Source organism: Phyllobates terribilis, unplaced genomic scaffold, assembly GCF_046119375.1.
Source record: "Phyllobates terribilis strain yellow unplaced genomic scaffold, ASM4611937v1 Scaffold_4__5_contigs__length_816908805, whole genome shotgun sequence".
Taxonomy (NCBI): domain Eukaryota; kingdom Metazoa; phylum Chordata; class Amphibia; order Anura; family Dendrobatidae; genus Phyllobates; species Phyllobates terribilis.
The window spans coordinates 45,274,574-45,346,662 of NW_027362764.1; positions in this window are offsets into that span (position 1 = coordinate 45,274,574).

Sequence of the window (72,089 nt, forward strand, 5' to 3'; positions counted from 1 at the left end):
GCCTCCTCCAAACTAAAAGGCCCCATTTCAAGTGCAAGCTAGCAGTATGGAATTGCAGTCTGGGGTGGGTGGGTGGCAGGCTGCACACTTACACTTGCATTAAAAGAAAACATAGCAGATGCTAACTTCTGTCATCATCATCATGCTCCTCACCTTGGCACTCTCAACTCCACCGATGGAGAAGTCAGGGCCCACTGGAGGAGTCTGGTTCTCTGGTGGGCTCGTCCAATGCTGCCTAAAGCAGGCCGGGATAAGAAAAGTGTGTGGGGGGATGTTCCAAGGAGAAATAGGGGCGGCTGGGGACCGTTTATGGACACCCGGCTGCCCCCAGGCGGCTGGGGACCGTGTGTGGACACCCGGCCGCGGGGCGGCTGGGGACTGAGTATGGACACCCGGCCGCCGGGCGGCTGGGGACTGAGTATGGATTTCAGGCCGCCAACACAGCCATGACATTGTGGCCAGATTCCGCCTCCACATGCCTAAAATGCCCAATTTCAAGTTCAAGCAAGCAAGCAGTATGGTATTGCAGCCTGGGGGTGGGTGGGTGGCAGGCTGCATACTTGCGCTTGTATTGCAAGGAATGGGGGAGGTACAATTGAACACTGCCCTGGGACTAGAACTTGCATGGGGATAGTTGCAAGTCTGCATCTTCTGATGCGGCAAGGATCACTTATGATGGGCACACTTTTAGACAGTGACCTGGGAGTCAGAGATGCTTCCAGGGGTCTTCCCCATGCTGTTCCCATGTCTTTTCAGCACTTTATGCATGTGTCACACAGCACATGGCCAGATAAGGTTGTAAAATGTTAAAATGACATTTCCCGGTGAATGCCTTTGTCATAGTTGAAAGCAATACAAAAGTGCAAAAACGCATAAAAAATGCTACTTGTGAACATAGCCGAAGGTGTGGAGGAGTATTTTTGTTTTTGGTCATTTATTTTAACTTATACACAAGTCTTTTCCCTGGAAAGGATGTTCCTTAACATATTTCACAGGAAAAAAGTTTCACATTCGTTTTTGAACGTTTTATTGTGAGCCCGTAAAAGTGGCTTAATACCTCTGACCACATTGTTGACAGCAGTGACCTGGGGGTCAGAAATGCTTCCTGGGGCGATCCTCATGCTGTCCCCATGTCATTTGAGCACTGTCACTATCGTTTTGGGCACTTGTTAGGCTTTTAAAAGACTTCCGGGGGTGCCACCGCAAAAATGCTCGAGTCTCCCATAGACTAACATTGGGCTCGTTGCTCGGGTCGAGCACCCGAGTATCACGGCGAGCTCGGCCCGAGCTTCGAGCACTCGAGCATTTTAGTGCTCGCTCAACATTAGTAGTGACCCCTCAAAAAAAAAACCTGCCTGACTATGACTTTTTATGCTCTTAACTAGTGTTGAGCCACTCCCGTAGTGTTCGGGTTCGGTTCAGTTCGTCGAACACCTTAGAACACCGTCGAACACCGTTAAAACCAATGGCAGGCAAACAAAAAACACATAGAAACACATAGAAAACACCTTCAAAGGTGTCCAAAAGCTGACAAACTGCTCAGAAGACGCTCTCTTTAAAAAAGCCGGCCGGCAATTCAGCAGCGGCATACACCGGTACCCGACAATTTAGACAAGAAGGAATAGAGCATCACACATAGATTAGATAGCTAGAAACATGTCAGTCACATATATAAGAAGTACAGTGATAGTGTTGGTTACTGTACTCGTCATTTAGTGTAAAGGATTTATTAAAAAAAATATTAGTGTTTTCATGCACCGTCTCTTTAAAAAAGCCGGCCGGCAATTCAGCAGCGGTACCCGACAATTTAGAACAGAAAGAATAGAGCTTCACACATAGATTAGATAGATAGAAACATGTCAGTCACATATATATGAAGTACAGTGACAGTGTTGCTTACTGTACTTGTCATTTAGTGTAAAGGATTTATTTAAAAAAATATTAGTGTTTTCATGCACCGTCTCTTTAAAGAAGCCGGCAGGCAATTCAGCAGCGGTACCCGACAATTTAGAACAGAAAGAATAGAGCTTCACACATAGATTAGATAGATAGAAACATGTCAGTCACATATATAAGAAGTACAGTGCCAGTGTTGGTTACTGTACTTGTCATTTAGTGTTAAAATAAAGGATTTATTAAAAAAAAAATTGGCGTGGGGTTCCCTGTAATTTTAGTCTCTAGCGGAGTTTAAGCAGACGGCTGGGGCAGATGTTTGAAGCCTGGGAAGGGGGTAATACCCATGGAGCTTCCCAGGCTACTAATATCAGCCCCCAGCTGAATACCTAGCCTTTACTAGCTATTAAAATGGGGGACCCCCCCAAAAAATGACGTGGGGTCCCCCCTATTTTAATAGCTAGCAAAGGCTAGGCAGACAGCAGGGGGCTGATATTAATAGTCCAGGAAGGGTGCCATGAATATTGGCCCCCTCCCAGGCTAGAAACACCAGCCGCCAGCTGCCCCAGAAATGGCGCATCCATAGGATGCGCCAATTCTGGCACTTAGCCTCGCTCTTCCCACTGCCCTGTAGCGGTGGCAGTGGGGTAATAGGGCTGGGGTTGATGTCAGCTTATAATGCCAGCTGACATCAAGCCCAGGTTAGTAATGGAGAGGCGTCTATAAGACACCCCCATTACTAACCCCATAGTCAAAGTTAAATAAAGTTGAAATAAACACACAATTCTTTATTGTTCTAAATTAAACCATACGTATCGTCACGCCCATTCCAGCTGAAGCCAACGATCTCCTGCAATAAAAGTAAAATAATAAAGCAACATCATCCTTACCTTTCGATGGTTCCCAGGACAGCTCCTGCTCTGCTACATCGAGATGACAGGCTGGACCGCAGCAGAAAGCTGCCATCCAGCCTGTCATCCCGCAGACACTGAGAAGCGCAGGCATGCTTGCGCTCCTCAGTGTCTCGCTGTGACGGCATCCAGATGAGCCGAGTTCATGTCCAATGAACTCGGCTCACCTCATGCACGTCACTGACAGCGTGGGAAAATTCTCCTGCACTCAGCGCTTCAGCGTGAGAATTCTCCCATGCTGTCAGTGACGTACATGAGGTGAGCTGAGTTCATTGGACATGAGCTCACCTCATGCACGTCACTGACAGCGTGGGAAAATTCTCCTGCACTCAGCGCTTCAGCGTGAGAATTTTCCCACGCTGTCAGTGACGTGCATGAGGTGAGGTCATGTCCAATGATCTCAGCTCACCTCATGCACGTCACTGACAGCGTGGGAGAATTCTCACGCTGAAGCGCTGAGTGCAGGAGAATTTTCCCACATTGTCAGTGACGTGCCAGAGGTGAGCCGAGTTCATTGGACATGAACTCGGCTCATCTTTATGCCGTCACAGCGAGACACTGAGGAGCGCAAGCATGCCTGCGCTTCTCAGTGTGTGCGGCATGGCAAGCTGGATGGCAGCGTTCTGCTGCGATCCAGCCTGTTATGTGAATGTAGCAGAGCTGAAGCCGTCGTGGGAACCATGGAAAGGTAAGGATGATGTTGGTTTATTATTTTACTTTTATTGCAGGAGATTTCAATTAAAGGACTTTATTCTGGGTGTTTGTTTTTTTTAACTTTGACTATGGGGTTAGTAATGGGGGTGTCTTATAGATGCCTCTCCATTACTAACCTGGGCTTGATGTCAACTGGCATTATAAGCTGACATCAACCCCAGCCCTATTACCCCACTGCCACCGCTACAGGGCAGTGGGAAGAGCGAGGCTAAGTGCCAGAATTGGCGCATCCTACGGATGCGCCATTTCTAGGGCGGCTGACGACTGGTGTTTCTAGCCTGGGAGGGGGCCAATATTCATGGCACCCTTCCTGGGCTATTAATATCAGCTCCCAGCTGTCTGCCTAGCCTTTGCTAGATATTAAAATAGGGGGGACCCCACGTCATTGTTTTTGAGGGGTCCCCCATTTTAATAGCTAGTAAAGGCTAGGTATTCAGCTGGGGGCTGATATTAGTAGCCTGGGAAGCTCCGTGGGTATTACCCCCTTCCCAGGCTTCAAACATCTGCCCTAGCCGTCTGCTTAACCTCCGCTAGAGACTAAAATTATGGGGAACCCCACGCCAATTTTTTTTTAAATACCGTATATTCCGGCGTATAAGACGACTTTTGAAGACTGAAAAATCTTCTGTCTAGTCTGGGGTCGTCTTATACGCCGGTAATGCTTTTGAACTTTCAGAAATTGACATGCGGGGATACTCTGGGGGTGTTAATAAGCTGCCGTGGCCGTATCCCTGCCATGTCGGAGTTAATATAAGGTGGAGGGAGTTAAAATACGGCGGCGGTAGGTCCAGACAGTCAGCGCTTCTGTGCTGAAACTGACACATCGCTGCGTATTCCCAGCTCCGGACACAGCGCAGGACTTCTGTGCCGACAGTTTTCACTTGTCACAGAAGCGCTGCGCTGTGTCCGGAGCAGGGAAGTTCGCATCGCTTCTGTGACAATATATGAAAAGCCGGCAATTCAGCAGCTGCATAAGCCGGCACCCGACAATTTAGAATAGAAAGAATAGAGCATCACACATAGATTAGATAGATAGAAACATGTCAGTCACATATATATGAAGTACTGTGACAGTGTTGCTTACTGTACTTGTCATTTAGTGTAAAGGATTTATTAAAACAAATATTAGTGTTTTCATGCACCGTCTCTTTAAAAAAGCCGGCCGGCAATTCAGCATCTGTACCCGACAATTTATAACAGAAAGATAGAGCATCACACATAGATTAGATAGATAGAAACATGTCAGTCACATATATAAGAAGTACAGTGACAGTGCTTGTTACTGTACTTGTCATCTAGTGTTAAAATAACGGATTTATTTAAAAAAAAATTGGCGTGGGGTTCCCCTTAATTTTAGTCTCTAGCGGAGGTTAAGCAGACAGCTGGGGCAGATGTTTGAAGCCTGGGAAGGGGGTAATACCCACGGAGCTTCCCAGGCTACTAATATCAGCCCCCAGCTGAATACTTAGCCTTTACTAGCTATTAAAATGGGGGACCCCCCAAAAAAAATGACGTGGGGTCCCCCCTAATTTAATAGCTAGCAAAGGCTAGGCAGACAGCTGGGGGCTGATATTAATAGCCCAGGAAGGGAGCCATGAATATTGGCCCCCTCCCAGGCTAGAAACACCAGCCGTCAGCCGCCCCAGAAATGGCGCATCCATAGGATGCGCCAATTCTGGCACTTAGCCTCGCTCTTCCACGCTGCCCTGGTGCGGTGGCAGGGGGTAATAGGGCTGGGGTTGATGTCAGCTTATAATGCCAGCTGACATCAAGCCCAGGTTAGTAATGGAGAGGCGTCTATAAGACACCCCCATTACTAACCCCATAGTCAAAGTTAAAAAAAACACAAACACCCAGAATAAAGTCCTTTAATTGAAATAAACACACAATTCTTTATTGTTCTAAATTAAACCATACTTACCATCACGCCCATTCCAGCTGAAGCCAACGATCTCCTGCAATAAAAGTAAAATAATAAAGCAACCTCATCCTTACCTCTCCATGGTTCCCAGGACCGGTCCAGCTCTGCTACATTCACATGACAGGCTGGACCGCAGCAGAACGCTGCCATCCAGCCTGTCATCCCGCAGACACTGAGAAGCACAGGCATGCTTGCGCTCTGCAGTGTCTGGCTGTGACGGCATCCAGATGAGCCGACAATGAACTCAGCTCACCTCCTGGACGTCCGTCACTGACAGCGTGGGAAACTTCTACTGCGCATGCGGGGAGCAGGAGAATTTTCCCACGCTGTCAGTGACGTGCATGAGGTGAGCCGAGTTCATTGGACATGATCTCGGCTCATCTGGATGCCGTCACAGTCAGACACTGAGGAGCACAAGCATGCCTGCGCTTCTCAGTGTCTGCGGGATGACAGGCTGGATGGCAGCGTTCTGCTGCGGTCCAGCCTGTCATGTGAATGTAGCAGAGCTGGACCGGTCCTGGGAACCATGGAGAGGTAAGGATGAGGTTGCTTTATTATTTTACTTTTATTGCAGGAGATCGTTGGCTTCAGCTGGAATGGGCGTGATGGTAAGTATGGTTTAATTTAGAACATTAAAAAATTGTGTCTTTATTTCAATTAAAGGACTTTATTCTGGGTGTTTGTGTTTTTTTTAATTACTTTACTAGAAATTCATGGCGGTCATGTCTAATATTGGCGTGACCCCATGAATTTCGGGCTTAGGGCCAGCTGATAATGCCAAGCTGGCCTTAACCCCTTTATTACCCAGTGAGCCACCGCACCAGGGCCCTGGATGAGTTGGGTACAGCGCCAGAAGATGGCGCTTCTATGAACGCGCCATTTTCCGGGGTGGCTGCGGACTGCAATTTGCAGCGGGGGGGGGCCAGAAAGCTTGGGCCTCCCTGCGCTGCAGATTCCAGCCCCCAGCTGCCTAGTTGTACCTGGCTGGACACAAAAATAGGGCGAAGCCCCACGTCTTTTTTTTTTAAATTATTTCATGAAATAATTAAAAAAAAAAGGGCTTCCCTATATTGTTGTGTCCGGCCAGGTACAAATAGGCAGCTGGTGGTTGGGGGCAGCCCGTTCCTGCCTGCTGTACCTGGCTGGACACAAAAATATGGCGAAGCCCACGTCAACATTTTTGGGAAAAATTAATTACAAAATTAATAATAATTTAGGGACTGCATCTTTATTAACCCCTCAATTGTCATTTAGTGTTAAAATAAAGGATTTTTTAAAAAGAAAATTGGCGTGGGATCCACCATCATTATAGTCTCTAGCGGAGGTTAAGCAGACGGCTGGGGCAGATGTTTGAAGTCTGGGAAGGGGGTAATACCCACGGAGCTTCCCAGGCTACTAATATCAGCCCCCAGCTGAATACCTAGCCTTTACTAGCTATTAGAATGGGGGACCCCCCCAAAAAATGACGTGGGGTCCCCCCTATTTTAATATGTTTATGAGTGACAGTTTTCCTGCTATATACCTGCATGTCATAAGAATTTAAATTAAAAAAAGGACCATGTTAAATTCAAATCTGTTTTTTTTTAATTTTTACCGGTGTTTGGTATGCGTTGGAAAAGGGGTAGTCTTATACGGTGAATATATCCTAAACTCTATATTTTAACAGGAAAGTAGGGGGGTCGTCTTATACACCAGGTCGTCTTATACGCCGGAATATACGGTAAATCCTTTATTTTAACACTAAATGACAAGTACAGTAATCAACACTGTCACTGTACTTCTTATATATGTGACTGACATGTTTCTATCTATCTAATCTATGTGTAATGCTCTATTACTTCTACTCTAAATTGTCGGGTACCGCTGCTGAAATGCCGGCCGGCTTTTTTAAAGAGACAGTGCATGAAAACACTATTATTTTTTTTAATAAATCCTTTACACTAAATTACAAGTACAGTAAGCAACACTGTCACTGTACTTCATATATATGTGACTGACATGTTTCTATCTATCTAATCTATGTGTGATTCTCTATTCTTTCTGTTCTAAATTGTCGGGTACTGCTGAATTGCCGGCTTTTCATGTTTAACTGTGAGCACTGTTCCCATAGATTTGGGCAATCACTGTAATGCCATAACCACCATGGCTGTGGCATTACAGTGAGTGGCAGACAATCCCTGCATGATTGGTGCTCTAAGTAGCGCCAGACATGCAGGACACGCTTTTGGTGCACGAACAGTTATCGAACATAACCTCGAACAGCCGAATTTTTTGCAAATCGGTCGGGTTCGTCGAACAACTCGAACACCGCCCAAAACAGCCCGAATTTGAGATTGGCGAACAGTTCTAGTCGAACACCGCTCATCTCTACTCTTAACATGCATCTCTTACCATTACAGCACCATTTAAAGATTTCTATTTTATCTCTTACGGCATATACCTGCATCTGAACCCACTTAAGGTAACCCTACTGCGTACTCTATGGTACTTAACAATTCCACTGTATATAATGTACATATGTATAACTGTGATTTTATTCTGCCTTCCTTTGCTTCTATCTCTCACCCCTCCCCCTCATTTCTTCTCCCTCCCCACCCCCCTCCTCTTCATTCCCTCTCGTCCATCAACATTGCATAAAATGGACTTCTTGTTTAACCATTTTGATTTCTTATATTCCTATCCTTAACACCGTATTTCAATTCCCCATTGTGTCACCTAGTTTCCTGTTGGCCCCCTTCCCCATTGTGTCACCTTGTTTCCTGTGGGCCCCCTTCCCCATTGTGTTACCTAGTCTCCTGTGGGCCACCTTCCCCATTGTGTCACCTAGTTTTCTGTGGGCCCCCTTCCCCATTGTGTCACCTAGTATCCTGTGGGCCCCCTTCCCCACTGTGTCACCTAGTTTCCTGTGGGCCCCCTTCCCCATTGTGTCACCTAGTTTCCTGTGGGCCCCCTTCCCCATTGTGTCACCTAGTTTCTTGTGGGCCCCCTTCCCCATTGTGTCACCTAGTTTCCTGTGGGCCCCCTTCCCCATTGTATCACCTTGTTTCCTGTGGGCCCCCTTCCCCATTGTAATAAACACTTAACCAGATCTATTAGCATTGCATTTACAATTCTTATGGTTGCTCCATTTCTTCATATTATTTTGTTCTTCATCCATTTATTACCTTTTAGGGCGGTAGTGTCATTTATTGTTTTTAACAAAACTGTAGTCCTTTACTTCCTCCCTGCTCATGCAATTTATGTCAGATAGATAGATAAATAAATAAAAAAGCTGGATAAATAACTTGATAATGTTACCCAAAGAAGAAGTTACATCCGGGTTGCATTCTTGCACTGTAATGTTGGCTAGTAGGTTTGTAGAAACAGTGAAAGGTGATTGGACTACAACTCCACTGTATGCGTAACACAGCAGACAATTATTACATCCTCTTTGTCAATTAAGAGAAAGGAGAAGTCGGCAAGATAATTGTCTCAGCTGTGAAGGAAAAGGCTCTCTACACAAGGCTTTCAAAAGACAATAAAACTAAGTGACACTTAAAGGGGCTGTGTCTTCAAAGACAAAACCCTTTCTATAACTTACACCCTCAGCAGTGGGCTTTGCCAGAGAAAAACGTACCTGAATAGAACACATGGTGAGGGAGCTGTGTCACCCCAGGGCTGGATGCCACAAATATTAAACAATGCTTCTGGACAAACGGTGGATACCGCGTCCTGCGTCCTTTACAATTCAGCATACAACTTCCTAGCGGGCTACTGCCTCTGGTTATTCATTTTCTCCTACGGTACACCGATGAAGGTCTATTGTGACCGAAACGTCTGTTTATTTGTTATTTACTACATTACTTTATTAAAAATCACTAAAAGAATCCATGAGTCTTCTGAGTGCCAGGTTGTTTTTCTGTATCTATACGGGCTTGTAACCCTACCTGGGCACCACCACCACTCCAGGAGTGCGGTAGTTTCTTTTTTATATTTTTTTATATTTTTTTATATTTTTTTATATTTATGCCACAAATATTAAAGGCTGTGTCTGAGAGCAGGAGGGAGGTTCCCTGGTCTGGAACCATTAGCATGCAGCACCTCCTGTCCCAGGTCAGTAGGGGGAGCAGGCTGCCCCTATAAAAACTGGAACTGAGGGCAGAGTTAGAGAGACCAGGACCCACTTCTGAAGCATCCAGAAGGGTTCCCAGAGGAAAGGGACAGGTCAGCAGCAGCTGAGGAGTCCGGGAGGCAGAAGAGGAACAGCAAGCCAGGGACAGAGGCGACGAGAGCCGGTCCTGGCTGAGAGAGAGCTACACAACCGGACACTGGGGTCCGAGGCTGTCAGGGTTGCAGGCCTGGCAGCAGATAACCAACCCACGAGGGATTTCAGGTCCCTTGGCCTAAGAAGCCTGGAGGCTCCTCCACACACAGAGGGATCAGTACAGCACGGAGAAGCTAAGGTACACAAGGCCCGAGTCGCAAGGCATACAGGCAAAGTACACGGCAAGCTCAGGGACGTGGGCTATCACACCACGAAAAGGGGGATAGTCAGCAAGGGCAGAGAGAGAACGGTAGGCCTACCCACTCACCCTGACCAGCGGGGCTTGCCCGAATGCTCTCAGACACTCAGGCCCATTCCTACCTTGTACTCCTGTCGGGTCATTAGTACTAACTACAATAAAGACCCTGGACTGTTTGAAGCAGACTCTGAACCCTTATTATTGCGGCCTGCACTATCACTCCCAGCATCCTATTACACTGCCCTGAGGCTACACTCTTCCCGTGGGGAGTTATCCTATCCTTGTGCTGCATACAAACATCAGCCTCAGCGGTCTGCCTTGCAGCGGCGGTCATCTCTGATCGCAATCCACGGGTGGCGTAGTCGGACATTCAAAACCCTACAAATAGACTGCCACAGCATTTGGTCTGACCACCCTGAGCCACGGGATCGGGTTGCCACTACTACCCCCAACATTGCACTGAAGCCCAGTTCCGGGTGCCCCACAGCCCAGGGGGCGAGTCAGCTTTTGGCGTAGTTGGCAGGATTGTGACCAACCCGCCACAAACGGGTATTGCGTGTCTGAAAAAGACTTCATACTTACCTGAAAAAGAGGTTTCCCGCCATCCGGAGCTGTTTCCCACCATCTTCAGCCGTTTCCCGCCATCCTCAGCCGTGTTCCCGCCATCGGACGCCATCTTCAGGACGCCGCGCGGGAAGAAGAGGGGCGTGGACGTCCAAACCGTGGGAGCCCTGAAGCCCCGCCCTACGCACCGATGCTGCGCAAGGTCCTGGAAGGAGAGAGAGCGACGCTGATGTCACCAGGATGCGACGCAAGGTCCTCGCCCGGAGCAGCACCAGCGGAGCCGCGGCCTACAGAAGGGGATCAACGGAAGGTAGGCCACGGTTAACTAGGGGGGAGGAAGATGAGGGACACGGAGGGACCTTCTACCACCAGCGTGGCTGCAGCAGCGGTGATGCCGTTCTCCATGCCCTACATCCCCGGAGCGGCCTAGCTGCCCCAATACTCAGGGGAATCCCATACATTAACTGACTTTATTGAAAGACTGCACAGTTTATTTAAAGTTTATCCCCTGACAGAAGAACAGAAAGTAAGCATTCTGACGGGGCAGCTGACCGGTGCAGCCCAGCGGGAAGTGTAATCATGGTCAGATGAGGAGAAAAGGACTGTAAAGGACATTCTGACCCAGCTGCGGGGTACCTTTGACACCCGTACCTCAGCCGAAATCAAAATGCGGTTCTATGGCTGTAAGCAGCGAGCCCAAGATAGTATCAGAGACTATGCCTTGAACCTGCAAGAAGCTCTGGGAGCAATCAAGCAAGCTGACCCTGGCAGCGTGCAGGACACCGATAAACTGTTGACTGACCAGTTCATAGAAGGTCTGCTGTCCAGCGCCCACAGAACCAAGCTGCGCCTCATGGCCCTACAGAACCCCGATTTGACTTTTGCGCAGTTCAAGGATAGGGCCATCCGGGTGCTCCGAGAACCCGCACCAGGTGGCGCTGTAGTTTCCTGGCGCCCTGCCATCACTTACCACCAGGGGGCGGCGCCCTACCCCGCAGACCTTGTGGGGGCTGATACACAGGCCCTAAATCCATCCCATCCTGCAAACCTGCACCATCAGGTCCAGGAGCTAACAAAGAGTGTGGCTGCACTGACCAGGACCGTACAGTCGTTGCAGGTGGAACCGTCAAGACCAATCAAGCTGGCTTCCAGTCCGGAGGATGTCCCGTGGCGTCGACAGAGGAGGATCCCGTCATTCAGAGGGAGGCCCGCCGACCGTTGCCCTGAGGATGGACAGCCGATTTGCCGCCCTTGCAGTCAGCCAGGACACATAGCAAGGTACTGTACTTTAAATGGGTCCGACCTGGGGCAGAGGGCCAACCCCCAGGCATAAGGTCATCAGGCCCGTCTAATTGGCGTGATAAGTACGTGGGGGGACGCCCGGTCTTACCCGTAGTGCTGGACGGTATCCCCATGAGTGCACTGCTCGACACCGGGTCCCAAGTGACTACCATCCCCTACGTACTTTTCAAGCGGTACTGGAGTGACGCGGATATAACCCGTTATCCAGACGATGACTTAAGCATCATCGCCAGCAATGGCCAACCCGTGCCGCAGGTGGGGTTCAGAGAGATGACCATCAAGATTGGTAAGGTGGAACTGCCGGCACAGGGAGTGATCATTGTGGACATTGACCGTCGTGAAAGTCACCCTAAAATAACTTGGGTACTAATGTGATTGAAAACTGTCTTTCAGAAGTAATTGTGATTTTGCAGCAGGTGGCGATGAATGCGAGCTCCAGCCAACAGAGAGTCCTCCAGAAAGAGATAAGGGCCCTTATGAGACGGCAACAGGTAGAACTGTCTGGTGGTGAGATCGGTAGCGTGAGGATGAGCGACCCGTTCCCCATTGCCATGCCTCCCAAAAGTGAAATGATGATCTGGTGTCGGACTGCAATCGGGTTAAGAGGGAGAGACTACCAAGCCATGGTAGAACCCGTGTACTCAGACAGCAGGCCCACCATTTTGACAGCCAGGGGGGTGGTTGATGTCTGCCATGGAAGGGTGCCTGTCCGGATCTTAAACATCGGGGAAAGGGAAGTACACTTGCCCTGGTACGCTACGCTAGCCAAATTGTTTGCCGTGGAACACAATGCTATCAGGGTCGTGGAACCCTTGCCTCCATCTCCTCCGGTGGAGGGTAATGGCTCCCAGAAACACAAGGAGGACTGGTGCCAGAAACTCCATGTGGGAGATGACTCCACTCTCTCGCACCGAAAACAAGGAGTCTACCGGGTGGTTCAGGAGTACGAGAGAATTTTTAGTAAGCACCCGCTAGACTTCGGCCGAGTAAAGGGAGTAGAACAACACATCCCCACGGGGAGCCACCCACCAATAAAAGAGAGACACAGACCTGTACCCCCTGCACATTATCAGAATGCAAAGGGCATGCTGAGAGAAATGAAGGAGGCGGGGGTCATTAGAGATAGCTGTAGCCTCTGGGCAGCCCCCTTGGTTCTGGTAAAAAAGAAAGACGGTACCATGAGAATGTGCGTGGACTATAGACAAATCAACCGTATCACCCATAAAGACGCATACCCGTTACCTAGGATAGAGGAGTCTTTAGCAGCCCTAAAATCAGCTAACTTCTTTTCCACTTTGGACCTTAATAGCGGGTACTGGCAGGTTCCTGTGGCAGAGGCTGACAAGGAGAAGACCGCCTTCACCACCCCGATGGGATTGAGCGAATTCAACTGTATGCCCTTTGGGCTCTGCAACGCACCAGGGAGCCTTCCAGAGGCTGATGGAATGCTGTCTAGGGCACCGAAACTTCGAGACGGTCCTACTTTACCTGGACGACGTGATCGTCTATTCGAAGACCTATGAGGACCATCTAAAACACCTGGCAGAGGTGTTCGAAGCCCTCAAAGTGTCACCTGTTAAAACCAAAGCTACAGTACCTAGGGCACGTGGTGAGTGCAGAAGGAGTAGCCCCCGACCCTGACAAGGTCACAGTAATCAAGAGCTGGCCAAGCCCCTCAAACATCAAAGAAGTGAGGCAGTTCCTCAGGTTGGAAGGCTACTACCAAAGGTTCATCCCCGGGTTCACTAAAATGGCAGCTCCAATGCAGGACCTCCTGATAGGTCAATCCAAATCCAGAAGTCAAAAGCCACTCTTAAAGTGGGTCAAGCTGGAAGAGGAGTCCTTCCGCCAGTTGAAGATTACCCTCACGGGGAATGAGATCCTGGCCTACCCCGATTATGGCCAGCCTTTTATCCTCCACACAGATGCCAGTAATGTGGGGCTGGGAGCCGTACTGTCACAAAACCAACAGGGCAGAGAAAGGGTGAACGCGCATGCCAGCCGGAAGCTGAGGCCCACTGAAAGAAACCCGGAGAATTACAGCTCCTTCAAGCTAGAATTCTTGGCAGTGGTGTGGGCCGTCACAGAACGGTTTAAGCATTACCTGGCCTCCGCAAAGTTCACCGTGTACACGGACAACAACCAGTTGACACACCTGGACAATGCCAGACTAGGTGCCCTAGAACAGCGGTGGATGGCCAGGATATCAAATTATGACTAGTGTTGAGCCATCCCCGTAGTGTTCGAGTTCGGTTCGTCGAACACCCGTATGTTCGACGAACTGTTCGTCGAACTGTTCGTCTAACACCTTCGAACACCGTTAAAACCAATGGCAGGCAAACAAAAACACATAGCAACACATAGAAAACACATAGAAAACACTTCAAAGGTGTCCAAAAGCTGACAAACTGCTCAGAAGACACAACTAACACATGGAAAAGAGACAAGTACATATAGTCATGCGAAAAGAAAAGAGGTGGAGGAGTAAAAGGAGGGGTAGACACAGATATAGGCATGTCATGCCCTTCTAAAACCAAAAAAGTGCGAAGCCGACACTGCCAGTCCGTTCCTGCCCATGTGACCTCCGTGTTGCCGTGTTTGTGCCAGAGCTGCGGTGGACCCTGACGGCCAGCCCCCCTCTCCCAATACTGGTGCCTGTCCGCTGGTGGGTCGAGCGAGCCCCCCTGCGGTGGAGGCAGGTCTAAGCTTTTTCATTTAAATTGTCTCTCTAATTTGAATGAGTACACTTTAAATCCTTTTACAAGGATCTATTGGAGGGCAAGTCTGATGCCAGTAGCCGCGTAATTCCAGCTCCAGTAGCGTCCACTAAAGCTTAAAAAGCTTTTATAAGGATCGAGCTTGGCAGTCCACCGCAAGGCGTCCTACCGCCAGTCCCAGCCCCTGTGCCTTGGGGTGCCTCCCGATGCTCTTCACTGAGTATCCCGGTGTTATGATCTGCTACAGGGACTAAGGAAAGACAGGAGAACTGTCCCTACAATAGAATTAAACTAGATCCCTACGATGTAACGGGGAACCTGATCCTGCGATCAGACCCGCTAAAGTCCTCGGCTAGTCTGTACGAAGACCTATAGAAGTGAGGGAGGGATTCCTACAAGAACTAGGGACTGGGATAAGTTGGACACCTCCTAGTAGAAATAGTAGCAGTCAAAGACAAACACACAACAAAAAGCATAGAGGTCAGAAGACCTAGCAAAACTAACAGAGAACGGCAACAGAGCACCAAGCTAGCTCAAGAGTAGTAAATACAATGAAGTCCAGCAAGACCAGGAGGGCGGAGCCGGATTAAATAGGCAAAAATGGTCATGTGACCAGCAAACTAAAAAAAACCTAACAGGAGAGTTCTAACAGTACCCCCTCTTCTAAGAGGATCCTCCGGATCCCCTAGGCCCAGGCTTACCAGGAAACCTCCTGAGAAACGCTCTGACAAGTCTGGAAGCAGAAACATCATCCGCCCTCACCCATGAGTTATCCTCAAGTCCGAAACCCTTCCAAGCGACGAGATACTGCAAACTCCCTCTATACCGTCTAGAATTTAGGATGCGGGAAATTTCATATTCCCCGTCCTCCACCACCGGAGGAACAGTGGCAGAGGCGTCGCCATCCGACACATCAGCTTTTTTCAACAGAGATACATGAAACACCGGGTTAATCTTCCAGGACGTAGGAACCTCCAACCTAACAGCAGATTGGTTAACTATCTGAAGCACCTTAAAGGGCCCTACGAACTTGGGACCCAATTTTTTAGAAGGAATCCTCAATCGCAAATTCTTAGAGGACAACAAAACCATGTCACCAACAGCAAACAAAACCTCTTGCCATTTCCTATCAAAGTACCTCTTAGATTTTTTGTTAGCCTCCTGAAGATTACCACGCACATCCGTCCAAACTCTCTCCAAATCACCGGAAAAACTCTCCTCCTCAGGCACAGCCGAAACCAATTTGGAGAATGACCCAAAAGACGGATGTCTCCCAGAACAACAAAAAAAAGGCGAACACCCAGCAGAAGAGGATGTATGGTTGTTAAGAGCAAATTCAGCAAGTGGCAGAAACTCAGACCACCCCTCTTGATTGTCTGCCACAAAACAACGCAAGAACTGCTCAACATCCTGCTTCTTCCTTTCTGTCTGGCCATTAGACTCAGGATGATATCCGGATGAAAACGACAAATGAACTCCCAACCTGTCACAAAAGGCACGCCAAAAACGAGCCACGAACTGAGGTTCCCTATCAGAAACAATGTCAGTAGGAACACCATGTAGTCTGACAATTTCCTTGACAAAGGCCTTAGCGAGTGTCTTAGCGCAAGGCAGTTTGATGAAGGGAACCAAGTGACACATCTTGCTAAAACGGTCCACGACCACCCAGATGACCGTGAAACCTTCAGAGGAGGGAAGGTCAGTAATAAAGTCCATAGCCAGATGTGTCCAAGGTGCACTAGGAACCTCCAGAGGGCAAAGCAACCCCGCAGCAGGAGCATGCGAAGACTTGGATCTAGCACACACAGTACATTGGCGCACCCACTTAATGACTTCCATCTGCCATCCAGGCCACCAAAAACTGCGACCCACAAGTCTCTTGGTCTCAGAAATTCCTGGATGACCTGCCAACCGAGACTCATGACACTCAACAAACAAATCTCTCCTAAAGGTCCTAGGCACAAACAACCTCCCATGGGGAGTGTTAGATGGGGCATTCTCCTGAGCTTTAAGAATCTCATCCTCCAAAACGGAGTCCAAAGCAGCAATCACAACACCTTCTTGTAAAATGCTCTCCTCTTCCTCCACAACACCGACCATGGGAGAAAAGCTGCGAGACAAAGCATCTGCTTTAACATTCTTGGTACCCGGGATGTAAGTAACGGAAAAATTAAACCGCGAGAAAAAAAGTGCCCACCTAGCCTGACGGGCATTCAAGCGCTTGGCAGCATCAAGATAGATCAGATTTTTATGATCAGTGAAAACCTGAATGGGAAATTCAGCACCTTCCAAGAGGTGACGCCAGTGTTCAAATGCGAGTTTAATCGCCAGCAATTCCCGATTACCAATATCGTAATTAAGTTCAGTCTCAGAAAATTTTTTTGAAAAAAAGGCACAGGGATGTACTCCATCCTTGTTTTCCTGAGACAACACCGCACCGACCCCCACCGAAGAAGCATCAACGTCAACCAAAAACGGCTTAGTCACATCAGGCTGCATAAGGATGGGAGCAGAGGTGAACCTCTCCTTTAGAAACACAAAAGCTGCAATGGCCTCAGAAGTCCACTGAACCGCATTAGCACCTTTCCTGGTGAGATCGGTCAGCGGTTTGACAATAATAGAAATTTTTTTTATGAATTTTCTGTAATAATTGGCGAAACCCCAAAACCTCTGTATCGATTTCAAACCAATAGGCCTAGGCCATTCCTGCACAGCTTGAACTTTAACCGGGTCCATCTCAAAACCTTCACTGGAGATAATGTAGCCCAAAAAACTAATTCTCTGTACAGCGAACTCACATTTCTCCAGCTTAGCAAAAAGCGAATTGTCCATTAATAACTGTAATACCTCACGTACGCTCCGCCAATGAGACTCCAGATCAGGCGAATAAATCAGAATGTCATCCAAATACACAACCACATTTTTGCCGATTAAAGGTCTAAGGATGTCATTAATAAGATTCTGAAAAAATGCTGAAGCATTGGTAAGACCAAAAGGCATAACCAGATTCTCAAAATGACCCACAGGAGTGTTAAAAGCAGTCTTCCATTCATCACCCTCCTTCATGCGCAACAAATTGTATGCCCCCCGGAGATCAATTTTAGAGAACCACTTGGCCCCCACTAGCTGGTTAAATAAATCAGGAATCAATGGCAGTGGGTAAGGATTGCGTACAGTAATTTTATTAATCTCACGAAAGTCCAGACAAGGACGTAAACCGTCATCTTTTTTTTTTTACAAAAAAAAATCCAACAGCCACAGGAGACTTGGAAGGCCTAATGTGACCGGCGGCCAAGCTTGTCTGTATGTATTCCTCCAAAGCCTTTCTCTCAGGAATAGTAAGATTAAATAAACGACTTTTAGGAAGAGTCGCTCCAGGGACAAATTCAATGGTACAATCATAGTCTCTATGGGGAGGCAAAATTTGTGACTCCTCCTCAGAAAAAACTCTCCAAAAATCCTGAATAGGTACAGGCAATTCCCCTTTTTCCACAGCAGCAATACGTCCGTTACAACACTTGTCATAACACTTAGGGCTCCAGGACTTAATTTCATTGATAGACCAATCCAGTACAGGATTGTGCAATTTTAACCAGGGTAACCCCAATATTACTGGAGAAGGCAAATTATCCAATACCACCAAATCCAAATTTTCTTGGTGAATACCATTAATAGTGAGGGGAAATTCACAGACCTTATGAGTAACACTCTTCAAGGGAGAGCCATCAACAGAAACCACAGCAATAGGGGATGACAAAGTTTTAGGCTCTAATCTAAGTTTTTCCAAGAATCCCCCATCAATCACATTCAGAGTAGAACCACAATCCACAAATACCCGAAATTCAATTAATTCATCCTGAGCAGCAGTAGTGGCAGATAGGAATACTCCCTTAGAATTTAAACAGGCAATACGGGCATAACTGACCATTTTTTTTTTTCTTCATACGAAGCACACAGTTCTTAATAAAATGACCAGAATTTCCGCAATAGAAGCACAAGCCTTCAGAAAGCCTGCGGTCTTTTTCCTGAGAGCGGGGTGTCATCGCCCCAATCTCCATCGGCTCTCCATTGTCAGCACAGACCCTCTCAGGACTCGGAGCTGACATAGCAGAGAATTTGCTCTCATTAACCCTTTCACGCAGTCTCCTGTCCACCCGTATAGCTAATTGCATTGCCTCCTGCAAGTTTCCAGGTGTGGGATAAGCAATCAGTAAATCCTTAACCCTTTCACCTAGCCCTGCAAGAAACAAGCTTTTCAAAGCTGAATCGTTCCACCCCACCTGGGCAGACCACCGACGGAAGTGAGAACAATATTTTTCCACATTACCTGATCCCTGCCTCAAACGTCTCAATTCAGACTCAGCAGATGAGACACGATCAGGATCATCATACAACAAACCCAAAGCAGAAAAAAAACTATCCACTGATCTAAAGCACGGATCACTAGGTTGGAGAGAGAAGGCCCATCCCTGAGGATCTTTGCGCAAAAGTGACATTATGAACCCTATGCGCTGTGATTCATCACCAGAGGATCCGGGTCTCAAACGAAAATACAATAAACAAGCATTTTTAAAAGAAAAAAAATCTTGTTGTTCGCCAAAAAGTAGATCAGGCAGACGTACCTTTGGTTCCACAAAATGCGCTCCAGAACAGCTACTCACGTGTTGTTGGAGCTCGGCCACCTCCAGAGAGAGTCCCTGCAAGCGTTGAGCCAAATCTTGAATCGAGACCATGATGGAAAACTGGAGGTATTTCCTTAGAGAAAATTTTTTTTTTCTTTTAGGGCTGGACTTACTGTTATGATCTGCTACAGGGACCAAGGAAAGACAGGAGAACTGTCCCTACAATAGAACTAAACTAGATCCCTACGATGTAACGGGGAACCTGATCCCGCGATCAGACCCGCTAAAGTCCTCGGCTAGTCTGTACGAAGACCTATAGAAGTGAGGGAGGGATCCCTACAAGAACTAGGGACTGGGATAAGTTGGACACCTCCTAGCAGAAATAGTAGCAGTCAAAGACAAACACACAACAAAAAGCATAGAGGTCAGAAGACCTAGCAAAACTAACAGAGAACGGCAACAGAGCACCAAGCTAGCTCAAGAGTAGTAAATACAATGAAGTCCAGCAAGACCAGGAGGGCGGAGCCGGATTAAATAGGCAAAAATGGTCATGTGACCAGCAAACTAAAAAAAACCTAACAGGAGAGTTATAACACCCGGGGGCCCGAAGCATTTCCTTCGAAAAAATTAAGTGTCCAAACTACAGGTGGTGTAGCTTGCTTAACAGCTGGGATAATCTGCTGACTAGCAGACACTGCTATTAGGCACAAAGTATTTCCTGGGCTAGATGCAGTTAAAAATTTGTAATTAGATACTCTTGTTGGATGCTGAGAAAGCATTCCATAGAGTCTTCTGGCACGCCATATATTATTCTCTTAAAAAGCTTGGGGTAGGGGTCTAGGGGACCCTTTTATAGCCAAAATCATGGCCCTGTATCGCAATACGTCAGCTAGGCTGAAGATAAATGGAACTGTAGCACCCCGAGGGCTCGGTTGCTACAGAGGTATTGCACCTCACCCAGAGGTGTGATATCTCACTCTCAGGTAAGGATGGAGTGTGGATCAGGACCCCGACACCTGCATGCATTACACCACATTGCCGTGGGGCAGGGCGACCAATATGTCCCTGAGATGGGCACGACATTCCCTGTCCCTGGCTGGAGTGGGGGGAGGGAACACCGAGGAAGGGGAACCCTGTAGTGCAGGAGCAGGGAGGAAGCAGTTCCTGGGTGCATTGAGAAGGGAGTATAAAAGGTGGGCACCATCTTAGTTCAGTGCAGAGAAGTCTGAGCAGAAGTGACAGGGAGCAGGGGCTCTGCATGAGCTCTGCTCCGGAGGCGGGCCTAGTAACAGAGGCCCAGGCCTGGAAGAGGGAGAAGGAAAGAAGAGGAGTGGAGAAGGCTCCAGGAACGAGGAACAAAGGGATCCCAGGGGTGCGGACGGGCGAGTCGCCACCGCACGCCCGAATCCACCTGTGTGGAGGGGTCAGGCCAAAGGGGGAGACCGGTCCCCGAAACTAGTGGAGGCGGGAAACGACCCTCAGCTAGAAACCGGAGGCTGTGACATTTTATGTGGCGCAGCCCCTCGCTACACCCGCTAGGAAGGCACCACATAGGGTCAGGGAAACTGGCGCCAAGTTTACCAAGAGGAGGCCCGAGGCAGCCGGACAGAAGCGTGGTCACTGGTGTGGTAAGAAAGGCCAGAGAAAGGACACACAAAGGGGGCCCTGTGAAGCGCTCCAAAGTTATCTGGGAGTTGGCCGAGCCCCTCACCTGGTGAGCACAGTACGACGTGGGCAGCCGTTACCTGCAGAAGTGGTCTGGATAATAAGAACTGTGAGTAAAGGCCCTGGACTGCATCACTGACTCCGTGTCGTTACTGCTGCTGCCCTGCACCATCACCCCCATCCTCCGCATACACTGCCCTGAGGCTATACTACACCCACAACACCAGCCTCAGCGGTCTGCCCTGCAGCGGCGGTTCACTCTGACCGCAATCCATGGGTGGCGTAGTCGGACATTTAAACATCAAAACCACATAAATAGTTCCGCCACTGGTTTGACCGCCCGGAGCCACGGAACCGGGTCGCCGCCACGGAGACTACAAACCCCAGCATCCACCAAAATGGGTCCAGCTCCGGGTGTCCCAAGGCCCAGGGGGTGCTTCAGAACATTTTCATCACCTTTCATAATCACCAATGGGTCAAGGCAGGGATGTCCTCTGTCCCCTCTCTTATACATCCTAGTGACGGAGCACCTGCTCTCATGAATTCGCCATAACCCCAATATTAGGTGGATTGAGGTGGGAGGCACCGAGTAGAAGTGCTCTGCATTTGCTGATGATGTCCTAGTATATATCACTCAATCACATATATCCATCCGTGCTGTTATGACTGAAATAGATCACTTTGTTACATGGTCAAATTTTAAAATCAATGCAGCGAAGTCTGAGGCCCTCAATGTTTCCCTCCCCAAATCCATACAGGATTCCATCCAGTCCAACTTTCTCTTTGCCTGGCCCTCACAGGGTATCAAATACTTAGGAATTTGTATTCATAGAGACCTCTCCCATCTATGTTATCTTAATTTTGGGCACTTTATTGAACAACTCCATACAGACCACGGTTGGCAAGTTAGAACTGTAAGATTCACTACGTGAACCACTGGTGTTTTGTGGAAAAGCACACGTACACTGTGTTCCAAATTATTATGCAAAAAGTGTTTAGGAGTGATAAGGTAAGAATTTTTTTGTTTGTCAGTTAAACTCATTGATGGTGATGTGTGTCAGGGCTCTTTATATCACTGTAAGCAATTGCAGACACCTGTGCTAATTAGTTTGGCAGGTGTGTCCAATGAAAGGCAAGACTACTTAAGAAGGCTGTCCCACATTATTAAGCAGCCTACATTTTCTGCCAAAATGGGAAAGAAAAAGGATGTGTCAGCTGCTGAGAAGCAACAAATTGTGGAGTGTTTAGGTCAAGGCATGACTACAATCAACATTGCCAAGACACTTCATCCTGATCATCGCACAATCAAGAAGTATGTAGCTGATTCACAGTACACACGTGTGCGTGCTGATAAGGGAAAATTGAGGACTCTTTCCTACAGGCAATTACGTCAGGTTAAAAGAGCAGCGGCAAAAAAGCCTTGTCATAGCAGCAGACAAGTTTTTGAAGCTGCTGGTGCCTCCAACGTCCCACAAACAACAAGATGCAGGGTCCTTCAGAGGTTTGCAGCTGTGCGTAAGCCATCCTGTCGACCTCCTCTATCCACTGTACACAAGCAGAAACGGCTTCAGTGGGCCAAACAATACATGAAGACTGACTTCAAAACTGTTTTGTTCACCGATGAGTGCCGTGCAACGCTCAATGGTCCAGATGGATGGAGTGGAGGATGGCTGGTTGATGGACACCCCATGCAAACACGGCTACGGCGCCAACAAGGAGGAGGTGGAGTAATGTTTTGGGCTGGAATCATAGGGAAAGAGATTGTCGGCCCCTTTAGGATCCCTGAAGGGGTAAAGATGAACTCCATAATGTATGTGGAGTTTCTCAAACAGCACTTCCTGCCATGGTTCAAGAAGAAGTACCGTGTATTCCGCAGCAAGGTCATTTTCATGCATGATAATGCACCGTCTCATGCTGCACATAACACATCTGCATCTCTGGCTGATATGGGCATAAAAGGGGACAAACTTATGATGTGACCCCCATGCTCCCCTGACCTCAACCCCATTGAGAACCTCTGGAGCATCATCAAAAGGAGTGTCTATGATGGCAGGAGGCAGTTCATATCTAAGCAACAGCTCTGGGAGGGTATTCTGTCCTCATACAAAACAATTGAAGCAGAAACCATCCAAAACCTGACAAATTCAATGGACGAGAGAGTGCAGAAGCTCCTTTCGAACAAGGGGTCCTATGTGCAAATGTAACATCACCTAGAATAAAGTTTTGAGTTGAAAACTGTTTGATTTCAGTTTCTAATAACCTGCTAATGCTTATAATTTCAAAAATGACCATTTTTTTGTTCTTTATTAAAATGAAAAGGTTGATCAAAGAGTGTGGGGGATCTAAGAGTGTGGCAAGCCAGTAGTCAGGATTATTTCGAATTCTGACAATCTGAGGGTCATGTTGCAGGTAGTGAAGCTAGAAGGCACTCATGTGTCTTGCGCATCTAAGAGCCCCAAAATTATTTTCCGGGCTAGATGCAGCTAAAAATTATTATTAATTTGAAAGCTGGTGGAGCTTAGTATAGATGGCCTAATAGAATCAGTACTGCAAACTGCTACAAGGCCCAAATTATTTTCCAGCCAAGATACAGATAAACATGATTAGTAATTTGAAAGCTTAAAACAGTTGGTGAGGTGATTTTAACAAATCATCAAGCTTTTACTCTCCCCAGGATGACACAGGGGTAGAAAAGTCGTTTCGGATCCATGATTTGTTCATCTTCATGAACGTGAGTCTGTCTACATTATCAGTGGAGAGCCGCGTGTGCTTATCTGTCAGCACACCACCAGCAGCGCTGAACACACGTTCAGACAGAACGCTGGCTGCGGGGCATGACAAGATCTCCAAGGCGTAAGTGGCAAGCTCCGGCCATTTATCCAGATTGGAAGCCCAAAAAGAGCAAGGGTCCAGTGACACAGTCATGGCTTCAATGTTTACTTGGAGATACTCCTTTACCATCGTCTGTAGGCGTTGACTATGTGTCAGACTTCTTGTCTCCTGTGGCCTTGCAAAGGATGGGCTAAAAATGTGGTGAAATGATTCCGCAAAATTGATGTTACCAGCAGATACTGTGTTTCTGTTACGGTTTGAGTGCTGAACACTCGACGGTCCCACGGTTGGCAAGTTGGAACTGTGAGATTCACTACGTGCACCACTGGTGTTTTGGGGAAAAGCACATGTAAGATTCTGCAACAGTCTCTGCTGATACTCCTGCATGCGTGCATCCCTTTCTATGGAAGGAATAATTTCTGCAAATTTACTTTTGTACCGGAGATCTAACGGTGTGGCAACCCAGTAGTCAGGATTATTTCTCATTCTCACAATTCGAGGGTCATGTTGCAGGTAGTGCAGCAAGAAGGCACTCATGTGTCTTGCGCATCCAGGAGCACCAAGTCCCTGTTGTGTTGGTGGCAAGGTAACAATCATGATTCCTTCCTCTGCCCTCTCCCCCCAACCTCGCACAACAGAAATGTGATCAAGGTCTCCCTCATCTGATGAGTCTTCCATCAGTTCGTCCTCCACTTCTACCTGGGCTCCTGCACCTTCCTCACTAGTTTGGCTGCTACCATGCGCCCTGGTAAAACCATCTCCCCCACCCTCACATGCCTGCCGCCTTGGTGCTGCCGACCGTCTGGACCTTGCAGATGTTAGCCCTTCCGCATACAACTCCTCCTCCTCTACTTCCTCCACCTCCTCTTGTGCCACCACCTGACACCGAATTCTGTTTAACATGTGCTCCAGCATGTAAATCACCGGAATAGTCATGCTGATAATGGCATCGTCAGCACTAAACATCTTCATCGCCATTTCAAAACTGTGCAGAATGGTGCATAGGTCCCTGATCTGAGACCACTCCTTCAGCGTGATTTGCCCCACCTCTGGATCTCGTTGGTCCAGGCTATACGTCAGAACGTATTGCACCAGGGCTTGTCGGTGCTGCCACAGTCGCTGCAACATGTGCAGAGTTGAATTCCACCGGGTAGGCACATTGCATTTTAGCCGGTGAAGTGGCAGGCCCAATGACTTCTGTAGAGATGTAAGTCGCTGAGCTGCGGGATGCAAATGGCAGAAGTGAGCACACAGCGACCGTGCCCTCTGCAGAAGGCCATCTAGTCCGGGATAGTGGGCTAAAAATTGCTGGACAACCAGGTTCAACACGTGAGCCATACAAGGCACGTGTGTGACATTGCCCCGGCGAAGGGCCGCACCCAGGTTTGCAGCATTGTCGCACACGGCCTTCCCTGGTTTCAGGTCCAGTGGAGACAACTATTCATGAAACTGGTTCTCAAGAGCTGACCACAACTCCTCAGCTGTGTGACTCACATTTCCCAGACATTTCAAAGTAAAAACCGCCTGACGACGTTGAGCCCTGCTGCCAGCATAGTAAGGAGGTATGCAGGATCCCTTCTGCGCAGTTAGAAAGCTTGTGGCATGACCAGACAGGCTTTGGGTGCAGGTGGAGGACCGAGAGGAGGTTGAGGAGGCAGAAGCAGTGGAGGAACTTCGAGATAAAGAGGATTGACGCACAACTCGTGGGGACGGCAAGACTTGGACAGCAGCCCCTTGTCCTGCTGTCACCATAGTTACCCAGTGCCCAGTCAGCGACATGTAACGCCCCTGTCCATGCCTACTCGTCCAAGTGTCTGTGGTGAAATGCACCCTGTCACACACAGAGTTTCTCAAAGAAGCGGTGATGTTGTGTGCGACATGCTGGTGGAGCACAGGCACACCTTTCTTTGAGAAGTAGTGCCGACTGGGCATCTGGTACTGGGGCACTGCGACGGACATAAGGTCTCGAAAATCCTCTGTGTCCACCAGGCGGAAAGGCAGCATTTCTGTAGCAAGAGCTTGCAGATGGTGAAATTCAACCTCTTAGCTTTCTCATGGCTAGGAGGAAATGGTCTTTTACTTGTCCACATCTGAAGGACCGAGGGCTAGCTGTTGTGCTTAGACGGGGTTGAGAAGGGTGTCCCCAGCAAACTGCCGGTCTGTGAGGAAGATGCAGGCGGACATGTTAGGTTGCCTTGATCCAAAGGTGGTGCTATCGATGTCGGACAGCTCTAAACACCAGCTGGTGTTTCCACCTCCAAAGAAAATGATGACCTGCCAATCACGCTGGCTGTTGCGGGTAAAGAGGTGGCAGGTCTGCGTCCCAAAACAGGTGTGACTGCTGTCCCCCCAGTCACAGAGAATGAAGAGGCCGCGGATGCACAAGATGTGGCAGACGACGGTTGGCCCGGCCGGCTAGGCCGCATTGTAGCACAGTGAGCTTCCCACTGCAACTTATGCTTCATATCCATGTGCCGGTTCATGCATGAAGTACTCAAACTATGGATTTTTTGGCCTCTACTTAGCTTTTGCTGACAAATGTTACAGATAACACGAGTTGGGTCATCTTTATCGATCTGAAAAAATGCCCAAGCTATGCAAGGCTTAGCACCCACTGCACCTGAAGAGCCACCACGACTTGTGGTCAGAGGCAGAGTTTTGTTTGAGGATGCAGTTGTTGACGTGCTTCCAGTACTACGTCTCTGTCCAGGAAGGCGCAACCTGACCTCGTCGTCACTAGCATCCTCCTCCACCTCCTCTGCTGACCTCATCGACTGGCTGACTGTGGGTTGACAGTAAGTGGGGTCTCCAACCTCGTCATCATCACCCTGTGTGTTATCACACCCGTCGTCCTCAGAGCCAACCTCTTCCTGCCCTGACAAAAAACTAAAGTTGTCGCTCCAATCAGGTATTTGAGTCTCATCATCGTCTTCCTCATTGTCTCCACCAACAGGAGTTACAGTTTGGGAACTTGGGTCGACATTATGGTCAGAACCTTCTGCGTCTGGTCCTGGATCCGACTCATAAAGATTCTGGGCATCAGTGCAGATCATTTCCTCGTCTGGATTCACAGAAGCTCTGGAGCCGACCTCTGATTCCCAGGCTATAGTATGAGTAAACAGCTCTGCAGACTCAACCATCTGTTCTACCTCATACTCAGATGGGCAGCTGGAGACTTGGGAGCTGTGAGGAAGCAAGTGCGAATGGGGTGACACCTCTGAGGACTGGAGTATTTGTGATGTTGAAGTTGAGGTGGAGGAGAGCCCACTTAAAGGAGCACTTGATATCCGTTGAAGCACCTGCTGTTTTTGTGCCTCATCTGGAATTTGTAGCGATTGGCGTGGCCGTAAGAAAGGGATCTTATCACATTGTCCGCTAAAAGAAGTAGACATCTTAGTTTGGCTGGAAGATGGTCTTTCTTCGGCAGATGTTACTGTTGCTTTAACACCTACCCCACGGACACAACCTTTTTTCCCTTCCCAACACACCTATTCCCCTTTCCACCAGCAGCAGGCCTTTTTCCACTCATTTTGGTGGTTGACTAATTCACAACTCTGGAGTTGTTTGCACAAAAAACAATGGATGGGAAGCCAGCAGAGCTGAGTCGCCAAACTGTGGTATTAGCCCAAAAGTATTGGCTGGGTTAGATGCAGATAAAAATTATTTTGAATTTGCAACCTGGTGGAGGTTAGTATAGATGGACTAATAGAAAAAGTTCCACACACTGCTACAAGCCGAAATATTTTTTCAGAGCTAGATGCAGAAAAAAATTATATTGAATTTGCAACCTGGTGGAGGTTAGTATAGATGGACTAATAGAACAAGTCCCACACACTGCTACAAGCCGAAATATTTTTTCAGAGCTAGATGCAGATAAAAATTATTTTTAATTTGCAACCTGGTGGAGCTTGGTATAGATGGACTAAAAGAACAAGTCCCACACACTGCTACAAGCCGAAATATTTTTTCAGAGCTAGATGCAGATAAAAATTATTTTTAATTTGCAACCTGGTGGAGCTTGGTAGAGATGGACTAATAGAACAAGTCCCACACACTGCTACAAGCAGAAATATTTTTTCAGAGCTAGATGCAGATAAAAATTATTTTTAATTTGCAACCTGGTGGAGCTTGGTATAGATGGACTAAAAGAACAAGTCCCACACACTGCTACAAGCCGAAATATTTTTTCAGAGCTAGATGCAGATAAAAATTATTTTTAATTTGCAACCTGGTGGAGGTTAGTATAGATGGACTAATAGAACAAGTCCCACACACTGCTACAAGCCGAAATATTTTTTCAGAGTTGGTGTAATACTATTGTAGGAACTCGAGGATTCTGGTAGCGTGGGGCAATGGACAATCAGAGACGGGTTTCCTTAATGCAAATAGTGTATTTGTGCAACAGCAATGACACCCAAAAACAATATACAGATAACCCGTAGTGACATGCAATGAAATAAGTCCAGCGATATTAAGTCTTTGAAACCTATATAGCAAAGTCGGCGAGGTTCTTACGACGGAGTCCTCACACAAAATGTGATCAAAAGGAAAGTCTGACACACTGGTGACGTGGCTTGATTCAAACACTGCTGGTGTAGTAAGAGTCAGATCCAGGCATGCAGTAGCCACAGGAAAGTCCAAAAACAAGTTCACAAGTAAATCCTAGATGCGGCGTAGATTCAAGGAAGTCCAGAAACAAGTTCACATTTTAGTAATATTCCAGTAAATAGTTCCAGCAGCCCTCACCGGAGGGAGTGAACGAAGGGATAAACAGCAACACACAGTTCAGAAACACAGTTCTTACCAGGTAGAGTGAGCCAAGGGTTAGAGTTCCAAAGTCAACAGGTTAATGATAACACAGTGAGTGTAGCTTACATATGCAGAGAATGTCCAGAGCCATGGTAGAAGCTCGCTGCTGCTGAGAAACACTTGAAGATTAACCTGGTAAATACATAAGAGATCTGGGAGATAATAGTAGGAGAAGGCAGCTGGGTTGAAGGAAAGCGGAAGCAGAATACTCCAGCAAGGAAGCCAGCACCTGAGCCGGGTTTTAAACAAACGAACAGGAAGTAGGGCATACAAGAACAGCAAACTCCATCTTAACAAAGGGCAAAATCATTCACAAGGTTACCTAGAAAACCCGGAATACTGACAGCTAGATGCAGATAAAAATTATTTTTAATTTGCAACCTGGTGGAGCTTGGTATAGATGGACTAATAGAACAAGTCCCACACACTGCTACAAGCCGAAATATTTTTTTCAGAGCTAGATGCAGAAAAAAATTATATTGAATTTGCAACCTGCTGGAGGTTAGTATAGATGGACTAATAGAACAAGTCCCACACACTGCTACAAGCCGAAATATTTTTTCAGAGCTAGATGCAGATAAAAATTATTTTTAATTTGCAACCTGGTGGAGCTTGGTATAGATGGACTAATAGAACAAGTCCCACACACTGCTACAAGCCGAAATATTTTTTCAGAGCTAGATGCAGATAAAAATTATTTTTAATTTGCAACCTGGTGGAGGTTAGTATAGATGGACTAAAAGAACAAGTCCCACACACTGCTACAAGCCGAAATATTTTTTCAGAGCTAGATGCAGATAAAAATTATTTTTCATTTGCAACCTGGTGGAGCTTGGTATAGATGGACTAAAAGAACAAGTCCCACACACTGCTACAAGCCGAAATATTTTTTCAGAGCTAGATGCAGATAAAAATTATTTTTAATTTGCAACCTGGTGGAGCTTGGTATAGATGGACGAATAGAACAAGTCCCACACACTGCTACAAGCAGAAATATTTTTTCAGAGCTAGATGCAGAAAAAATTATATTGAATTTGCAGCCTGGTGGAGGTTAGTATAGATGGACTAATAGAACAAGTCCCACACACTGCTACAAGCCGAAATATTTTTTCAGAGCTAGTGTAATACTATTGTAGGAACTCGAGGATTCTGGTAGCGTGGGGCAATGAACAATCAGAGACGGGTTTCCTTAATGCAAATAGTGTATTTGTGCAACAGCAATGACACCCAAAAACAATATACAGATAACCCGTAGTGACATGCAATGAAATAAGTCCAGCGATATTAAGTCTTTGAAACCTATATAGCAAAGTCGGCAACGTTCTTACGACGGAGTCCTCACACAAAATGTGATCAAAAGGAAAGTCTGACACACTGGTGACGTGGCTTGATTCAAACACTGCTGGTGTAGTAAGAGTCAGATCCAGGCATGCAGTAGCCACAGGGAAGTCCAAAAACAAGTTCACAAGTAAATCCTAGATGCGGCGTAGATTCAAGGAAGTCCAGAAACAAGTTCACATTTAAGTAATATTCCAGTAAATAGTTCCAGCAGCCCTCACCGGAGGGAGTGAACGAAGGGATAAACAGCAACACACAGTTCAGAAACACAGTTCTTACCAGGTAGAGTGAGCCAAGGGTTAGAGTTCCAAAGTCAACAGGTTAATGATAACACAGTGAGTGTAGCTTACATATTGAGAGAATGTCCAAAGCCATGGTAGAAGCTCACTGCTGCTGAGAAACACTTGAAGATTAACCTGGCAAATACACAAGAGATCTGGGAGATAATAGTAGGACAAGGCAGCTGGGTTGAAGGAAAGCGGAAGCAGAATACTCCAGCAAGGAAGCCAGCACCTGAGCCGGGTTTTAAACAAACGAACAGGAAGTAGGGCACACAAGAACAGCAAACTCCATCTTAACAAAGGGCAAAATCATTCACAAGGTTACCTAGAAAACCCGGAATACTGACAGCTAGATGCAGATAAAAATTATTTTTAATTTGCAACCTGGAGGAGCTTGGTATAGATGGACTAATAGAACAAGTCCCACACACTGCTACAAGCCAAAATATTTTTTCAGAGCTAGATGCAGATAAAAATTATTTTTAATTTGCAACCTGGTGGAGCTTGGTATAGATGGACTAATAGAACCGGTCTCACACACTGCTATAAGTCAAAATATTTTTTCAGAGCTAGATGCAGATAAAAATTAATTTTAATTTGCAACCTGGTGGAGCTTGGTATAGATGGACTAATAGAACAAGTCCCACACACTGCTACAAGTCAAAATATTTTTTCAGAGCTAGATGCAGAAAAAAATTATATTGAATTTGCAACCTGGTGGAGGTTAGTATAGATGGACTAATAGAACAAGTCCCACACACTGCCACAAGCCGAAATATTTTTTCAGAGCTAGATGCAGAAAAATATTATATTGAATTTGCAACCTGGTGGAGGTTAGTATAGATGGACTAATAGAACAAGTCCCACACACTGCTACAAGCCGAAATATTTTTTCAGAGCTAGATGCAGATAAAAATTATTTTTAATTTGCAACCTGGTGGAGCTTGGTATTGATGGACTAATAGAACAAGTCCCACACACTGCTACAAGCCCAAATATTTTTTCAGAGCTAGATGCAGATAAAAATTATTTTTAATTTGCAACCTGGTGGAGGTTATATATAGATGGACTAATAGAATGATGCTATGCTCAAAAGGTTTTACTTCACTAGGTGCAGTAAAAAAATTGGTATTCTATACACAGGTGGTGTAGCTTGCAACACAGATAGGCTACTCCACTGACTAACACACACTACAAGAGGCCAAAAAGGATTTGCTTTGCTACATTTAGCCAAATGCTGTGAAAAAAACTTGCACAGCACTGGTACAGACCTGGCTGGCAAAAAGTGATAGGAACTGATGTAACCTAGCCCTCAAAAGGACTGCAATTACAATTAGTCTTTACTCCCAACCTATCAATTTAAGAGCACAGACCTGCCTGATAAAAGTGAAAGGAACTGATGTAACCTAGCCCTGAAAAGGACTGCAATTACAATTAGTCTTTACTCCCAACCTATCTATTTAAGAGCACAGACCTGCCTGATAAAAGTCGTAGGAAATGATGTAACCTAGTCCTTAAAAGGACTGCAATCACAACTATTCTCTACTCCCAAGCTATCTGTAGATTTGTGCGAAAAGTGGCTTGAAATTAACAAAGTATAGCGCACACAGCAACAGCGGTGCCGTCTAACATGCAGCTGCAGCAGTGAGAAAATGGTGGCGACGTGGAAAATGGCTGGGTCTTATAGGGCAAGGTCATGTGACATACACTGCCAATGACACATGCCCTTGCTTGTGTGAAAAAAAGCAGTTCGCTCCGTGTGTGCGCTGCTGATAGGCTGACAGATTGCACCTCCCCACTGTAAATGCAGGAAAGAAAAAAAAATGGAAATCTTCATTATTTCTGCAGAGATCCATCCCCTGCCCCCCGCCCCGCTGTACACTCAAACTGCGTATTAACATTAATTTTCAGCATTACTGAGAAAAAATCCAGTTATGATTTTGGTGCACGAACAGTTATCGAACATAACCTTGAACAGCCGAATTTTTTCAAATCGTTCGTGTTCGCCGAACGGCTCGAACACCGCCCAAAACAGCTCGAATTTGAGATTGGCGAACAGTTCGATTCGAACACCACTCATCTCTAATGACTTCACCATCAAATACCGGGCAGCCTTAACCAACGCCAACGCAGACGCCTTATCAAGAATGCCCCACCTACCTGAAGGAGAAGAAGACTCGGAACAGCTGGAGGAAGTAGAGCTCCCTGCGTTCCACCGGTATGGGGCCACTCAGTATTCTCACCGGGTAAGAGACAAAGACCTAACTACCGTCATGTTCAACCCCTTACCTCACCACGGCTGGGCTGAAACGCAAGATAGTGACCCTGCAGTTCGCCTGGTGAAAGACCTGTTAACCCAGGCAGACGCTAGCCCTGGCCCGGACGCTCCAGAGGAAGCCAAACAGTTATGGAAGAAGAAAAGCAGGCTATTCCTCTACGAGGGCAAGCTGTGCAGAAGGCTTGTCAACCACCGGACGCACGAGCTGACCTGGCAGATAGTGGTCCCAAGGCGAGATGCAGCAATGGTCCTGGAGGTCTACCATGACAGAGCGGGACACTTCGGGTGGAAGAAACTGGAGTTCCTGCTGAGAGAGCGGTTCTACTGGATCGGTATGAGAGGGGCCATAGAGAAGTGGAGCAGGGACTGCGGCCCATGCCACCTCAGAAGGAAGGACCGTGCCAGCCAGAAGACACCCTTGAGGCCCATCATCACCAGGCAGCCTCTTGAGCTAGTAGCTCTGGACCATGAGAAGTTGGCTCCAAGCCGGTCCGGCTACGTCTATGCCCTCACAATTGTGGATCATTACTCCTGGTTCCTGGTGGTGGTTCCTGTTAAAGACCTGACAGCCCAAACAGTGGCCAGAGCCTTCCAGCAACACTTCTGCCATCCAGGTCTTGACAGATCAAGGTCCAGTGTTTGAGGCGGAAGTCTTCCAGGAGTTCTGCAACCTCTATGGCTGTAGGAAGATTCGGACAATGCCTTACCACCCGCAAACCAATGGGCTGTGTGAGAAAATTAACAATATCATCATTGATCTCCTCAAGACGTTGCCCCTGGAAGAACGCAGCCTGTGGCCGGAGAAGCTGCCAGACCTGATTGACTTGTACAACCATATCCCGGTGAATGCTACAAATTGCACCCCGGCTTACCTGATGCGCGCAAGACCGGGTAAGCTGCCGATAGACTTGGAGATGGGAGTCCTGACACCCGAGGACACCTCCCCAGACGCGGACTGGGATACAGAACAGCGGCTACAGTACAAGAAGGTACAGGAGAGTGTGGAGAGGAGTCTGGCTCAAGCGAGAGAAAAGCAAGAGAGGCTCTTCAACCAACACGCCCCTGCTGGTCCCCTGGAACCTGGTGAGCAGGTCCTGAAGCGGAAGAGAAGGCTTCACAAGCTGGACGACCAGTGGGAGAGAGACCCGTACACAATACTGCAGTCCGACCACAACAATCCGAAGGTATGTGTGATTACAAAGGATGGAGGAGAAACCACTAGCACAGTCTCCAGAGACCACCTAAAACGGTGCCCCGAGCAGCTACAGAGTCTAAATGAAGATCAAGATGACCTTGAGCCCGCAGAGGGCAAGGAAGAAATGATCAGCACAGTTCTCGGAGAATTCCCCCGGACCTGGGCTCAGATAAACGATGCAATAGTGGTACCCGTCCGACACTTCCTTCAGCCTACCCAGCAGGAGCCTACAGGAAAGCAGGAAGAACAAGAAGAACAAGCAGCCCCAGAGGCAGAAGAACCCATGCCAGCAGCCCAGGAGAGTCAACCCTCTGCTGACAGTGAACCTGCCATGCCTGTGGTAAGCCAAAGGACCCGCAGACAGCTGCCTGCCCTGCCTGTAAACCCAGCTAGTAGCTATACCCTTAATACTAGTGGGGAAAGCCAGGTTAGACCACCACCATACAGTGGGTTATGCAGGTCAACCCGGAGCACTAGGGGTCAAATGCCAGCTCACTGGAAGATCTAAATGTATAATGTATATATTTAATGTGTTATGTTTGTACCCTGGTTACTAATAATGTTTCTCCAGTTTTCCTAGATGCAATGGACTGACAGGTTATGGACAGTGAATAACCGGAACTACCATGTAGATAGTTGCACTTGGTGCCCTCTTGTGAAGTTGGCCACAGAAGAAAAACCTGTCCGGCGTGTCCCTTGTGGTCCAAAGTAGGTAGCTCAGCCTTGCCGCCACGCCCACGGCCAGGAACTTGGGGTTTATAGGGACAGGTTCCCACATCGCTCAAAAACTTCACCTTATGGGGTGAAATGGACACCCGGTCACAGACCACACTGTGACCTAAAGAACTCAATATGTGGTGTTGTTTGCTATTTCTTTCCCTGTGGTGTTTATGGTTATACCCTGTATTTGTGTTTCTTGTTAGTCCCGGTGTACTAAAATTTACTAGGGGGGAATGTGTCACCCCAGTCCTGGATGCCACAAATATTAAAGGCTGAGTCTGAGAGCAGGAAGGAGGTTCCCTGGTCAGGGACCATTAGCATGCAGCACCTCCTGTCCCAGGCCAGTAGGGGGAGCAGGCTGCCCCTATAAAAACTGGAACTGAGGGCAGGGTTAGAGAGACCAGGACCCACTTCTGAAGCATCCAGAAGGGTTCCCAGAGGAAAGGGACAGGTCAGCAGCAGCTGAGGAGTCCGGGAGGCAGAAGAGGAACAGCAAGCCAGGGACAGAGGCGACGAGAGCCGGTCCTGGCTGAGAGAGAACTACACAACCGGACACTGGGGTCCGAGGCTGTCAGGGTTGCACGCCTGGCAGCAGATAACCAACCCGCGAGGGATTTCAGGTCCCTTGGCCTAAGAAGCCTGGAGGCTCCGCCACACACAGAGGGATCAGTACAGCACGGAGAAGCTAAGGTACACAAGGCCCGAGTCGCAAGCCATACAGGCAAAGTACACGGCAAGCTCAGGGACGTGGGCTATCACACCACGAAAAGGGGGATAGTCAGCAAGGGCAGAGAGAGAACGGTAGGCCTACCCACTCACCCTGACCAGCGGGGCTTGCCCGAATGCTCTCAGACACTCTGGCCCATTCATACCTTGTACTCCTGTCGGGTCATTAGTACTAACTACAATAAAGACCCTGGACTGTTTGAAGCAGACTCTGAACCCTTATTATTGCGGCCTGCACCATCACTCCCAGCATCCTATTACACTGCCCTGAGGCTACACTCTTCCCGTGGGGAGTTATCCTATCCTTGTGCTGCATACAAACATCAGCCTCAGCGGTCTGCCTTGCAGCGGCGGTCATCCCTGACCGCAATCCATGGGTGGCGTTGTCGGACATTCAAAACCCTACAAATAGACTGCCACAGCATTTGGTCTGACCACCCTGAGCCACGGGATCGGGTTGCCACTACTACCCCCAACATTGCACTGAAGCCCGGTTCCGGGTGCCCCACGGCCCAGGGAGCCTTCATGTCACATCTTCTTTAAGGGGTTATGTATAGGAAAGGAATATATTCACCCTGACGTTCTGGATTATGTTTGCATTAATAATATATTTGTCTGCAGTTCCAGCTGAGTTCAGATTCTACCACATGGAGCTACTGATAGGAATATACCAAAGTCATGTTGAATATCACTCCATTGTTTCTCAAAATGAGATATACCAGGAACATGCATTTGTACCTAATCCTTCCAGTTTTGTCTTCTTAATTGATAATCCAGGCAACCCAGGAGAGATAACATAATGCACGTTGACATTGAAAACTAAATCTGTTGCTTACCAATGCCATCAATGTAATGATACAAGACATGGAAAATGTCATAGAAAAAGATGACTCACACGATGCTACACAATTCAGACTTTAAGGTTATTTGATCATTTAGGTTAAAGTGTTCACATCTCATACATTTATGGCATATCCACTGGATGATGTGATAGTTGTTTGATAGACGGAAGTCCGAACAAAGTGACATTCATCTATCCCTAGTAGTGTTGAGCGAACATGCTCGACACTGCTCGGTACTCGCCCGAGCATCACGCTACTCGGGATGTTCGGCGAGCACCGAGCATTTCCGGGTTACTCGGGCGGGAGCTCGGGTCTCCGCCCTGCATGTTTGGCGCTCTTTACAGAGCCAATGAACATGCAGGGATTGCCAGCCAGTCACTGTAATGCCGCAGCCATGTTTTTTGTGGGCATTACAGTGATTGGCTGGCCGCACAGCGTCACCTCGAGTATTTAAAACCGGGCGCCGCCATCTTGGACACAGTCGCTCCGGATCAGACAGTGTAGGGACAGCGCTGCTGATTTAGGGAGAGTTATATCCTGCAAAATAGTTAGTGTAGGGTCTGTAAAGGCTGCCAGATCAAACAAACAGTCCTTCTCAGGACTAATATCCATCCCAGGTATATCAGGCAGGCAGGCAGGCTGTATAGGAGACGCAGTGGTTATACCAGCAAACGCTGCATTACAGTCCTGTGTGCTGCTCCTGTTGCTGAAATTGCTGGACTTAGCTCCAGGTCCCAGGGGCCAGGAAAAATCCTTTTTTTTAATCTAAATCCTCTTATTTTTTTCCTCCTTCACAATGTATAAATACCCATCTTATTAACCTTTTGGTGCCCCCCCCCCCCAAAAAAAAGTGTGCCTCTGATTTTTCAGACACAAATATATCTGTTGAAAATAGTCTGGTGTAGGCCAGAGAAATAGAAGTGTGGTTTTGCAGTTCTATGGGCCATTTGTATCTAAAAAAAACAGTTTGAGTGTGTCGCTCACTGTTCAGCCGCAAATATATATATTTAAAAAAGTCTGGTATACACCAGTAAATTATTACTGTGGTTTTGATGTTCCACGGTAAAACATCTCTATTATCCTGTTTTTGGCATTTTTTGCTGTATAAAAATAATAATAGTGTCTCCCTGATTTTTCAGACACAAATATATCTGTTGAAAATAGTCTGGTGTAGGCCAGAGAGACAGAAGTGTGCTTTTGCTGTTCCACGGTAAAAAAATCTCTATTATCCTGCTTTTTGCATTTTTTGCTGTAAAAAAAAAAATAATAGTGTCTCCCTGATTTTTCAGACACAAATATATCTGTTGAAAATAGTCTGGTGTAGGCCCGAGAAATACAAGTGTGGTTTTGCAGTTCCACGGTACAAACCTCTGTATTATCCACTTTTGGGCCATTTGTATCTAAAAAAAAACAGTTTGAGTGTGTCGCTCACTGTTCAGTCGCAAATATATATATTTTCAAAAAAGTCTGGTATACACCAGTAAATTATAACTGTGGTTTTGCTGTTCCACGGTAAAACATCTCTATTATCCTGCTTTTGGCATTTTTTGCCGTAAAAAATAAATAGTGTCTCCTGATTGTTCAGACACAAATATATCTGTTGAAAATAGTCTGGTGTAGGCCCGAGAAATACAAGTGTGGCTTTGCAGTTTCACGGTTCAAACCTCTGTATTATCCACTTTTGGGCCATTTGTATCTAAAAAAAACAGTTTGAGTGTGTCGCTCTCTGTTCAGCCGCAAATATCTCTATTTAAAAAAGTGTGGTATACCCCAGTAAACAATAACTGTGGTTTTGTCATCCCATGGTAAAAAATCTCTATTATTCAGGTTTTGGTAGTTTTTTCCGTAAAGAAAAACAGTAGTGTCTCCTGACTGTTGTGACTAGTGTTGAGCCACCCCCGTAGTGTTCGGGTTAAGTTCGGTTCGTCGAACACCGGGATGTTCGAGGAACTGTTCGTCGAACTGTTCGTCGAACACCTTAGAACACCGTCGAACACCGTTAAAACCAATGGCAGGCAAACAAAAACACATAGAAACACATAGAAAACACCTGCAAAGGTGTCCAAAAGCTGACAAACTGCTCAGAAGACACTCTCTTTAAAAAAGCCGGCCGGCAAATTCAGCAGCGGCATACACCGGTACCCGACAATTTAGACAAGAAGGAATAGAGCATCACACATAGATTAGATAGATAGAAACATGTCAGTCACACATATAAGAAGCACAGTGACAGTGTTGGTTACTGCACTTGTCATTTAGTGTAAAGGATTTATTAAAAAAAATATTAGTGTTTTCATGCACCGTCTCTTTAAAAAAGCCGGCCGGCAATTCAGCATCTGTACCCGACAATTTAGAACAGAAAGAATAGAGCTTCACACATAGATTAGATAGATAGAAACATGTCAGTCACATATATAATAAGTACAGTGATAGTGTTGCTTACTGTACTTGTCATTTAGTGTAAAGGATTTATTTAAAAAAATAATAGTGTTTTCATGCACTGTCTCTTTAAAAAAGCCGGCCGGCAATTCAGCAGCGGTACTCGACAATTTAGAACAGAAAGATAGAGCATCACACATAGATTAGATAGATAGAAACATGTCAGTCACATATATATGAAGTACAGTGATAGTGTTGGTTACTGTACTTGTCATTTAGTATTAAAATAAAGGATTTATTATTAAAAAAATTGGCGTGGGGTTCCCCTTAATTTTAGGCTCTAGCGGAGGTTAAGCAGACGGCTGGGGCAGATGTTTGAAGCCTGGGAAGGGAGTAATACCCACGGAGCTTCCCAGGCTACTAATATCAGCCCCCAGCTGAATACATAGCCTTTACTAGCTATTAAAATGGGGGACCCCCCCAAAAAAATGACGTGGGGTCCCCCCTAATTTAATAGCTAGCAAAGGCTAGGCAGACAGCTGGGGGCTGATATTAATAGCCCAGGAAGGGAGCCATGAATATTGGCCCCCTCCCAGGCTAGAAACACCAGCCGTCAGCTGCCCCAGAAATGGCGCATTCATAGGATGCGCCAATTCTGGCACTTAGCCTCGCTCTTCCACGCTGCCCTGGTGCGGTGGCAGGGGGTAATAGGGTTGGGGTTGATGTCAGCTTATAATGCCAGCTGACATCAAGCCCAGGTTAGTAATGGAGAGGCGTCTATAAGACACCCCCATTACTAACCCCATAGTCAAAGTTAAAAAAAACACAAACACCCAGAATAAAGTCCTTTAATTGAAATAAAGACACAATCCTTTATTGTTCTAAATTAAACCATACTTACCATCACGCCCATTCCAGCTGAAGCCAACGATCTCCTGCAATAAAAGAAAAATAATAAAGCAACCTCATCCTTACCTTTCCATGGTTCCCACGACAGCTTCAGCTCTGCTACATCGAGATGACAGGCTGGACCGCAGCAGAACGCTGCCATCCAGCCTGTCATCCCGCAGACACTGAGAAGCGCAGGCTTGCTTGCGCTGCTCAGCGTCTCTCTGTGACGACATCCAGATGAGCCGAGTTCATGTCCAATGAACTCGGCTCACCTCATGCACGTCACTGACAGCGTGGGAAAATTCTCACACTGAAGCGCTGATTGCAGGAGAATTTTCCCACGCTGTCAGTGACGTGCAGGAGGTGAGCTGAGTTCATTGGACATGAGCTCACCTCATGCACATCACTGACAGCGTGGGAGAATTCTCCTGCACTCAGCACTTCAGCGTGAGAATTTTCCCACGCTGTCAGTGACGTGCATGAGGTGAGCCGAGTTCATTGGACATGACCTCGGCTCATCTGGATGCCGTCACAGCGAGACAGTGAGGAGCGCAAGCATGCCTGCGCTTCTCAGTGTCTGCGGGATGACAGACTGGATGGCAGCGTTCTGCTGCGGTCCAGCCAGTCATCTCGATGTAGCAGAGCTGAAGCTGTCGTGGGAACCATGGAAAGGTAAGGATGAGGTTGGGTTATTATTTTTCTTTTATTGCAGGAGATCGTTGGCTTCAGCTGGAATGGGTGTGATGGTAAGTATGGTTTAATTTAGAACAATAAAGAATTGTGTCTTTATTTCAATTAAAGGACTTTATTCTGGGTGTTGTGTTTTTTTTAAATAGAATCATAGAATCATAGAATGGTAGAGTTGGAAGGGACCTCCTGGGTCATCTGGTCCAACCCCCTGCTCAAAGCAGGATTCACTAGATCATCTCAGACAGATGTCTGTCCAGCCTCTGTTTGAAGACGTCCATTGAAGGGGAACTCACCACCTCTCGTGGCAGCCTGTTCCACTCATTAATCACCCTAACTGTCAAAAAGTTTTTTCTAATATCTAATCTGTGTCTCCTCCCATTTAGTTTCATCCCATTGCTTCTAGTCTTTCCTTGTGCAAATGAGAATAAAGATGATCCTTCTACAATGTGACAGCCCTTGACATATTTGTAGACAGCTATTAAGTCTCCTCTCAGTCTTCTTTTTTGCAAGCTAAACATTCCCAAATCCTGCAACCGTTCCTCATAGGACATGGTTTGCAGACCAGTCACCATTCTGGTCGCTCTTCTCTGAACTTGCTCCAGTTTGTCTATGTCTTTTTTAAAATGTGGTGCCCAAAACTGTACACAGTATTCCAGATGAGGTCTGACCAAAGAGGAGTAAAGACCGATAATGACTTCACGTGATCTAGACTGTATGCTTCTGTTAATACATCCCAGAATTGTATTTGCCTTTTTTGCTGCTGCATCACACTGTTGACTCATGTTCAGTCTATGATCTATTAGTATACCTAAGTCTTTTTCACATGTACTGTTGCTTAGCTCTATTCCTCCCATTCTGTATATGCTTTTTTCATTTTTATTGCCCAGATGTAGTACTTTGCATTTTTCCCTGTTAAAAACCATTCTGTTGGTTGCTGCCCACTGCTCCAGTTTATTTAGGTCTTTTTGAATCCTCTCTCTCTCTTCTCTAGTATTAGCTATCCCTCCTAGCTTTGTGTCATCAGCAAATTTAATCAGTTTACCCTCAATTCCTTCATCTAAATCATTGATAAAGATGTTGAACAATACAGGTCCCAGGACGGAGCCCTGTGGTACCCCACTTGAGACATTCATCCAGCTGGATGTGAAGCCATTTACAACCACCCTTTGAGTCCGATCACTAAGCCAGTTATGAATCCACCTAACAGTTGCCTGGTCCATTGCATACTTGGTCATTTTTTCAATAAGGATGATGTGAGATACTTTGTCAAATGCTTTGCTGAAGTCAAGATATACTATATCTACAGCATTTCCCTGATCCACCCAGTCAGTGATTCTGTCATAGAAGGAAATTAAGTTAGTCTGACATGACTTGTTAGTTACAAACCCATGCTGACTCTGGTTAATCACTTCATTCTTATCCATGTACTTACATACATGTTGTTTAATAATTTGTTCAAAGATCTTTCCTGGTATAGAAGTCAGACTCACCGGCCTATAGTTCCCTGAGTCCACCTTCTTCCCCTTTTTGAAGATAGGAACAACATTTGCTCTTCTCCAGTCTTCTGGGACTTCTCCTGTTCTCCAAGAATTTTCAAAGATTATGGAGAGTGGTTCTAAAATTTCTTCTACAATCTCCTTCAGTACTCTGGGGTGTAATTCATCTGGACCTGGAGACTTGAACTCATTTATGTTAGCTAAATATTCCCTCACAATCTCTCTGTTTACTGATAACTTGGATTCCTCTATTCCTTTAAAAGGACAGTGAAGATCAGTTGATGTTACATTTTCTTTCTGAGAGAAAACAGATGCAAAATAGGAATTAAAAAGTTCGGCCTTCTCAACATCCTCTCTTACCATTTCTCCATTTTCATCCTGTAAAAATCCTATAGCATCTTTGACTTTTCTTTTACTTTTGACATACCCCCAAAATCCTTTATTATTGCTTTTGACATCTCTTGCAAGCCTTAATTCATTGTCAGCTTTAGCTAACCTGATACGTGCCCTACAGGATCTGCAGACTGCATTATAATCTTCTTTAGATATGCCTCCCTCTTTCCATTTAATAAACATTTCTTTCTTTCTTTTTAGCATGTGTTTAAGTTCTGTGTTCATCCATCCTGGTTTCCTTAAATGCTTCCCATTTTTCCTACTTTTCGGGATTGTTAACGATTGTGCTTTGAGAATCTCATTTTTAAAAATTTCCCATCCTTCCTGGACATTTTTGTCCTTAAGGACATCCAGCCATTGGATCCCTCCTATTCTCTTTCTGAGTCTCTTAAAATCTGCCTTTCTAAAATCTAACCTTGAAGTTTGAAGTTTGAGTCTTCACATGTCTTCCTCCTCTAGTTATCCAAAATTCTATAATAGCATGATCGCTGCCTCCTAGGGTCCCAGCCACCTTTACCTCCTCAACCATTTCCTCCCTGTTTATAAGAATTAGATCCAAAGTAGCAGATCCCCTTGTTTTCTCCCCTACCCTTTGGAAGATAAAGTTGTCAGCAAGAGAGGATAAGAATTTGCTTGACCTGTTAGTTTTACTTGAGAGAGATTCCCAACAAATGTCTGGATAGTTGAAATCTCCCATGACCACTACGTCATATTTTTTGGAGAACTTGGTCATTTGATACATAAAGAGTTCATCCATATCTTCAGCTTGCCCAGGTGGCCTGTAGTAAATGCCTACAATGGTGTCCTTTCTGTTGTTCTCTCCTTGTATTCTTACCCAAACAGTTTCCACAGAACTCCCAGTCTCTGAAGCTTCAATCTCTGTGCAGATATACGCTTTTCTAACATACAATGCAACACCTCCTCCTCGTTTATCAAGTCTGTTTCTTGCAAATAAGTTGTATCCTTTTAGCCTTTTATTCCAATCATGTGTATCGTCCCACCAAGTTTCAGTGATTCCAATGACATCATATTCCTTTTCCTGCATTAGTAGTTCCAATTCTCCTTGTTTGTTGCCCATTTGTATAAAAACATTTTAGTTTGTGATTGGTTTCTCTTCCTCCCATATTTTTATTATTTCGATTTTTTTGTCTTTGTTCTTCTTTTCCACTTCCAGTAGCAGAGATCTCAATAGTATTTGTCAGCTGTATGGCTTTTTCTGGCCTTTTGCTTCCCTTCCCACATTGTTCTAGTTTAAAGCTCTTCTGATGAGTGTAGCAAGGCGACTTCCAAATACATGTTTTCCAGTCTTCGTAAGGTGCACCCCATCTCTAGCAAGTAGTCCATCGTATAGGTAATTCATTCCGTGATCCAGAAATCCAAATCCTTGTTGACGGCACCATCGACGTAGCCAGTTGTTCACCTGTAGAATCTTATTCCACCTCATTGTTCCATGGCCATCCACTGGGAGGATGGATGAGAAGACCACCTGCGCTCCCAATTCTTTCACTTTCTTGCCTAAGTCTTCAAAGTCACTGCAGATGGTTTCCAGGTCCTTTCTTGCGGTGTCATTTGTCCCCACATGTATTAGCAGGAATGGGTAGTGATCTGTAGGTCTGAAGAGTCTTGATATCCTGTCAGACACATCTTTAATTTTTGCTCCTGGAAGACAGCACATTTCTCTTGAGGTTATGTCTGGTCTGCAGATAGCGGCCTCTGTTCCTCTTAACAGGGAATCCCCCATGACCACCACTCTCCGTTTTTTCTTTACAACATTCTTCTTTCTCCATCCAGGAGGATTCTGAGGGCTTACAAGGTTATTCATTGCTGGCAAAGTCTTATCTTGCTGTATTTCTTCATGGTTCTCCTGTGTGAGAGCCTGGTACTGGTTCCTGAGCAGTATGGGTGCTGACTGCCTCTCGATCCTCCTGCTTCTGTGGGTCACATGCTTCCATTCCTCTGTTTCGTCAGGTGCAGTTCGAATTTCTTCTCTTTCTGAATCATGAAGAGATAATTCTGCTCTGTCTAAGAACTCTTCACCTTCCTTAATGATTTTCAAGGTAGTTAACCTCTCTTCTAGATTTCGCAACTTTTCCTCCAACAGGGACACAAGCTTGCATTTCTGGCATGTGAAGTCTGGCTTTTCCACTGGCAAGTCTGTGAACATGTAGCAGGATATGCAGCTCACCAAATGGCTCCTGGACTCTTCCATGTTCTTATTGTTAATGTTCTGAAAACAGTGAAAAAAGCTTAAAAAAAAAGCTTCAAAAAGCTTCAAAATGCGCGCGCCGGTAGGCGCGCGGTTTACCGATGTCCTCTTTTCAGCTCCAACAGCCCCAAAATGCAGTGGGAATATGCAAATTATCTCCTCAGGACTCCTCCCCTGGTTTACCGATGTCCTCTTTTCAGCTCCAACAGCCCCAAAATGCAGTGGGAATATGCAAATTATCTCCTCAGGACTCCTCCCCTGGTTTACCGATGTCCTCTTTTCAGCTCCAACAGCCCCAAAATGCAGTGGGAATATGCAAATTATCTCCTCAGGACTCCTCCCCTGGTTTACCGATGTCCTCTTTTCAGCTCCAACAGCCCCAAAATGCAGTGGGAATATGCAAATTATCTCCTCAGGACTCCTCCCCTGGTTTACCGATGTCCTCTTTTCAGCTCCAACAGCCAAAATCCAGTGTTCTTTGAGCTCGCGGAGACTCTTCACTTACCCCAAAATGCAGTGGTAATATGCAAATTATCTCCTCAGGACTCCTCCCCTGGTTTACCGATGTCCTCTTTTCAGCTCCAACAGCCAAAATCCAGTGTTCTTTGAGCTCGCGGAGACTCTTCACTTACCCCAAAATGCAGTGGGAATATGCAAATTATCTCCTCAGGACTCCTCCCCTGGTTTACCGATGTCCTCTTTTCAGCTCCAACAGCCCCAAAATGCAGTGGGAATATGCAAATTATCTCCTCAGGACTCCTCCCCTGGTTTACCGATGTCCTCTTTTCAGCTCCAACAGCCCCAAAATGCAGTGGGAATATGCAAATTATCTCCTCAGGACTCCTCCCCTGGTTTACCGATGTCCTCTTTTCAGCTCCAACAGCCAAAATCCAGTGTTCTTTGAGCTCGCGGAGACTCTTCACTTACCCCAAAATGCAGTGGTAATATGCAAATTATCTCCTCAGGACTCCTCCCCTGGTTTACCGATGTCCTCTTTTCAGCTCCAACAGCCAAAATCCAGTGTTCTTTGAGCTCGCGGAGACTCTTCACTTACCCCAAAATGCAGTGGGAATATGCAAATTATCTCCTCAGGACTCCTCCCCTGGTTTACCGATGTCCTCTTTTCAGCTCCAACAGCCCCAAAATGCAGTGGGAATATGCAAATTATCTCCTCAGGACTCCTCCCCTGGTTTACCGATGTCCTCTTTTCAGCTCCAACAGCCCCAAAATGCAGTGGGAATATGCAAATTATCTCCTCAGGACTCCTCCCCTGGTTTACCGATGTCCTCTTTTCAGCTCCAACAGCCCCAAAATGCAGTGGGAATATGCAAATTATCTCCTCAGGACTCCTCCCCTGGTTTACCGATGTCCTCTTTTCAGCTCCAACAGCCCCAAAATGCAGTGGGAATATGCAAATTATCTCCTCAGGACTCCTCCCCTGGTTTACCGATGTCCTCTTTTCAGCTCCAACAGCCAAAATCCAGTGTTCTTTGAGCTCGCGGAGACTCTTCACTTACCCCAAAATGCAGTGGTAATATGCAAATTATCTCCTCAGGACTCCTCCCCTGGTTTACCGATGTCCTCTTTTCAGCTCCAACAGCCAAAATCCAGTGTTCTTTGAGCTCGCGGAGACTCTTCACTTACCCCAAAATGCAGTGGGAATATGCAAATTATCTCCTCAGGACTCCTCCCCTGGTTTACCGATGTCCTCTTTTCAGCTCCAACAGCCCCAAAATGCAGTGGGAATATGCAAATTATCTCCTCAGGACTCCTCCCCTGGTTTACCGATGTCCTCTTTTCAGCTCCAACAGCCCCAAAATGCAGTGGGAATATGCAAATTATCTCCTCAGGACTCCTCCCCTGGTTTACCGATGTCCTCTTTTCAGCTCCAACAGCCAAAATCCAGTGTTCTTTGAGCTCGCGGAGACTCTTCACTTACCCCAAAATGCAGTGGGAATATGCAAATTATCTCCTCAGGACTCCTCCCCTGGTTTACCGATGTCCTCTTTTCAGCTCCAACAGCCAAAATCCAGTGTTCTTTGAGCTCGCGGAGACTCTTCACTTACCCCAAAATGCAGTGGGAATATGCAAATTATCTCCTCAGGACTCCTCCCCTGGTTTACCGATGTCCTCTTTTCAGCTCCAACAGCCCCAAAATGCAGTGGGAATATGCAAATTATCTCCTCAGGACTCCTCCCCTGGTTTACCGATGTCCTCTTTTCAGCTCCAACAGCCCCAAAATGCAGTGGGAATATGCAAATTATCTCCTCAGGACTCCTCCCCTGGTTTACCGATGTCCTCTTTTCAGCTCCAACAGCCAAAATCCAGTGTTCTTTGAGCTCGCGGAGACTCTTCACTTACCCCAAAATGCAGTGGTAATATGCAAATTATCTCCTCAGGACTCCTCCCCTGGTTTACCGATGTCCTCTTTTCAGCTCCAACAGCCAAAATCCAGTGTTCTTTGAGCTCGCGGAGACTCTTCACTTACCCCAAAATGCAGTGGGAATATGCAAATTATCTCCTCAGGACTCCTCCCCTGGTTTACCGATGTCCTCTTTTCAGCTCCAACAGCCAAAATCCAGTGTTCTTTGAGCTCGTGGAGACTCTTCACTTACCCCAAAATGCAGTGGGAATATGCAAATTATCTCCTCAGGACTCCTCCCCTGGTTTACCGATGTCCTCTTTTCAGCTCCAACAGCCAAAATCCAGTGTTCTTTGAGCTCGCGGAGACTCTTCACTTACCCCAAAATGCAGTGGGAATATGCAAATTATCTCCTCAGGACTCCTCCCCTGGTTTACCGATGTCCTCTTTTCAGCTCCAACAGCCAAAATCCAGTGTTCTTTGAGCTCGCGGAGACTCTTCACTTACCCCAAAATGCAGTGGGAATATGCAAATTATCTCCTCAGGACTCCTCCCCTGGTTTACCGATGTCCTCTTTTCAGCTCCAACAGCCAAAATCCAGTGTTCTTTGAGCTCGCGGAGACTCTTCTATGCAAATTATCTCCTCAGGACTCCTCCCCTGGTTTACTGATGTCCTCTTTTCAGCTCCAACAGCCAAAATCCAGTGTTCTTTGAGCTCGTGGAGACTCTTCACTTACCCCAAAATGCAGTGGGAATATGCAAATTATCTCCTCAGGACTCCTCCCCTGGTTTACTGATGTCCTCTTTTCAGCTCCAACAGCCAAAATCCAGTGTTCTTTGAGCTCGTGGAGACTCTTCACTTACCCCAAAATGCAGTGGGAATATGCAAATTATCTCCTCAGGACTCCTCCCCTGGTTTACCGATGTCCTCTTTTCAGCTCCAACAGCCAAAATCCAGTGTTCTTTGAGCTCGCGGAGACTCTTCACTTACCCCAAAATGCAGTGGGAATATGCAAATTATCTCCTCAGGACTCCTCCCCTGGTTTACCGATGTCCTCTTTTCAGCTCCAACAGCCAAAATCCAGTGTTCTTTGAGCTCGTGGAGACTCTTCACTTACCCCAAAATGCAGTGGGAATATGCAAATTATCTCCTCAGGACTCCTCCCCTGGTTTACCGATGTCCTCTTTTCAGCTCCAACAGCCAAAATCCAGTGTTCTTTGAGCTCGCGGAGACTCTTCACTTACCCCAAAATGCAGTGGGAATATGCAAATTATCTCCTCAGGACTCCTCCCCTGGTTTACCGATGTCCTCTTTTCAGCTCCAACAGCCAAAATCCAGTGTTCTTTGAGCTCGTGGAGACTCTTCACTTACCCCAAAATGCAGTGGGAATATGCAAATTATCTCCTCAGGACTCCTCCCCTGGTTTACCGATGTCCTCTTTTCAGCTCCAACAGCCAAAATCCAGTGTTCTTTGAGCTCGCGGAGACTCTTCTATGCAAATTATCTCCTCAGGACTCCTCCCCTGGTTTACTGATGTCCTCTTTTCAGCTCCAACAGCCAAAATCCAGTGTTCTTTGAGCTCGTGGAGACTCTTCACTTACCCCAAAATGCAGTGGGAATATGCAAATTATCTCCTCAGGACTCCTCCCCTGGTTTACTGATATCCTCTTTTCAGCTCCAACAGCCAAAATCCAGTGTTCTTTGAGCTCGTGGAGACTCTTCACTTACCCCAAAATGCAGTGGGAATATGCAAATTATCTCCTCAGGACTCCTCCCCTGGTTTACCGATGTCCTCTTTTCAGCTCCAACAGCCAAAATCCAGTGTTCTTTGAGCTCGCGGAGACTCTTCACTTACCCCAAAATGCAGTGGGAATATGCAAATTATCTCCTCAGGACTCCTCCCCTGGTTTACCGATGTCCTCTTTTCAGCTCCAACAGCCAAAATCCAGTGTTCTTTGAGCTCGTGGAGACTCTTCACTTACCCCAAAATGCAGTGGGAATATGCAAATTATCTCCTCAGTACTCCTCCCCTGGTTTACCGATGTCCTCTTTTCAGCTCCAACAGCCAAAATCCAGTGTTCTTTGAGCTCGTGGAGACTCTTCACTTACCCCAAAATGCAGTGGGAATATGCAAATTATCTCCTCAGGACTCCTCCCCTGGTTTACCGATGTCCTCTTTTCAGCTCCAACAGCCAAAATCCAGTGTTCTTTGAGCTCGTGGAGACTCTTCACTTACCCCAAAATGCAGTGGGAATATGCAAATTATCTCCTCAGGACTCCTCCCCTGGTTTACCGATGTCCTCTTTTCAGCTCCAACAGCCAAAATCCAGTGTTCTTTGAGCTCGTGGAGACTCTTCACTTACCCCAAAATGCAGTGGGAATATGCAAATTATCTCCTCAGGACTCCTCCCCTGGTTTACCGATGTCCTCTTTTCAGCTCCAACAGCCAAAATCCAGTGTTCTTTGAGCTCGTGGAGACTCTTCACTTACCACAAAATGCAGTGGGAATATGCAAATTATCTCCTCAGGACTCCTCCCCTGGTTTACCGATGTCCTCTTTTCAGCTCCAACAGCCAAAATCCAGTGTTCTTTGAGCTCGCGGAGACTCTTCACTTACCCCAAAATGCAGTGGGAATATGCAAATTATCTCCTCAGGACTCCTCCCCTGGTTTACTAGAAATTCATGGCGGTCATGTCTATTACTGGCGTGACCCCATGAATTTTGGGCTTGGGGCCAGCTGATAATACCAAGCTGGCCCTAACCCCTTTATTACCCAGTGAGCCACCGCACCAGGGCCCTGGATGAGTTGGGTACAGCGCCAGAAGATGGCGCTTCTATGAACGCGCCATTTTCCGGGGTGGCTGCGGACTGCAATTTGTAGCGGGGGGCGGCCCAGAAAGCTTGGGCCTCCCTGCGCTGCAGATTCCAGCCCCCAGCTGCCTAGTTGTACCTGGCTGGACACAAAAATAGGGCGAAGCCCCACGTACTTTTTTTTAAATTATTTCATGAAATTCATGAAATAATTAAGAAAAAAAGGCCTTCCCTATATTGTTGTGTCCGGCCAGGTACAAATACGCAGCTGGTGGTTGGGGGCAGCCCGTTCCTGCCTGCTGTACCTGGCTGGACACAAATATAGTGCGAAGCCCCACTTCAATTTTTTTTAATTATTTCATGAAATTCATGAAATAATTAAGAAAAAAAGGGCTTCCCTATATTGTTGTGTCCGGCCAGGTACAAATAGGCAGCTGGTGGATGGGGGCAGCCCGTTCCTGCCTGCTGTACCTGGCTGGACACAAATATAGTGCGAAGCCCCACTTCAATTTTTTTAAATTATTTCAGGAAATTCATGAAATAATTTAAAAAAAATTGACGTGTGGCTTCGCACTATATTTGTGTCCAGCCAGGTACAGCAGGCAGGAACGGGCTGCCCCCAACCACCAGCTGCCTATTTGTACCTGGCCGGACACAACAATATAGGGAAGCCCTTTTTTTCTTAATTATTTCATGAAATAATTTAAAGAAAATTGACGTGGGGCTTCGCCCTGTTTTTGTGTCCAGCCAGGTACAACTAGGCAGCTGGGGGCTGGAATCCGCAGCGCAGGGAGGCCCAAGCTTTCTGGGCCACCCCCGCTGCAAATTGCAGTCCGCAGCCACCCCGGAAAATGGCGCGTTCATAGAAGCGCCATCTTCTGGCGCTGTACCCAACTCATCCAGGGCCCTGATGCGGTGGCTCACTGGGTAATAAAGGGGTTAGGGCCAGCTTGGCATTATCAGCTGGCCCTAAGCCCGAAATTCATGGGGTCACGCCAATATTAGACATGACCACCATGAATTTCTAGTAAAGTATTTAAAAAAAACACAACACCCAGAAAAAAGTCCTTTAATTGAAATAAAGACACAATTCTTTATTGTTCTAAATTAAACCATACTTACCATCACGCCCATTCCAGCTGAAGCCAACGATCTCCTGAAATAAAAGAAAAATAATAAAGCAACATCATCCTTACCTTTCCATGGTTCCCATGACAGCTTCAGCTCTGCTACATCGAGATGACAGGCTGGACCGCAGCAGAACGCTGCCATCCAGCCTCTCATCCCGCAGACACTGAGAAGCGCAGGCTTGCTTGCGCTCCACAGTGTCTCTCTGTGAGGGCATTCAGATGAGCCGAGTTAATGTCCAATGAACTCGGCTCACCTCATGCACGTCACTGACAGCGTGGGAAAATTCTCCTGCACTCAGCGCTTCAGCGTGGGAGAATTCTCACACTGAAGCGCTGAGTGCAGGAGAATTCTCCCACGCTGTCAGTGACGTGCAGGAGGTGAGCTGAGTTCATTGGACATGAGCTCACCTTATGCACGTCACTGACAGCGTGGGAAAATTCTCCTGCACTCAGCGCTTCAGCGTGGGAGAATTCTCACGCTGAAGCGCTGAGTGCAGGAGAATTCTCCCACGCTGTCAGTGACGTGCAGGAGGTGAGCTGAGTTCATTGGACATGAGCTCACCTTATGCACGTCACTGACAGCGTGGGAGAATTCTCCTGCACTCACCGCTTCAGCGTGAGAATTTTCCCACGCTGTCAGTGACGTGCATGAGGTGAGCCGAGTTCATTGGACATGAACTCGGCTCATCTGGATGTCATCACAGAGAGACGCTGAGCAGCGCAAGCAAGCCTGCGCTTCTCAGTGTCTGCGGGATGAGAGGCTGGATGGCAGCGTTCTGCTGCGGTCCAGCCTGTCATCTCGATGTAGCAGAGCTGAAGCTGTCGTGGGAACCATGGAAAGGTAAGGATGAGGTTGCTTTATTATTTTTCTTTTATTGCAGGAGATCGTTGGCTTCAGCTGGAATGGGCGTGACGGTAAGTATGGTTTAATTTAGAACAATAAAGGATTGTGTCTTTATTTCAATTAAAGGACTTTATTCTGGGTGTTTGTGTTTTTTTTAACTTTGACTATGGGGTTAGTAATGGGGGTGTCTTATAGACGCCTCTCCATTACTAACCTGGGCTTGATGTCAGCTGGCATTATAAGCTGACATCAACCCCAACCCTATTACCCCCTGCCACCGCACCAGGGCAGCGTGGAAGAGCGAGGCTAAGTGCCAGAATTGGCGCATCCTATGAATGCGCCATTTCTGGGGCGGCTGACGGCTGGTGTTTCTAGCCTGGGAGGGGGCCAATATTCATGGCTCCCTTCCTGGGCTATTAATATCAGCCCCCAGCTGTCTGCCTAGCCTTTGCTAGCTATTAAATTAGGGGGCACCCCACGTCATTTTTTTTGGGGTGTCCCCCATTTTAATAGCTAGTAAAGGCTATGTATTCAGCTGGGGGCTGATATTAGTAGCCTGGGAAGCTCCGTGGGTATTACCCCCTTCCCAGGCTTCAAACATCTGCCCCAGCCGTCTGCTTAACCTCCGCTAGAGCCTAAAATTAAGGGGAACCCCACGCCAATTTTTTTAATAATAAATCCTTTATTTTAATACTAAATGACAAGTACAGTAACCAACACTATCACTGTACTTCATATATATGTGACTGACATGTTTCTATCTATCTAATCTATGTGTGATTCTCTATTCCTTCTATTCTAAATTGTCGGGTACCGCTGCTGAATTGCCGGCCGGCTTTTTTAAAGAGACGGTGCATGAAAACACTATTATTTTTTTTGATAAATCCTTTACGCTAAATGACAAGTACAGTAAGCAACACTGTCACTGTACTTCGTATATATGTGGCTGACATGTTTCTATCTATCTAATCTATGTGTGAAGCTCTATTCTGTCTGTTATAAATTGTCGGGTACCGCTGCTGAATTGCCGGCCGGCTTTTTTAAAGAGACGGTGCATGAAAACACTATTATTTTTTTTTGATAAATCCTTTACGCTAAATGACAAGTACAGTAAGCAGCACTTTCACTGTACTTCGTATATATGTGGCTGACATGTTTATATCTATCTAATCTATGTGTGAAGCTCTATTCTTTCGGTTCTAAATTGTCGGGTACCGGTGTATGCACTGCTGAATTGCTGGCATTTCATGTTTCACTGTTGGCACTGTTCCCATCGATTTGGGCAATCACTGTAATGCCACAACCACCATGGCTGTGGCATTACAGTGAGTGGCAGACAATCCCTGCATGATTGGTGCTCTAAATAGCGCCAGACATGCAGGACACGCTTTTGGTGCACGAACAGTTATCGAACATAACCTCGAACAGCCGAATTTTTTGCAAATCGTTCGGGTTCGTCGAACAACTCGAACACCGCCCAAAACAGCTCGAATTTGAGATTGGCGAACAGTTCTAGTCGAACACCGCTCATCTCTAGTTGTGACACAAAAATATATCTGTTGAAAATAGTCTTGTGTAGGCCCGACATCCCAGTGTGGTTTCGCAGTTCCACGGGTCAAATCGCTGTACTATCCAGTTTTGGGCCTTTGTTATCTAAAAAAAAAAGCAGTTTGAGTGTATCGCTCACTGTTCAGCCGCAAATATCTCTATTTAAAAAAGTGTGGTATACCCCAGTAAACAATAACTGTGGTTTTGCCATCCCACGGTAAAAAATCTCTATTATTCAGGTTTTGGTAGTTTTTTCTGTAAAGAAAAACAGTAGTGTCTCCTGACTGTTGTGACACAAAAATATATCTGTTGAAAATAGTCTTGTGTAGGCCCGACATCCCAGTGTGGTTTCGCAGTTCCACGGGTCAAATCGCTGTACTATCCAGTTTTGGGCCTTTGTTATCTAAAAAAAAAAGCAGTTTGAGTGTATCGCTCACTGTTCAGCCGCAAATATCTCTATTTAAAAAAGTGTGGTATACCCCAGTAAACAATAACTGTGGTTTTGCCATCCCACGGTAAAAAATCTCTATTATTCAGGTTTTGGTAGTTTTTTCCGTAAAGAAAAACAGTAGTGTCTCCTGACTGTTGTGACACAAAAATATATCTGTTGAAAATAGTCTTGTGTAGGCCCGACATCCCAGTGTGGTTTCGCAGTTCCACGGGTCAAATCGCTGTACTATCCAGTTTTGGGCCTTTGGTATCTAAAAAAAAGCAGTTTGAGTGTGTCGCTCACTGTTCTGCCGCAAATATCTCTATTTAAAAAAGTGTGGTATACCCCAGTAAACAATAACTGTGGTTTTCCCTTCCACGGTTCTAATCTACTTTTTATTACCCTTTTTCCATTGATAGTGCAAGTGTAAGCTATTTTACTCCATTTACAATGGGCAAGGCGCGTGGCAAGGGACGTGGAAGTGGACGTTCTGGTGATGGTTCGTGCAGAGGACGGGGCCGTGGCCAAGGTGAAAATGTGCCACAACCAACAGCCACATCTTCTCGCTCCCACTTCTTGACCGAATTACTAGGGAAGCACAGAACAACACCAGTATTGAGAACTGATCAGTGTGAACAGGTTATTATTTGGATAGCAGACAATACTTCAAGTTACCTGGGCACCACCACCTCCGGTCTGTCTGCCACACGGTCAACTCTTAGTAGCCGTGAGTCTCGACCGCATACTCCTCCTCACCCTGATGCTCCTTCCTCCCACCATGCCGAGTGTCGTCAGACAGCAAGTGATCCCACACTTGGACACTCTGAAGAGCTGTTCACTGGTCCATTTCCATATTTGGGCCCCTTGCCTGATACGCTTGAAGTGGTGGAAGAGGAGATCCCATGTTGCGATGCCCAAATATTTGAACAGCCACGGCCACAGGAAGTCGACGTTGGCAATCTGTCACAAGAGGTGGACGATGACGAGACACAATTGCCAGGAAGTGAGGAGGAGGATCGTGGTGCGCAAGTGGAAGAGGAGGAGGTGGTGGATGATCTAGTAACTGACCCAACGTGGAAGGAGGACATGCAGAGTGAGGCCAGCAGCACACAGGGGGAGGGAGGCAGAGTACCCCAACAGGCAGGAAGAAGCAGTGTGGTGGCCGCAGACAGAAGGCAGGCAACCGTTCCCCGTAACACCAACACGAGGGACGTTGCCAGTACAAGCGGTAGGTCTTCCAGAGTCTGGAATTTTTTTAAAGACTCTGCTGATAACCCCAAAAAGGCCATATGTTCCACCTGCCATGCCAGCATCAGCAGGGGTGACAAAACTACCAGCCTGACCACCACCAGCATGATCAGGCACATGGCAGCAAAGCACGCGACTTTGTGGGGCGAAACCCAGGGTCCACGACCAGTGTCAGCGGGTGTCACCACTGCTTCTTCCACTGTTGTGCGTGCAATAGAACCCCCTGTTGTGTGTGCAAGGCAATCCCCTGTCCATACTGCATGTAAAGATGCCCCCTCCTCTCAGTCTTCACTTGTTATGGCAGTTTCTCAAGAAACAGCATCAACGTCCACGTCCACGTCCCACTGCAGCGTTCAATTGTCCATATCCCAGACCTTTGAACGAAAGCAGAAATTCACAGCTAGCGCCCCACAGGCCACAGTCCTAAATTCGCACATTTCACGACTGCTTGCATTGGAAATGCTGCCTTTTAGGCTGGTGGAGACGGAATACTTCCGTAATCTTATGGCGGTGGCCATCCCTCGGTACTCGGTCCCCAGCCGACACTATTTTGCCCGGTGTGCCTTCCCCGCACTACACAAGCACGTGTCCCAAAGCATCTGCTGTGCCCTCAACAACGCATTTACTGGGAGAGTCCACCTGACAACGGACACGTGGACAAGTGCTTGTGGCCAGGGAGGGTACATCTCTCTGACGGCACACTGGGTAAACATAGTGGAAGCCGGGACCCAGTCGGACCTTGGGACGGAACACATCCTCCCCACACCGAGGATTGCGGGCCCTATGTCAGTCAGAGTTGCCCCCACAGTGTACAGCTCCTGCGCATCCTCCTCCTCCTCCTCATGTTCAGCCTCCATATCAGATATCACCACATCAGTTGCAAGCTGGAAGCACTGCAGTACTGCCTCCGCCAAGCGGCAACAGGCTGTGCTGAAACTCATAAGCTTAGGTGATAAACCTCACACTGCTTGTGAGTTGTGGACAGCTGTGAAAGAGCAGGCAGATCTGTGGCTGAGACTGCTGAACCTATATCCCGGCATGGTCGTGTGTGACAATGGCCGTAACCTGGTGGCGGCTCTGAGGCGAGGTGAGATCACACACGTACCATGCCTGGCTCATGTGCTTAACCTCGTGGTTCAGCGGTTTCTTAAATCGTACCCCAAGTTGCCAGATCTGCTCGTGAAAGTACGCCGCCTGTCAGCTCATTTTCGCAAGTCGGCTACAGCTTCCGCCGCCCTTGCTGTGTTGCAGCAGCGTTTGCAGCTTCCGGCACACTGACTGGTGTGTGATGTCCCCACACATTGGAACTCTACCCTCCACATGTTGCAAAGGATTTGTGAGCAGAAGAGAGCAGTTGTGGAGTACCAGCTGCAACAAGACCGTCGATATTCAGCTCAGACTCCACACATAAGACCTCAGGAGTGGACCTGGATGTCTGACATATGTACCATCCTGACAAACTTTGAGGAGGCCACCAAGATGGTGAGTGGCGATGACACCATCATTAGTGTCAGCATCCCACTTGTCTGTCTTTTGCAATGCTCTCTGCAGTGAATTAAAGAGGAGGCATTGCAGCCAGAGTATGATGAGAAGGATCAAGAAGCCGTAGCGGGCGATTACACACAGCCCAGCCTCATCTCATCCCAACGTGCATTGGGGTACAATGAGGGAGAGGAGGAGGAGGAGGAGGAAGAACAGGAGCTGCTATCATGCATTGTAGACGGTAGTACCTGTACAAGTGTCATACCGTCGGTTCAGCGTGGGTGGCCTGAGGACAGGGGGGAGGAGGAAGAGGAGGAGGAGGAGGAGAGCATGGTCAGTCGTCATCTTGGTGAGGACACGGAAATCTTGCCCGTTACCAGTCTGGCACGCATGGCTAACTTTATGTTACGCTGCCTTAACCGTGACCCTCGCGTTGTCAAAATGTTGGGTGACAGTCATTACTGGTTGGTGACACTTGTAGACCCCCGCTACAAGGAGAACTTTCACTCTCTTATTCCTGAGGTGGAGAGGTCTACAAAAATGGGGCAATACCAGAAGGCTCTTGCTGCAGAACTCTTAAAAAAATTCCCAACTGAACACGCTAGTGGCAGAGGTCACAGTTCGTTGCCCAACCAAGGCGTACAGGCGAGAGAGATGCAACTCCAATCCAGCAGAGGCAGGGGAACACTGTCAACGTTCTGGGACAGTTTTCTGACACCCGCCCAGCTTACAGGCCCTGAGGCGCGGGGTACTCTCACAAGGAGTGGAAAGTTTCAAAAGATGGTGAGGGAGTACCTTGCCGATCGTACCAGCGTCCTCCGTGATTCCTCTGTGCCTTTTAATTATTGGGTATCCAAGCTGGACGCTTGGAATGAACTCGCTCTGTACGCCTTGGAGGTCCGGGCCTGCCCTGCCGCTAGCGTGTTATCGGAGCGTGTTTTTAGTGCTGCTGGGGGAATTATAACTGATAAGCGCACTCGCCTGTCAACTGACAATGCTGACAAGCTGACCCTTATCAAAATGAACAAGGGCTGGATTGGGCCAGACTTCTCATCACCACCAAATGACAGCAGAGTAACATAAAGTCAAATCCACTGTGTTATTTTGGGAGGTGTATTCACATGCACCGCTTCACATCCACACATGGGTATACGCTTCCTCGTTTCGGCTGTTTAATCTTCTTCTCCTTATCCTCAGCCTGCACCACCACTATACCACAAGGGTGCCAGCATTGCAAGTTCCTCCGTCCTAATTTTTGGCAGCTTTTGCTGGGAAAGCATAAGCAAATACCATGGGACACCCACTCCCCAATAATGGGACTTATGTTTGTAATATGCTGTACTGCATGGCTCTTGTAAGGGGCATTGCAAGTTGCTCCGTCCTAATTTTTGGCAGCTTTTGCTTGCAAGGCATAAGCAAATACCATGGGACACCCACTCCCCAATAATGGGACTTATGTTTGTAATATGCTGTACTGCATGGCTCTTGTAAGGGGCATTGCAAGTTGCTCCGTCCTAATTTTTGGCAGCTTTTGCTGGGAAAGCATAAGCAAATACTATGGGAGACCCACTCCCCAATAATGGGACTTATGTTTGTAATATGCAGTACTGCATGGCTCTTGTAAGGGGCATTGCAAGTTGCTCCGTCCTAATTTTTGGCAGCTTTTGCTTGCAAGGCATAAGCAAATACTATGGGACACCCACTCCCCAATAATGGGACTTATGTTTGTAATATGCTGTACTGCATGTGACGCGCCCCCTGGGCCGTGTGTACACGTGTGTGGGATACCCGGTGCCGGGTCTCTGGGGTCTGTAGTCTCCGTGGCTGTGACCCGGTCCCGTGGCTCAGGGTGGTCAAACCAGTGGCAGTCTTTCTTAGGTTTTGAGGTTAATTGTCCTACTGCGCCACCCGTGGATTGCGATCAGGGTGTACCACCGCTGCGAGGCAAACCGCTGAGGCTGGTGTTGTGTGCGCAGTATAGAATGGGATAACTCCCCTCGGGAGGAGTATAGCCTCAGGGCAGTGAGTGTGGATGATGGGGGTGATGGTGCACGAGCGCAGCAGGAACGAGTCTTTGCAGTGCAGTTCAGGGTCTTTACTGATGATTATAAGGTAGACCCTCCCGGGAGTACTGGCTAGCATAAGAGGCCTGGTCAGTCTGTGAGCAAGCAGGAGTTCCCCTGGCCAGGTGGAGTTGTAGGCCTCCCCGTCTGTCTGCACTCTTCCTGGCTACCTTGCTGTAAGCGGGTAGAAGTAGCCCACGTCCCTGAGTGTACCGTGTAGTGCTCACCCGTATGGCTGGTGACTTGGGGCCTTCTGTTAGCCTCTGCTCCACGACGGCAGTGCTAGTCCCTTGCTTGTGACTGTGCCTCCGGGCTTCTATGGCCAGAGGACCTGAAATCCCCAATAATGGGAATAATGTTTTTAATATGCTGTACTGCATGGCTCTTGTAAGGGACATTGCAAGTTCCCCCTTCCTAATTTTTGGCAGCTTTTGCTTGGAAGGCATAGGCAAAGACTATGGGAGACCCACTCCCCAATAATGGGAATAATGTTTTTAATATGCTGTACTGCATGGCTCTTGTAAGGGGCATTAAAATCGTCTTGTTAAGCTACTGTGACCTCCACGTCTCTTCCAAGGGTCGTTAATATTGTCTTTTTATTCCACTGCGACCTCCACCACTCTTCCAAGGGGCATTAAAAGCGTCTTGTTAAGCTACTGTGACCTCCACGTCTCTTCCACAGGGCGTTGATACTGTCTTTTTATTCCACTGTAACCTCCACCACTCTTCCAAGGGGCATTGATATTGTCTTTTTATTCCACTGCGACCTCCACCACTCTTCCAAGGGGCATTAAAACCGTCTTGTTAAGCTACTGTGACCTTCTCGTCTCTTCCACGGGGCAATGATATTGTCTTTTTATTCCTCTCTAACCTCCACCACTCTTCCAAGGGGCATTAAAACTGTCTTGTTAAACCACTCTGAACTCCACGTCTCTTCCAAGGGGCATTAAAACCATCTTGTTAAGCTACTGTGACCTCCACATCTCTTCCAAGGGGCATTAAAACTGTCTTGTTAAACCACTCTGAACTCCACGTCTCTTCTAAGGGGCATTAAAACCGTCTTGTTAAACCACTCTGAACTCCACAGCTCTTCCAAGGGGCATTGAAATGTTGTTTTTAATTACCTCTAACCTACACGACTCTTCCAATGGGCAATGCATTTCCTCCTAATTTTTGTCAGCTTTTGCTTTTCAATGCATAGGCGAACACTAAGGGAGACTCACTCCCCAATAATGGGTAAAAGGTTTTTAATACGCTGTAATCCACGTCTGTTTCAAGGGGCATTGCAGTGCCTAATAATTTTTGGAAAGCCTTCCATTCGCTGCTTAGGCCAACAGTGTACAGGAGACCCAGTTGCTATAAATGGAAAAAACGGTTTAGTTAAGGCCCTCTGACCTCCATGTCACTTCCAAGGGGCATTGGAGTGCCTCAAAATTTTTGGTAGGCATTGCATTCACTGTATTTATTATAACTGTGTAGCTGAACCGCTCCTTTTGGTACAGAAACATATCCTACAAGACATGTGTGGTTGGCTGGCCTGATATTGATGTGAATGGTCCCTGTTCCTCCTGCTCTTTCTCCTTTGCCACCACCTCATCCATCATTCATCACCTGAAGCTTTGTTTTAACGGGAGTCATAGAACTGGGATAGTAGCAGGAAAACATCCAGCAATCCTCGAAGGAGGTAGAATATGCGCCAAAACGCTGGCCACCTCAGGCCTAGCTGCTACTACATACATGCGCTTGCATTCCAAGGAACAGAAAGCTAAGGAGGTGGATGGCCTCATGATCATGAATAATTTACTCGTTGTGTAGGAGGCCGACCACTGCTGCTGTCTACCTTCTGAACTTTGTGTTGAAGCCTGATTGACCCAGGACCCGCAATCCTCTATGTCTGGAGGACGTGTTGCATCCCAGTGTCCAACTGTGTCCCGGCTTCCACAATATTAACCCAGTGTGAAGGCGTCAGTGAGATGGACCATTCCTGGCCACATTCACTTGTCCACGTGTTTGTGGTTAGGCTGTCCTTCCCACTAAATGCACTGGGGAGGGCACAGGTAATGTTTTGGCATGCGTGCTTGTGTATAAGGCCCACCGGGACAAATAGGGGCGGCTTGGGACCGTTTATGGACACCCGGCCACCCCCACGTGGCTGGGGACTGTGTGTGGGCACCCGGCCGCGGGGCGGCTGGGGACTGAGTATGGACACCTGGCCGCCCCCTGGCGGCTGGGGACCAAGCGTGGACACATCCGGGCGGCTGGGGACTGAGTATGAATACCAGGCTACCGATGCAGCCATGACGTGGTGGCCAGATTCCACCTCCACATGCCTAAAAGGCCCAATTTCAAGTGCAAGCAAGCTAGCAGTATGGTATTGCAGCCTGGGGGTGGGTGGGTGGCAGGCTGCATACCTGCTCTTGTATTGCAAGTTATGGGGGAGGTACAATTGAACACTGCCCTGGGACAATGACTTGCACGGGGATAGTTGCAAGTCTGCATCTTCTGATGCGGCAAGGATCACTTCTGATGGGCACACTTTTAGGCAGTGACCTGGGTGTCAGAGATACTTCCAGGGGTCTTCCCCATGCTGTTCCCATGTCTTTTTAGCACTGTATGCATGTGTCACACAGCACATGGCCAGATAAGGTTGTAAAATATTAAAATGACATTTCCCGGTGAATGCATTTGTCACGGTTGAAAGCAATACAAACGTGCAAAAACGCATAAAAAATGCTACTTGTGAACATAGCCCAAGGTGTGGAGGAGTATTTTTGTTTTTGGTTATTTATTTTACCTTATACACAAGTCTTTACCCTGGAAAGGATGTTCCTTAACCCCTTTCCGACCTGGTCAGTAATAGTACGCACCAGGCCGGGAAGGCCAGTTCAGCGGGGGCTCCGGCGGTGAGCCCGCACTGAAGCGAGCACATGTCAGCTGATTATTGGAATCGCAATCCACCCGCAGCTGTTAACATGTTAAATCTCTGACAGTGGCATTTAACTCGCGCTTCCGGGAGTCCTAAGCCCCGCCCATCAGGGACCCCGTCACGTGATCGCGGGTCACCAATGGGTGGGCATGACAACTCAGGGTCTGCAGCAGACGCCTGGGGTTGTCATGTCTCAATTGCTATGAGCGCCACCTAGTGGTCAGCGCTCATAGCAAGTGAGCATTTCTCCTGCATACAAGCGATCTGCTCATCGCTTGTATGCAGTAGAAGCAATCAGACAACTGCTGCTTCTAGTCTCCTCTGGAGACTATAGAAGCAAGCAGAAAGTGTAAAAAAAAAGTTTTTAAACAAATAAAAAAAATAAAAAATATATAAAAGTTTAAGTCACCCCCCTTTCGCCCCATTCAAAATAAAATATATATATATATAAAAAAAAAACCACATACACATATTTGGTATCACCGCGTTCAGAATCGCCCGATCTATCAATATAAAAGAAGAATTAATACAATCAGTAAACGGCGTAACGAGAAAAAAATTTTAAACGCCAGAATTAAGTTTTTTTGGTCGCTACAACTTTGCAATAAAATGCAATAACGGGCGATCAAAACATCGGATCTACCCCAAAATGGTATCAATAAAGATGTCAGCCCGGCACGCAAAAAATAAGCCCTCACCTGGCCCCAGATCCCGAAAAATGGAGAAGCTAAGGGTCTCGGAAAATGGCGTCATTTTTTTTGTTTTTTTTAGCAAGCTTTGGATTTTTTTTCACCACTTAAATAAAAAAGAACCTATACATGTTTGGTGTCTATGAACTCGTAACGACCTGGAAAATAATGATGGCAGGTCAGTTTTAGCAATCTGTGAACGTGGTAAAAAAAGGACCCAAAAAACAACTGTGGAATTGCATTTTTTTTGCAGTTTCACTGCACTTGAATTTTTTTTCCAATTTTCCAGCACACGATATGGTAAAACCAGTGATGGTGTTTAAAAGTACAACTCGTCCCGCAAAAAATAAGCCCTCATATGGCCATATTGAACGAAAATTAAAAAAGTTCTGGCTCTGGGAAGAAGGGGAGCAAAAAAGGAAAACACAAAAACAGAAAGACCCATGGTCGTTAAGGGGTTAACATATTTCACAGGAAAGCACTTTCACTTTCGTTTTTGAACGTTTTATTGTGAGCCTGTAAAAGTGGCTTAATACCTCTGACCACGTTGTTGACAGTAGTGACCTGGGGGTCAGAAATGCTTCCAGGGGCGATCCCCATGCTGTCCCCATGTCATTTGAGCACTGTCACTATCGTTTTGGGCACTTTTTAGGCTTTCTACAGACTGCCGGGGGAGCCGCCACAAAAATGTTCGGGTCTCCCATAGACTAACATTGGGCTCGTTGCTCGGGTCGAGCACCCGAGTATCACAGTGAGCTCGGCCCGAGCTTCGAGCACCCGAGCATTTTAGTGCTCGCTCAACACTAATCCCTAGAATGTGGCCATGATGTGTGCCATTATCAGTGCAGAGGAGGTCAGAATTCCTATTCATTTGTAAGAGAAATTTTACCCACTCTCTACTGAGCAATGGAGCTCCATTCCCAATATAGAGGAAGGTTTTATTTGCAAGCCTCGCATCTACTATATATTTATAAAATATCCCGTGGATCGCTAGCAGCAAACTGTAATCTGAAGGTGAATCTAGTGATAATGTATAGCCACTAGTGTTGAGCGAGCACTAGAATGCTCGGGTGCTCGAAGCTCGGGCTGAGCTCGCTGTGATGCTAGGGTCCCCGACCCGAGCAACGAGCCCAATGTTAGTCTATGGGAGACCCGAGCATTTTTGCAGCGGCACCCCCGGCAGTTTGTAGAAAGCCTAAAAAGTGCCCAAAACGATAGTGACAGTGCTCAAAAGACATGGGGACAGCATGGGGATCACCCCAGGAAGCATTTCTGACCCCCATGTCACTGCTGTCAACAACGTGGTCAGAGGTATTAAGCCACTTTTAAGGGCTCACAATAAAACGCTCAAAAATGAAACTGAAACGGTTTTCCTGTGAAATATGTTAAGGAACATCCTTTCCATGGTAAAGACTTGTGTATAAGGTAAAATAAATAACCAAAAACAAAAATACTCCTCCACACCTTGGGCTATGTTCACAAGTAGCATTTTTATGCGTTTTCGCACTTTTGTATTGCTTTCAACCGCGACAAATGCATTCACCGGGAAATGTCATTTTAATATTTTACAACCTTATCTGGCCATGTGCTGTGTGACACATGCATACAGTGCTGAAAAGACATGGGAACAGCATGGGGAAGAACCCTGGAAGCATCTCTGACACCCAGGTCACTATCCCCGTGCAAGTCCTTGTCCAAGGGCAGTGTTCAATTGTACCTCCCCCATTCCTTGCAATGCAAGTGCAAGTATGCAGCCTGCCACCCACCCACCCCCAAGCTGCAATACTATACTGCTTGCTTGCTTGCACTTGAAATTGGGCCTTGTAGGCATGTGGAGGCGGAATCTGGCCACCACGTCATGGCTGCGTCGGCGGCCTGGTATCCATACTCTGTCCCCAGCCACCCAGCGGCCGGGTGTCCACGCTTGGTCCCCAGCCGCCAGGGGGCGGCCTGGTGTCCATACTCGGTCCCCAGCCGCCCCGCGGCCGGGTGCCCATAAACGGTCCCCAGCTGCCCCTATTTGTCCCGTTGCGCCTTACACACAAGCGCGCATACCAAAACATTACCTGTGCCCTCCCCAGTGCATTAAGTGGGAAGGACAGCCTAACCACAAACACGTGGACAAGTGAATGTGGCCAGGGATGGTCCATCTCACTGACGCCTTCACACTGGGTTAATATTGAGGAAGCCGGGACACAGTTGGACACTGGGATGCAACACGTCCTCCAGACATAGAGGATTGCGGGTCCTGAGTCAATCAGGCTTCAACACAAAGTTCAGAAGGTAAACAGCAGCAGTGGTCGGCCTCCTACACAACGAGTAAATTATTCATGATCATCAGGCCATTCATCTCCTTAGCTTTCTGTTCCTTGGAATGCAAGGGCATGTATGTAGTAGTGGCTAGGCCTGAGGTGGTCAGTGTTTTGGTGCATATCCTACCTCCTCCGAGGATTGCTGGATGTTTTCCTGCTACTCTCCCAGTTCTATGACTCCCGTTAAAACAAAGCTTCAGGTGATGAATGATGGATGAGGTTGTGGCAAAGGAGAAAGAGCAGGAGGAACAGGGACCATTCACATCAATATCAGGCCAGTCAACCACACATGTCTTGTAGGATATGTTTCTATACCAAAAGGAGAGGTTCGGCTACACAGTTATAGGGCATACAGTGAGTGCAATGCCTACCAAAAATTTCGAGGCACTCCAATGCCCCTTGAAAGTGACATGGAGGTCAGAGGGCCTAAAATAAACCGTTTTTTCCATTTATAGCAACTGGGTCTCCTGTACACTGTTGGCCTAAGCAGTGAATGGAAGGCTTTCCAAAAATTATGAGGAACTGCAATGCCCCTTGAATCAGATGTGGATTACAGGGTACTAAAAATCTTCTACCCATTATTGGGGAGTGGGTCTCCCTTAGTGTTCACCAATGCATTGAAAAGCAAAAGCTGACTAAAATTAGGAGGAAATGCAATGCCTGTTGGAAGAGTCGTGGAGGTTAGAGTTAATTAAAAACAACATTTCAATGCCCCTTGGAAGAGCTGTGGAGTTCAGAGTGGTTTAACAAGACGGTTTTAATGCCCTTTGGAAGAGACGTGGAGGTCAGAGTGGTTTAACAAGACGGTTTTAATGCCCCTTGGAAGAGACGTGGAGGTCACAGTAGTTTAACAAGACTGTTTTAATGCCCCTTGGAAGAGTGGTGGAGGTTACAGTGGAATAAAAAGACAATATCAATGCCCCGTGGAAGAGACGTGGAGGTCACAGTAGCTTAACAAGACGGTTTTAATGCCCCTTGGAAGAGACGTGGAGGTCACAGTAGCTTAACAAGACGCTTTTAATGCCCCTTGGAAGAGTGGTGGAGGTTACAGTGGAATAAAAAAACAATAACAATGCCCCGTGGAAGAGACGTGGAGGTCACAGTAGCTTAACAAGATGATTTTAATGCCCCTTACAAGAGACATGCAGTTCAGCATATTAAAAACATTATTTCCATTATTGGGGAGTGGGTCTCCCATAGTCTTTGCCTATGCTTTCCAAGCAAAAGCTGCCAAAAATTAGGATGGAGGAACTTGCAATGCTGGCAACATGGACCACGGTCACCCTGATGGTATAGTGGTGGTGGAGGCTGAGGATAACGAGAAGAGCAAAAAACAGCCGAAATGAGGAAGCGTATACCCATGTGTGGGTGTGATGCGGTGCATGGGAATACACCTCCCGAAACAACGCAGTGGATTTGACTTTATGTTACTCTGCTGTCATTTGGTGGTGATGAGAAGTCTGGCCCAATCCAGCCCTTGTTCATTTTGATAAGGGTCAGCTTGTTAGCATTGTCAGTTGACAAGCGAGTGCACTTATCAGTTATAATTCCCCCAGCGGCACTAAAAACACGCTCCGATAACACGCTAGCAGCAGGGCAGGCCAGGACCTCCAAGGCGTACAGAGCGAGTTCATTCCAAGTGTCCAGCTTGGATACCCAATAATTAAATGGCACAAAGGAATCACGAAGGATGCTGGTATGGTCGGCAAGGTACTCCCTCACCATCTTTTGAAACTTTCCACTCCTTGTGAGAGTACCCCAAGCCTCAGGGCTTGTAAGCTGGGCGGGTCTCAGAAAACTGTCCCAGAACGTTGACAGTGTCGCCTGCCTCTCATGGATTGGAGTTGCGTCTCTCTCGCCTGTACGCCTTGGTTGGGCAACGAACTGTGACCTCTGCCGCTAGCGTGTTCAGCTGGGAATTTATTTAACAGTTCTGCAGCAAGGGCCTTCTGGTACTGCCCCATTTTTGTAGACCTCTCCACCTCAGGAATAAGACAGTGAAAGTTCTCCTTGTAGTGGGGGTCTAAAAGTGTCACCAACCAGTAATGACAGTCACCCAACATTTTGACAACGCGAGGGTCACGGTTAAGGCAGCGTAACAAAAAGTCAGCCATGCGTGCCAGACTGGTAACGGGCAAGACTTCCGTGTCCTCACCAAGATGACGACTGACCATCCTATCCTCCTCCTCCTCCTCCTCCCCCCTGTCCTCAGGCCACCCACGCTGAACCGACGGTATGACAGTTGTACAGGTGCTACCGTCTACAGCGCATGATACCAGCTCCTGTTTTTCCTCCTCCTCTCCCTCATTGTCCCCCAATGCACGCTGGGATGAGATGAGGCTGGGCTGTGTGTAATCGCTCACTACGGCTTCTTGATCCATCTCATCATACTCTGGCTGCAATGCCTCCTCTTTACTTCTCTGCAGAGAGCGTTGTAAAAGACAGACAAGTGGGATGCTGACGCTAATGATGGCATCATCGCCACTCACCATCTTGGTGGACTCCTCAAAGTTTGTCAGGAAGGTACATATGTCAGACATCCAGGTCCACTCCTGAGGTCTTATGTGTGGAGTCTGACCTGAATATCGACAGCCTTGTTGCAGCTGGTACTCCACAACTGCTCTCTTCTGCTCACAAATCCTTTGCATCATGTGGAGGGTAGAGTTTCAACGTGTGGGGACATCACACACCAGTCGGTGTGCCGGAAGCTGCAAACGCTGCTGCTACACAGCAAGGGCGGCGGAAGCTGTAGCCGACTTCCGAAAATGAGCTGACACGTGGCGTACTTTGACGAGCAGATCTGGCAACTTGGGTTACGATTTAAGAAACCGCTGAACCACGAGGTTAAGCACATGAGCCAGGCATGGTACGTGTGTGATCTCGCCTCGCTCAGAGCCGCCACCAGGTTACGGCCATTGTCACACACGACCATGCCTGGATGTAGGTTCAGCGGTCTCAGCCACAGATCTGCCTGCACTTTCACAGCTGTCCACAACTCACAAGCAGTGTGAGGTTTATCACCTAAGCTTATGAGTTTCAGCACAGCCTGTTGCCACTTGCCTGAGGCAGTACTGCAGTGCTCCCAGCTTGTAACTGATGTGGTGATATCTGAGATGGAGACTGAACATGACGAGGAGGAGGAGGATGATGCTCAGGAGCTGTACACTGGGGGGGCAACTCTGACTGACATAGGACCCGCAATCCTCGGTGTGGGGAGGATGTGATCCGTCCCAAGGTCCGACTGGATCCCGGCTTCCACTGTTTACCCAGTGTGCCGTCAGAGAGATGTACCATCCCTGGCCACAAGCACTTGTCCACGTGTCCGTTGTCAGGTGGACTCTCCCAGTAACTGCGTTGTTGAGGGCACGGCAGATGTTTTGGGACACGTGCTTGTGTAGTGCGGGGATGGCACACCGTCAAAATAGTGTCGGCTGGGGACCGAGCACCGAGGGACGGCCACCGCCATAAGGTTGTGGAAGGATTCCGTCTCCACCAGCCTAAAAGGCAGCATTTCCAACGCAAGCAGTCGTGAAATGTGCGAATTTAGGACTGTGGCCTGTGGGGCGTTGGCTGCGAATTTGCGCTTTCGTTCAAAGCTCTGGGATATGGACAACTGAACGCTGCGGTGGGACGTGGACGTGGACGTTGATGCTGTTTCTTGAGAAACTGCCATAACAAGTGAAGACTGAGAGGAGGGGGCATCTTTTCATGCAGTATGGACAGGGGATAGCCTTGCACGCACAACAGGGGGTTCTCTTACATGCACAACAGTGGAAGAAGCAGTGGTGACACCCGCTGACACTGGTCGTGGACCCTGGGGTTCGCCCCACAAAGTCGGGTGCTTTGCTGCCATGTGCCTGATCATGCTGGTGGTGGTCAGGCTGGTAGTTTTGTCGCAATAAATCAAAAACCATATAATCCTATAAAGGGAGCTAACAACCAGAAATATATATATCCAAAAAGAGAAAAGAAAAGTGGAGAAGTATAACCAATATCCACTAAAATGTATGTGGAAGGCACCGCTCACACTGATTCAAAAGCAGAAATACCACTTTAAGTGCAAAATGTAATTATATTTAATTTTTATTATACATAATATTCCAACAATTTATAATAAATACAGTATTAGAAAAACATGATCATAGATGGCTGAGATGAGATATACGGTGAGGGGTAAGATGGAAAAAACCCCAACAAAGAGAAAAGGACGACTCATACCCTACTGTAGAAGTCATTCCATGTTAAGTGCCTAAATAACAATCCTAGAGCCCCAGCCTGTATCTGTATATTACAGGAGGCAATGGGGGTCTAAGAGATAAGTTAAGATAAAAGGGGTACTCTGCCTCCCTCCCCCTGTCTGCAGCTGGCCTTGCTCTGCGTGTCTCCCTGACACGTTGGGTCAGTTACTAGATCATCCACCACCTCCTCCTATTCCACTTCCGCACCACGGTCCTCAACCTCACTTCGTGGCAATTGTGTCTCGTCATCGTCCACCTCTTGTGTCAAATTGCCAGCGTCGCCTTCCTGTGGCCGTGGCTGTTCAAATATTTGGCTATCGCTACATGGGATCTCCTCTTCCACCACTTCAAGCGGAGCAGGCGAGGGGCACAAATATGGAAATGGACCAGTGAACAGCTCTTCAGAGTGTCCAAGTGTGGGATCAGTTGCTGTCTGACGACACTTGGCATGGTGGGAAGAAGGAGCATCAGGGTGAGGAGCAGTATGCGGTCGAGACTCACGGCTACTAACACTTGACCGTGTGGAAGACAGACCGGAGGTGGTGGTACCCAGGTGACTGGAAGTATTATCTGCTATCCAATTAATAACCTGTTCACACTGATCAGTTCGCAATAGTGGTGCTGTTGTGTGCTTCCCTAGTAATTCGGTCAAGAACTGGGAGCGAGAAGATGTGGCTGTTGGTTGTGGCACATTTTCACACTGGCCACGGCCCCGTCCTCTACACGCACCATCACCAGAACGTCCAGTTCCACGTCCCTTGCCACGCGCCTTGCCCATTGTAAATGAAGTAAAATAGCTTACACTTGCACTATCAATGGCAAAAGGGTAATAAAAAGGAGATTTGAACCGTGAAAGAGGAAAACCACAGTTCTAGCTATCTGGCCTACACCAGACTCTTTTGAACCGATATATTTGTTTCTTAACAGTCAGCGAGACACTGAAAATGTTTTTTTTTATGCAAAAAAGGCAAAAAAGTGGATAATACAGAGATTTGAACCGTGGAACTGCAAAACCACAGTTATAATTTGCTGGAGTATACCAGACTTGTTAAAATAGATATATTTGTGTCTGAACTGTCAGCGACACACTAATTTTTTTTTTTTTATGGAAAAAAGGCAAGCAGATTGATATCACCCAGATTAGAACCGTGGAAGAGGAAAACCACAGTTCTAGTTCTCTGGCCTACACCAGACTCTTTTAAACAGATATATTGGTGTCTGAACAGTCAGCGAGACACTCAAACTGGTTTTTTTTTATGGAAAAAAGGCAAAAAGGTGGATTACACCCAGATTTGAACCGTGGAAGAGGAAAACCACAGTTCTAGTACTTTGGCCTACACCAGACTCTTTTAAACAGATATATTGGTGTCTGAACACTCGCAGAAACACTCAATTTTTTTTTTTTTTTGGGGGGGGGGGGGATACCAAAAGGTTAATAAGATGGGTATTTGTACAGTCTGAGTGAGGAAAAAACAAAACAGGATTTAGATGAAAAAAAAAGGATTTTTCCTGGCCCCTGAGACCTGGGGCTAAGTCTAGCAATTTGACCAGCAGGAGCACACAGGACTGTAATGCAGCGTTTGTTGGTATAACCACTTCATCTCCTATACAGCCTGCCTGCCTGCCTGATATCTGGGATGGATATTAGTCCAGAGAAGGACTGTTTGCTTGATTTGGCAGGCTTTAGAGACCCTACACTAACTATTTCGCAGTATAAATCTCTCCTTAGTTCAGCAGCACTGACCCTACACTGTCTGATCCGGAGCGACTGTGTCCAAGATGGCGGCGCCCGGTTTTAAATACTCGAGGTGACGCTGTGCGGCCAGCCAATCACTGTAATGCCCACAAACAACATGGCTGCGGCATTCCAGTGACTGGCTGGCAATCCCTGCATGTCCATTGGCTCTGTAAAGAGCGTCAAACGTACAGGGCGGAGACCCGAGCTCCCACCTGAGTAACCCGGAAATGCTCGGTGCCCGCCGAACATCCCGAGTAGTGAGATGCTCGCTCAACACTAATAGCCACTATAATACTGCTACTATGTACAAGAAAATAACTACTATAATACTGCCCCTATGTACAAGAATATAACTACTATAATACTGCCTCCTATGTACAAGAATATAACTACTATAATACTGCCTCCTATGTATAAGAATATAACTACTATAATGCTGATCCAATGTACAAGAATATAACTACTATAATACTGCTCCCTATGTACAAGAATATAACTACTATAATACTGCCCCTATGTACAAGAATATAACTACTATAATACTGCCCCTATGTACAAGAATATAACTACTATAATACTGCTCCTATGTACAAGAATATAACTACTATAATACTGCCCCTATGTACAAGAGTATTACTATAATACTGCCCCTATGTACAAGAATATAACTACTATAATACTGCTCCCTATGTGTAAGAATATAACTACTATAATACTGTCCCCATGTACAAGAATATAACTACTATAATACTGCTCCTATGTGCAAAATATAACTACTATAATACTGCTCCTATGTACCAGAATATAACTACTATAATATTGCACCTTTGTACAAGAATATAACTACTATACTGCTGCCCTATATACAAGAATATACTGTAACTACTATAAATTTAGCGACAAGGAAGGAATAGACTCAGCACTATCATACAATTAGGGTGGGTAACTTGTGAGTGCAGTCCAACATATGTAGAAGCTAGTAATGCACCACTCGCAGATCCCTGGGCACTATGCTTAGGGCGCACGCACTCTCCCGGTCTCTTGAAGGGCACAGTGCGAACCGCCCTGAAGTGTCCCTAGCCAACGGCTGGGAGACACTTATTATTTAAAGCACCTCCACCTGTTGGTAGGTGCCTGATCAATGTATTATGTCAGTAATCTGTACGCTTGCTAGTTCTCAGATACTCTGTACCTGACAGTCAGTTTACCTGTTCAATACCCGTCTGCCTTTACTTGCATTGTGTTCCTGTGTTCCAGCTGTGCCCACCAGCATCTTCCTGCCTGTTTATCAGCTGTGCCCGCCAGCACCTGCCTGCCTCTATATCAGCCGTGCCCGTCAGCACCTGCCTGCCTCTATATCAGCCATGCTCACCAGCACCTGCCTTCCTGTATATCAGCAGTGCCTGCCAGCATCTGCCTGCCTGCATATCAGCAGTGCCTGCAAGGACCTGCCTGCCTGTATATCAGCCATACCCGCCAGCACCTGCCTGTCTGTATATCAGCCATGTCCGTCATCACCTGCCTGCCTGTGTATCAGCCGTGCTCGCCAGCACTTGCTTGCCTGTATATCAACTGTGCCTGCCAGCTCCTGCCTGCCTGTAAATCAGCAGTGCCTGCAAGGACCTGCCTGCCTGTATATTTATTATTATTATTATTTATTGTTATAGCGCCATTTATTCCATGGCGCTTTACATGTGAAAAGAGGTATACATAGCAAAAACAAGTACAATAATCTTGAACACAATGTGACAGCGACTGGTACAGGAGGAGCGAGGACCCTGCCCGCGAGGGCTCACAATCTATTAGGGATGGGTGAGGATACATTAGGTGAGGGTAGAGCTGGTCATGCAGCGGTGGTTACTGCAGGTTGTAGGCTTGTCGGAAGAGGTGGGTCTTCAGGCTCCTTTTGGAGGTTTCCACGGTCGACAAGAGTCTGATGTGTTGGGGTAGAGAGTTCCAGAGTAGGGGGGAAGCACGGGTGAAATCTTGTATGCGATTGTGGGAGGAGGAGATAAGAGGGGAGTAGAGAAGGAGATCTTGTGAGGATCGGAGGTTGCGTGCAGGTATGTAACGGTAGACTAGGTCAGAGATATATGGAGGAGACAGGTTGTGAATGGCTTTGTATGCCATGGTTAGGGTTTTGAACTGGAGTCTCTGAGCAATGGAGAGCCAGTGAAGAGATTGACAGAGAGGAGAGGCTGGGGAATAGCGGGGGGACAGGTGGATTAGTCGGGCAGCAGAGTTTAGGATAGATTGGAGGGGTGCAAGAGTGGTAGAAGGGAGGCCACAGAGCAGGAGGTTGCAGTAGTCGAGGCGGGAGATGATGAGGGCATGCACTAGTGTTTTTGAAGATTCATAGTTGGGGAATGTGCGGATCCG